This window comes from Pistacia vera, unplaced genomic scaffold (genome assembly GCF_008641045.1).
Source record: "Pistacia vera cultivar Batoury unplaced genomic scaffold, PisVer_v2 Contig217, whole genome shotgun sequence".
NCBI lineage: Eukaryota > Viridiplantae > Streptophyta > Magnoliopsida > Sapindales > Anacardiaceae > Pistacia > Pistacia vera.
The window spans coordinates 965,715-1,037,803 of record NW_022196021.1 but is presented as its reverse complement, the minus strand read 5'-3'; the positions used below and the strand labels follow the sequence as shown (position 1 = coordinate 1,037,803).

General features: G+C 37.9%; 3 protein-coding genes across 3 annotated transcripts; all 3 read left to right on the top strand.

Annotated features, from left to right (window-relative positions):
* Positions 1–27,257: 27,257 nt before the first annotated feature.
* Positions 27,258–28,380, top strand: LOC116130031 (protein PLANT CADMIUM RESISTANCE 2-like). The gene is made up of 4 exons (XM_031415778.1): positions 27,258–27,495; positions 27,814–27,885; positions 27,968–28,180; positions 28,295–28,380. The coding sequence occupies exons 1-4, from the start codon at positions 27,258–27,260 to the stop codon at positions 28,378–28,380; spliced, it is 609 nt and encodes a 202-aa protein (XP_031271638.1).
* A 1,792-nt stretch (positions 28,381–30,172) lies between these two features.
* LOC116130030 lies at positions 30,173–31,512 on the top strand. Its single transcript, XM_031415776.1, has 3 exons — positions 30,173–30,229; positions 30,630–30,738; positions 31,436–31,512. The coding sequence occupies exons 1-3, from the start codon at positions 30,173–30,175 to the stop codon at positions 31,510–31,512; spliced, it is 243 nt and encodes an 80-aa protein (XP_031271636.1).
* Positions 31,513–47,176: 15,664 nt separating this feature from the next.
* LOC116130110 (protein PLANT CADMIUM RESISTANCE 2-like) lies at positions 47,177–48,279 on the top strand. The gene is made up of 4 exons (XM_031415865.1): positions 47,177–47,402; positions 47,548–47,619; positions 47,723–47,935; positions 48,044–48,279. The coding sequence occupies exons 1-4, from the start codon at positions 47,261–47,263 to the stop codon at positions 48,127–48,129; spliced, it is 513 nt and encodes a 170-aa protein (XP_031271725.1). The 5' UTR covers positions 47,177–47,260; the 3' UTR covers positions 48,130–48,279.
* Positions 48,280–72,089: the final 23,810 nt, after the last annotated feature.

Below are 72,089 nucleotides of genomic sequence, written 5' to 3'. Positions count from 1 at the left end.
CCCTTTTCACACAATCTGAACAAAGTCAGAAAACCATATGACCGCCAGCCACTTAGAACCGACAACAGACCAACCGAATCGAGTCGATCAGAGTCCCAAAGTACAACCTCAACGTCGAACCAGCCCAGGTCATGGTAATCATGAAAGGAATGGGATCTAGCATTAAGTGGCCAGGCAAGCTCAATGCCGAAGCAAGGAGGGACACGACTAAGTGGTGCGAGTTCCACGGTGACCATGGACATAATACCGCTGACTACATTACCCTGCGGTTGGAAGTTGCCGCATTATTGAAGAGGGGACATCTTCGCGATCTGTTAACAGATAAAGGGAAGAATACCATCAGCCAGAATAATACGAAAGAAACATCTCCACCTCCACAAGAACCTACGCCAAAAGGATTCTGCTGAATCATCTTAGGAGGGTCGGAGATCAGTGGGGTCATTTATTCCTCAGCCAAACGCTACGCCAAAGCCAACAACCACCATGAAATCCAATCCATTCATCCGTCCTCTCGGTCACACACCCACTAGGTAATTAAATTCGAAGATGACGAGCCAATCACCCTGGCCGTTCCTCATCACGATGCTTTAGTTATCTCTCTTCAGATTGCTAACATCCTAGTCAAGAGAGTATTCATAGATAGGGGGTCCTCGACAAACATTCTCTTCCTTGAAGCAATGAAGGCCATAGGTCTGGAAAAAACAAACATCAATAGACGACTAACCATACTGGTTGGGTTCAGTTCTGAGCAGAAATACACCATCGGAGAAATCGTTCTTTTTTTTTATGCCAGCAGAGTAAACAAGCAAACCGTTTTTCTAGTGATCGACTGTCCTTCACCATACAACGTTATCTTGGGCCAACCTTGGATCCACGACATGCGAGCTATTCCATCCACCTTCCACCAAACCATTAGGTTTCCAACAAAATGGGGAGTAAGGGAAATCAAGGGCGATCCTAAGGCTTCTAGAGATTGTTACAAGAATGCTTTCAAAAGCAAAGGTAATGCTTCATAATAACTACAGTTTCATCCAACCCCTCCGACCGAGCCAGATCAACCATCTATGGAAGAGTTGGATAAATTGTAGATACACCCGGAAGACCCCAAAATAAAGACCCATATAGGTTCTCGCATCGGGCCCGAGACAAGAGAGAAACTCATAGAATTCCTCAAATGAAGCCACGACTGTTTCACCTGGTCCCACGCTGACATGATAGGAGTTAACCCATAAGCAATCGTCCACCAACTCAAAGTAGATCTGGATCACCCCCTAGTGAAGCAGAGGTGTAGGAAATTCGCACCAAAGTACAACCAGATCGTCAATGAGGAGATTGATAAGTTACTGAGTAACGGTTTGATCAAAGAGGTCCACTACCGGCCCGACTGGCTAGCAAACGTTATGGTCATAAAGAAAAAGAATGGAAAGTGGAGGGTCTGCATTGACTTCATAGATTTAAACAAAACATGCCCTAAGGACTCATTCCCGCTCCCACATATTGACATGATGGTTGATGCGACCGCAGGCCACGAGCTCCTAAGTTTCATGGATGTCTTCTCAGGGTACAATTAAATTTTGATGCACCCTGACGACCAAGAGAAAACAACATTCATCACAGATAGGGGAACCTACTGCTACAAGGTGATGTCGTTCAGTCTCAAGAATGTCGGGGCTACCTATCAATGGCTAGTCAACAGAATGTTTGTCGAACACCTCAGAGACACCATGGAGGTTTACATCGACGACATTTTTGTCAAGTCCCTGATGGCTGATCATTACCTTGACCACCTCAGCCAGACGTTCGCTATCCTAAGGAAGTATAACATGAAGCTGAATCTAGCCAAATGCTCGTTTGGTGTCTCGTCAGGTAAATTCTTGGGATACATGGTAACTCAGCGAGGGATAAAAGTCAACCCAAACCAAATCAGAGCGATTCTCAATATACCATCACCAACTTGCATCAAAGACGTCCAGCGCCTTGTAGGACGAGTAGCCGCCTGGAGCCGCTTCATCTCCAGACCCGCTGACAAGTGCCACCATTTCTTCCACACATTCAAGAAATCTAAGAAGTTCAAGTGGACCCCTTTCTGCGAGGAAGCCTTGCAACAATTGAAAAGATACCTGACCATCCCTCTGCTCCTTTCCAAGCCTGTGGATGGGGAGAAGCTTTACACCTATCTGGCGGTCTCAGAGATGGAAATCTCAGCAATATTAGTTCGGGAAGATAATACGAAATAGCTACCGGTTTACTATGTAAGTAAGTCACTCCTCGACGTAGAAACACAATATAGTCAGCTGGAGAAACTAGTCCTTGCCCTCGTCCTCGTTCTCGTCCTCATCTATGCATCCAGGAAGTTTAGGCCATACTTTCAATGCCACTCCATAGTCGTGCTCACCTCTTTTCCACTCAAGAAGATACTACACAAGCCAAAGTTATCAGGCCAACTCACGCAATGGATGATAGAGCTTAGTGAGTTCGACATATCTTTCCAGCCACGTACTGCTGTCAAGTCCCAAGCATTGGCAAACTTTATTACTGATTTCACCCTGAAGATCACCGTCCAAGCAGAAAGAGAGTTATTATGTATGAATAGCGGGTCGCCTTCAAAGTGGACTCTCTCAGTGGATGGCTCAAGCAATGTGAATGGAAGCGGGCTCGGGTTAGTACTAACTACACCAGAGGGAGACGTCATCCAGCAGGCTATACGATGTGGATTCAAGTACACCAACAACAAACCTGAATACGAGGCTCTCATCACTGGACTCTCCCTAGCCAAAGAAATCAGAGTAACGAGGCTAGAGGTAAAGTTCGACTCCCAACTCGTGGTCAACTAGCTGCAAGGCACCTACCAAGCCCGCGATCGAAGATGACGGCCTACTTGAACCTAGTCAAAGAATTGCAGACTAAATTCGAAGAATTCTCCATCGCCCAAGTTCCAAGAGCGGAGAACACTCATGTTGATGCCCTTGCTAACCTCGGCTCAGCCCTTCAATACTTTTCCCAATCATCCATCCATCTGTTATTCCTATAATGGCCGACCAACTAGAAGAAACAACCAACAAACAAGTCACCCGAAGAAGCAATGGACATCGAACTTGCCGACTCTTGGATGACCCCGATAGTGAAGTACTTGGAACACAATGAGCTCCTAATCGACAAGAACGAAGCACGCCACCTAAGAGCGAAAGCAGCCAGGTTCACCATGTATGAGGGCCAACTCCTTAAGAAATCATTCTCTGGTCCTTACCTCAAGGGCATAAGCCTAGAAGAGACCAAAGGGTTCTCACTGAACTCCATAAAGGCGAATGTGGAAACCATGCAGGATGACGCAGCCTCGCACATCGGGTGATCACTACTGGATACTACTGGCCAACCATACGCACTGATTCAGCAGCTTATGTGAAAAATTGTGACAATTGTCAGAGGTTTGCCCACGTCTCATACTTCCCACCTGAGCGACTCCATTCCACTCTCACACCTTGGTCGTTCATGAAGTAGGGAATGGATATAGTAGGAAAGCTCCCTATCACGCCCGAGCAGTGAGTCTTCATGTTGGTTGTGACTGATTACTTTACCAAGTGGATCGAAGCCGAAGCATTCGCACAAGTCAAAGACCGAGAGGTAAAAGCTTTCATCTGGAAACATGTCATCTGCAGGTTTGGGATACCAAAAGAAATCGTTACCAACAATGGATCCTAATTTATCAGTTCAGGCTTCATGGATTTCTACGACATGTGGGGGATCAAGCTTAGCTTCTCTACCTCTTACAACCCCCAGTCCAACGGCCAGGCCGAATCGTCGAATAAAACCATCATGTAGACTTTAAAAAAGCGCCTGCAGAAAGCCAATGGTGCATGGGCAAACGAATTACTTGGAGTCCTTTGGTCCTACTGAACTACATCCCGCTCATCCATGGACGAAACTCCATTCTACCTCACATATGGATTTGAAGTAGTCATCCCAGCTGAAATATCGGTTCCTTCCACCAGACTACAATGGGTGGACAAAGAAATCAACAATCAGAACCTTTGCCAGAACCTGGACACCGTCGCTGAGCTACGCGAGCGGGCAAAAATCCACAACACAGTCTATCAGCAGCAGGTCGCCTGTTGTTGGTTTTCGCAAGTGTACGAAATCGTGCAAGTAATAAAGTGTAAGAATATGGATGTCGAACCCAAGGGAATTACTAATACCAAGTACCACACTAACCTATCTTATTGCTATTTTATTAATTAGATTTTTAGAATGATTCAATGAAAAATAAAACAACTTAGAAACAAAATAAAAACAGACTTTTATTAACACTTTAGTAGGAAATCAATATGATTAAACCTAGGGCATAGATTTCACACCAATTTAATCTTATGCATTGACTATTATCGTTAACCCAATTAAGCTTATTTTAAAGACCAAACTCCCTAATATTTCGCTAACTTTCTCTCGACCAATTAACAAATTAACTCCTAATTACTAACCCAAATTATCTCTAATCAGATAAATTGAAGATCATTAAGTTCTATGGAATTTACCAGAGCCTCATAGATTACGGTAACCTATCTCTAGCGTTCGCTCAATCTATGGTTTTATTACCTTAGACTAATTAGATTTCATCTCTCAATCTCAACCTAACCCATAAAATCATTCAACTCTAGGGCCCTTAAGAATTGAAAGCTTTAAGCGCAATAATAAAACTTAAAACAAAACTTAATAAAAATTAGCAACAAATAATTCAATGCATATTCATAAAATTAGGCTACATCTTAGCCCTAGAAAATAAAATTAGTTCATACTTTTAATAATAAAAGCCATTGTATTCATAAACATGAGTATAAGAAAGACTAGAAAAACTTCTCTAATTGGTGACTCAAAATTGCAGGAATTCTCAATCTCCAAAGAGCAGATGAACTTCTCTCCCTTCTCATCTCTAAAAATTAACTAAAGACATCTATTTATACTCCTAGGGTTTTAGGGTTATGATTCCCACTATCCTAATCACTTTAGAACTCTTAAAACAGGAAATACACGTCATAAATCTAATCTAAAAAAGTCCAGATTCGCAGTTGTGCCGCGGCACTGTGCCTAGGCATAGTTGATTCTGCCCCAGAACTCGAAATCTTGACAAGACGGTGGTTTTTGAGCATGATAACGTTTGAATCTTGACAAGTGGTAAACATATGAATTGTAGCCCTTTGAATCAGCTTTCCAACGGTTCAAGAATCATCTCAATCCAAAATCTACAGCTCTAATGTTCCACATTCCATCGTCGATATAACCTTCATCTGAATATCATCTTTAAGAACCTGAAAACACTCGAAACATACCCGTGATCCCATAAAAGACATTTATGAAATAATTACGTTAAATTTCACAAATTAAACACATTTTTTCACAAATAATCCAATTGAATCAGTAACAAAATATGTATTTTCAAACTTTTATCACTGCCTGACACTACAACCGCAACGTCAGGATCAGAACTTTCAAAACTGGCGATTGGGTCCTCCGCAAGGTCTTTCAAAACACTAGGGAGATTAACTCTGGCAAGCTCGGCCCCACCTGGGAGGGTCCCTACAAGATCACCAAAAAAACAGTGAAGGGCGCCTACCGACTCCAAACTCCCGAAGGCAAAGACATCAGCAATAGTTAGAATGCAGTCTATTTCAAACGCTACTACTTTTAGGTGAACTCATTCGTCTACATATTTGTTTTCTTTTTGTTTTTATTTGAAAAAGGATGAGTGGGCCTATCCACCTCCTTCACAGACAGTCGGCCTCATGGCCTGAATTCAATAAAGCATTATTCAGCAATTTACACCTTCGATTGGCCCTGCCCAATTCATGAGTTTACACCTTTGATCGGCCCTGCCCGATTCATGAGTTTACACCTTCGATCGGCCCTGCCTGATTCATGAGTTTTTTACACCTTCGATCGGCCCTGCCTGATTCATGAGTTTTTTACACCTTCGATCGACCCTGCCCGATTCAAGAGTATACACCTTTGATCGGCCCTACCGATTCATGAGTTTTTTACACCTTCGATCGGCCTTGTCTGATTCATGAGTTTTTTACACCTTCGATTGGCCCTGCCCGATTTGTTAGTGTATATTAGTGTATGCCCTAGAAACCATTTGTGTTGTCGGTTTCAGAGCATTTTGTCTTGTATCTATATATATCATAAATAATAGAAGAAAGAGTTCTTCAATTCATATATGTAAATTGCTTCCTTTATTCAGTCATGCATTTAAAATAAAGTATGTATATGAATTATCGAAAAGGGTTCCCTACGGAAGCAATATAAATTTGGGCAATTATATTATACAGTAGGCATACCGGATGCTTCCGAAAGATATCATGAGTTGATATAAGTACGGATGACGATGATAGTCATGTCACTGGGGCATTGGTATGGATTAACGGTTGGTGAACTGTTTTTCGAATGTGACCGAATAACGACAAATCACTTGGAAAAGCATGTAGTCAATGATTTATCGTTTGGTTATATCAGTGCACGATGTAGTCCTTTGACCTGAGACATTGTAGTCGGATCCGATATGGATGCGTATGGTTCATACGGTGTATAAGTACGAGACTAATCATGTTTCGTACAATAAAGCCTATTTGGTCATGCGTTGTTCATATGCGGAAACGAACGATGGTCAAGAGGGGATCCATTGACTCGGAAATATAGGATCGGGAGTACCGCTGACTCCATCCGGATTCGAGTTCCTAGACGAACATCGATAAATGTCAGAAAATTGAATCTCTAGCCAGAGTCTATTATTAGTCATACAAAAGCAAGTTTGTGATGACGAGTTCCGAACATATTGATCGAAGATTCGGTAGAAGATCGAGTTTAGGATTTTGACGTTCCATATCCATACTCGATTAGGATATCTCAATGGAGGACTTTACCTGTATGGTACGTATGATCTGAAATGGGTTCGATGAAGTATTTCTTCATCTGGTTTAGGGACTATGGCACATTGCTAGATGTTTACCATAGTCGTTGGGCCTCCGACGGGTTTCTGGATTCATCCAGAACTGGCTCACGGCTATCCAGGTGGACCTACATGGTCACACCAATAGCCTTGAGAAGTTAGAGAATGATGAGAGAGAGAAATGATTATCCAAGAGGGCTAGCACCTTCCGAGGGTAATAAGGGATTTCTATAGTAATAGTTACATAGAAACAATTTGTGACATTTTAGGGTTAAAATGGTCAAGACATATTAATTATATTTAATTATTATACTAAAGTGTTAAGATTAATGAGATGAACAAAAAATAACCTCTAATATTAAAGGGTAAGGGTAAATTTTGGTTGTTAATGTAAACTAGTTTAGTTTACATGGGCCCTTGAATATATTGATTTTCAGGGTAGCATATTAAATTCGTGGGGTCCCTTTTAAAAATAAGATTTATTGGGCTTGGAAGTGAAAAAATAATAATTGCAAAATAGCCACCAAGTATATATAAGTGCAAAAGGTTGCATTTTTGTTCATTATTCACTTGTTCACTCAAACACAAACTAAAAGCTCCTCTCCCTAGCCATGGCCACTCTAATCCTCTCAAGGTGTGTTAAGTGTGGAGGTTTCATCCTTTTGAAGCTAATCTTCATCAATCCAAAGCAAAGGAGTACGATATCTCATATCCAAGCTTTGCATGTAAACCGTTTTTTTTTTAATCCATGCTTTCATTCTCCATCTCCACCACTCTTCATGCATGCTGAATCTTTCAAATGGTATCAGAGCTAAAAGCTCCTTGCATGTCGAATTTATAAGCTAAAATGACATTTTCCCTGGTCATATGTTCATCAAACTTGGTTGAGTTTGCATGTTAGTGATATGGTTCAAAAAATGTTTTTTTCATATGGTTCAAAAATTTTTTTTCATAGTAGATCTTTACATGCATGTCTCGGCCATACATAGATCAGAGGTATATGTTCATTCTTCTCATTCATTTATGTTTGAATGATGATAATGGTTATAATGAGCATGCCTTAGTATTGGATGAGTTGTTTGATGTAATAAGTGTTTGATGCATGTGATGTCTCGGCCATCTCTGATCTTTGGAAAACATGTTTTTTCTCTTGCTCTAATATGTTTGGGTATGTTAGAATATGATTTACAGCATGTTTGGATGATGATTATGCATGAAAGTGTGTGAAAACTACATCATGCATATATGTCATTTTCGGCCATGACTAGTTTTGCCATAAAATGTCATTTCATTCATGTATTGATGAATGATGTTTTAGGAAATGTTGCATGATGATTCATTTAGAAAAATGTTCATGCATGTTCATTTCCATTACTTTGATTAAATGGTTTATTGCTTTGACATGCTAAATGTGTTATCTTTAATTGATTAAAGTATATTTTTGCATGAGTGTATGCAAATGTTGCAAGTGTTTGTGGTTAATTTGATGTTGTATAAAGTTATGGATTATTCATTCATATGATGAATTATATATTATATATGATTGTGGTAATTTTAATGTAGGATGTTTAATTTGATTAAATTATCTTATAATGCATCATTGCAGACATAAATTATTATATTTTTGAAATGTAATAATTGGTTGTTTGAATGGTTTCAAAAATGATGATGCAAGATGACATGATTGTCTTGAAAGATAAATATGTGTCTAAAACTGTATTACTTAGTTAAAAGTAACTTGTGTCTAGAATGATTACTCTTAGGTAATAAACCCATTTATATATGCCATGCATGACTTTTGTGAAAAGTATTGAAATGATGCTAACAATTAAATAGTATATCTTTGGTGGAATGACAAAAGTGTTTGTGTAATGATTCTATAAAATGTAATTGTTGCATGGCCCAAAGTTATAATTAATTACCACATGAATATATATATAATATATATATATAATTATATATATATTTAAATATATTACAAACACTTTGAATATTTGAAAACCAAATGGCGCCCTGATCAACCCTCTAATCTAATATTCATTCATCACAAAAAATATTAAACATTCATCCAATATAATAAACAATTATTTAAAGGCATGAATATATTATTATATATAAAATATCTATTATATATGAGATATATTTATATATTTATATTCTGCCTTTAAATAATTGTTTATTATTTGGTATGATGTTTAATATTTATTTATGTGATAATGAATATTAGATTAGAGGGTTGATCATGGGCGCCATTTGGTTTTCAAATATTCAAAAGTGTTTGTAATATTCTTTTATTAATGGCTTGTAATAATTAAATTTTATTATTTATTTTAATCGGCCTGCGTGCCTAGATCCAATATGTAATGGAATCGGCTAGCAGGAACCGAAGAACATCCGGATGATGATCCAATCGAAGATATAGTATTAGGGTAAATAGTTTCCTTTAGATTTTTTCGAAAAGCCCCATGGTCAACCCACATGCTTTAATTTATGCATATATGTGATATGTATGAATATAATTAAACATGGCATGCTAAAAATGAATTAACTAAAGGTTAAACCTAAATCTCCCCAATTTAAAATATTAAATCCAAGTCTCCCATTGTGGGTAACTAAATTCTTTGATATAAATTTTAATATCCCAAGATTTCTTTATGTGAGGGATATATCTTTATATTATAGAATTAAGTGATCTTGTCTTGGATGATATTTTCACCTTGACCAAGAATTCATTATGTGAGGACATGATGAAAATGCCACAAAGAAAGCACAATGTTTCGGATTTAACTAGCCTAGGGTACCAAGAATTCTATTATGTGAGGTATCCGAAGCTAGACAAGGAATATAATCAAACCTTATATAGTGATATAAAAGGAAAAGAGTTTCCTACTTATTAGACTTATTGACCAAGAATTCTATTAGGTGAGGTTAATTGAATTTGATAAAAATTGATTCTCCACTAAGAAATTAATCCAACGAAATTTTCGGATCCTATTTAAGGGAGTGTAGGACTCGAATAAAATAGTGGGAGCTATTTGATTGTCATAAAAGGTTTAAAAGATTACAAGACACTAATAAAATTACTTTTATTTCAGTTTCATCTTTGTGATATAATTGAAAAATGGCCAACAATGTTCTCCTAAGGACAATGGACAATAACATGTTACCGACCCAACCTAAAAGATTGGCTAAGAAATCTAGAATTGTTCTAGATTTTGAAAGAATTGCCTATGTCCTGGAAGCACCTCTCCACTTGATATTGGACCGGATACTCCACAAGCTGAGCTTGATGCTCTTGAAAAGTGGAGAGAGGATAGTAGAGGCTAAAATTACATGTTAGCCTCCATGAATAGAACTTCAAACTAAGCATGAAGAGTTTTCAAATGCTTATGATATCCTCATACCTCTACAAGATTTATAGCGAAATCCAAGAGTGGTTGAGTATGAATTGTGTGCATCCCTCTTTAGAATGAAGTTGAGGAAGGGGAACCTCCAGCTGTCATACTCTTAAAATGATCAATGGATTAGATCGACTGATGGATATGGGGTGGTCATGCCAGATCGCCTCAAGTAATTTGATTCTACAATCCCTTCCTCCAAGTTATAAACTGTTTATAACTAACACCATCTAGGATTGAGAGAAACCTCTCTGAACTGCTAAATGAGCTTAAAGAATTTCACAGACAAATTGTGAAAGGGAAAGGACATGGGATGTCTTTGCCGCCTCCACTAGCAGGGTCAATAAAAAGCCCAAGTGCTACCAAAAGAGTCCAAAAGTTAGACCCAAGAATAAGAGCTTCAAGAAGCCAGCGGCAAAGGCAGAGAAGGCCGATGCAAAGGGAAAATGTTTCCACTGTGGACAAGATGGACACTGGAAGAGGAACTGTCCTCAATACCTGAACATTTGAAGAAGGCAAAGGAAAAGCAGTACGAACCAATTTCTATATGATGAATAATTAATTGTTAATTCAGATAGTCATTCCTGGATATTAGATTCAGCAGCAACACTCATGTTTGTATGTCTTTGCAGGTACTTCAGAATAGTTCTGAGGTGACAAAGGCGAGATCATTTGAGATGGCAAATGGGGCACGAGTTGCAGCCGAGGCCTGGACTTGTTCACTAGACTACCTTCAGGACATGTTTTGAATTTGTTTAAAGATTATACTTTGAAAAGGACACAAGAAACATCATTTCTATTTCTGCTTTGTGTAAGGCATGTTATTATGTACTGTTATGGAAATGAATGTCAATACATTTTGGAATGTTTTAGTTGGTAAAGCTGTGAATACAAATGGTTTGTATGTCTTAGAATTGAATGACTATGCTTCAATCAATACCTTTCTAATAAAAGAACTCGATCTAAATCAAATCCTAAAATTCTATGCATCATAGATTGGGTCATCTAGGAGAGAAAAGATTAATACAGCTTGGAGAAAGTGGATCCTAAACTCATTGGGTTCTGAACCCTATCCAACTGTGAATCATGTCTCCAAGGAAAGATGACCAAGTCTCCCTTAAGAGTAAAAGAGAGCGACTAAAGACTTTTAGAATTCATACATACAGATGTATGTGGACCATTTAGTACTTTAGCTAGGGAGATTTGAATCCTTCTTTACCTTTACAGATATGTCACGATATGGGTATTTGTATTTAATGAATACAAATCTGAATCCTTTGAAAAATTCAGAGAATTCAAGAATAAAGTAGAAAATCAAACGAAAGAGATTAAAATCCTACGATCAGATCGTGGGGTGAATACTTGAGTACAGAGTTTCAAGGTCTTAAAAGAAAATGGGATCATCTCACAATTGACTCCTCCTTATACACCCCAACTTAATGGAGTGTCTGAAGAAGAATCGTACCTTATTGGATATGGTATGATCGGTGAGTTTTTACAGACTTACCAATGTCTCTGTGGGGTACGCTCTCCAGACTGCTGTGCACATTCTTAATAAGTCCGTCTAAAACTGTCCAGAAAATACCGTATGAGATATGGTATGGAAAACGTCCAGAGTCTGAATTATATGAAGATTTGGGGCTGCCCAGCTTATGTTAAATTGGTTAAATCTGATAAGCTGATGTTAAATCCGAGAAGGGTCGGTCCATTGGATATCCTAAAGATAGTTTAGGATATTCTTTTACTTCCCAAGTGATCAAAGAGTTTGGATCAGTAGAAATGCGCGCTTCCTCGAGAACGAGTTCTTGGAGGAAGGCGGTGTTGGAGAAATATTGAACTTAAGGAGAGTTCGAAGAGCCAAGAACCGAGATTGCTGAAGATGGAACGTCCACTCAGCGAACCCTCAGTATCAGATACTATGGTTCCATACGAAATCTTCTAGAATGTCGAAACCTCCAGAGAGATATGGGTTCCTACATGAGCAAGATTTTGAATCTTACTTAGTGGGAGTAGATGATCATGGTGATGATCCTGAAGCTACGAAAGCAATACTGGGTAGAGTTCAGAAAATGGCTGGAACGATGGATTCTGAGATAGAATCATGCATGCCAATCAAGTATGGTCGCTTGTGGATCCACCTGAGGGAATAGTTCCTATAGGTTGTTAATGGGTCTACAAAGAAAAGTTGGCAAGATGGGGAGGTAGAGACCTTCAAAGCTCGACTGGTGGCGAAAGGTTATACCCAGAAACAAGGATTGGATTATGAGGAAACCTTCTCGCCTGTCTATGATTAAATCCATCCGTATAATGCTAGCCATCGTAGCATACCATGATTATGAAATTTGGCAGATGATGTCAAAACAACTTTCCTCAATGGGTTTATTAAGGAAAACATCTATATGGAAACAATCGATAGGTTTTGTATCTCTGCTGAAAGACATAAGGTATGCAAATTGCATCGATCCATTATGGATTGAAGCAAGCTTCAAGAAGCTGAACATTTGATTACCGACATAATCAAATTATTTGGTTTTGTCAAGAATCCGGATGAGCCCTGTGTATACAAATGGGTTAAGATCATGCCATCACGTTTCTCATATTATATTTAGATGACATACTTTTATAGGAAATGATATAGCATGATGATAGAGTTAGGTTTGGTTGTCCAAAACCTTCTAGATGAAAGACTTAGGAGAAGCGACATATGTCCTTGGCATTCGTGTCTATAGAGATAGATGAAAAGGTAATTGGATTATCCTAAAAATTGTACATAGAGAAATGCTAAAAAATTTAGCATGGAGAACTCTAAGAGAGGTCTTTGCCCTTCACTCACGGTCTTCATCTTTCTAAGGAGATGTGTCCAAAGACCGATGAAGAGCGGCAGCGGATGCGTAATGTGCCTTATGCATCTGTCGTAGGTAGCTTATGTACGCAATGCTATTTCAAGACCTGATAAGCTTATGCTGTAAGTGTTACGAGCAGATATCAGTCAAACCAGGGGAGAAACATTGTCGGTTGTAAATCGATCCTAAGTACTTGAGAAGAACAAGGTCTAGTTCTGAGTTATGGATGTTCCGAGTTAAACATTCAAGGATACTCAGATTCTGATTTCCAATCAGATATTGATGATAGAAGTCTACGTCAGGGTACTTTTTATATGTAATGGAGGGCTGTTAGTTGGAAAAGTTCCAAACAGAACACACACAGCTGACTCCCCTACAGAAGCTGAATACATTGCTGGTTCGGAAGCAGTGAAGGAGGCTGTTGGATGCGAAAGTTCGTAATTGAACTTGGTGGGTTCCGAACATGGCTTACCCGTAAGCATGTTCTGTTGACAATACTGGAGCTTTGCACAACAAAGGAACCAAGGCCACACCAAAAATCATACACATTCAGCGTAAGTATCACATTTTGAGAGAATTCTTGGAGCTGGAGAATTTTGATTCTGAAGACTCCTTCAGCAAAAATGTAGCTGATCCACTGACTAAGGCGATGACACTGAAGCAATTGGACCATCATCTTGAGAAGATGGGTATGAGATACAACATCGAATGGCTTTAGTGAATGGGAGTTTGTTAGTGTATATTAGTGTAGGCCCTAGAAACATTTGTGTTGTCGGTTTCAGAGCATTTTGTCTGTATCTATATATACATAAATAATAGAAGAAAAGTTCTTCAATTCATATATGTAAATTGCTTCCTTTATTCAGTCATGCATTTAAAATAAGTATGTATATAATTATCGAAAAGGGTTCCCACGGAAGCAATATAAATTTGCAACTAATTATACGTAGGCATACCGGATGCTTCCGAAAGATACATGAGTTGATATAAGTACGGATGACGATGATAGTCATGTCACTGGGGCATTGGTATGGATTAACGGTTGGTGAACTGTTTTCGATGTGATCGAATAACAACAAATCACTTGAAAAGCATGTAGTCAATGATTTATCGTTTGGTTATATCAGTGCACGATGTATCCTTTGACCTGAGACATTGTAGTCGGATCCGATTGGATGCGTATGGTTCATACGTGTAAGTACGAGACTAATATGTTTCGACAATAAAGCCTATTTGTCATGCTTGTTCATATGCGGAAACGAACGATGGTCAAGAGGATCCATTGACTCGGAAATATAGGATCGGGAGTACCGCTGACTCCATCCGGATTCGAGTTCCTAGACGAACATCGATAAATGTCAGAAATTGAATCTCTGGCCAGAGTCATTTAGTCAACAAAAGCAAGTTTGTGATGACGAGTTCCGAACATAGTATCGACGATTCGTAGAAGATCGAGTTTAGGATTTTGATGTTCATGAATCCATACTCGATTAGGATATCTCAATGGAGGACTCTTACCTGCATGGTACGTATGATCTGAAAGGGGTTCGATGAAGTATTTCTTCATCGTGGTTTAGGGACTATGGCCATTGCTAGATGTTTATCATAGTCGTTGGGCCTCCGGATGGGTTTTCAGATTCATCTAGAACTGGCTCACGGCTACCACGGTGACCTACATGGTCCACCAATAGCCTTGAGAAGTAGAGAATGATGAGAGAGAGAATGATTATCCGAAAGGGCTAGCACCTTCGAGGTAATAACGGATTTCTATAGTAATAGTTACATAGAAACAATTTGTGACATTTTAGGGTTAAAATGGTCAAGCAATAATTAATTATATTTTTATTAATCTTAAAGTGTTGAATTATATGAGATGAACAAAACACCTCTAATAGTTAAAGGATAAAAGGGTAAATTATTGGTTGTTAATGTAAACAGTTTAGTTTACATGGGCCCTTGAATAATATTGTTATTCAAAGGGTAGCATATTAAATTCGTGGGGTCCCTTTATAAAATAAGATTTTTATGGGCTTGGAAGTGAAAAATATAATTGCAAAATAGCTCAAGTATATAGTGCAAAGGTTGCATTTTGTTTCATTATTCACTGTTCACTCAAACACAAACTAAAAGCTCTCTCTCCCTAGCCTGGCCACTCTCTAATCCTCTCAAGGTGGTGTTAAAGTGTGGAGGTTTCATCCTTTTGAAGCTATCTTCATCAATCCAAAGCAAAGGAGTAGGTTAATCTCATATCCAACTTTCCATGTAAACCGTTTTTTTTTTTTAATCCATGCTTTCATTCTCCATCTCCACCCTCTTCATGCATGCTGAATCTTTCACGTTCATGAGTTTACACCTTCGATCGGCCCTCCCGATTCATGAGTTTTTTACACCTTCGATCGGCCCTGCTATTCACAAGTTTACACCTTCGATCGGCCTTGCCATTCATAGTTTTTAACACCTTCGATCGGCCCTGCCCGTTCATGAGTTTTTAACACTTTCGATCGACCCAACCTGATTCACGAGTTTACACCTTCGATCAGCCCCCCGATTCATGAATTTACACCTTCGATCGGCCCAAACCAATTTATATATTTACATCATTCGGCCCAACCGATTAAAGGGACATGCACCTCAAATCGATAAGTCATCACCCCCCCAATAAAGAGTCCACACGACTCAGCCACTTGGCCGTATCGAGGTCAACATAAACAGTCGTTCAACCCCTAATGCATCTACAACAAACAAGCAATCAACTCATTCATCCACAAGGAAAGCACCAAAACAGAATCACAAGTATATATAAGAAGAGCCTTAAGCAGCTAATTTTCAGTAAATAAGGCACACACGCTAGGGAAGGGCATCGCATACCCCAAAATACAGAGCAAAAAAAAAAAAAAAAAAAAAAAAAGCTAAGTCTAATCAGTGCGAGTCATCCCACCCATCTCCGACTCAATCATCCTATCACCAGCCCAGCACTCGCCCCTACAGCCTGTCGCTCACATCCTCAGTAATCGATGACCCCGATTGGCTAGTAAAATCGAGCACCTACTCATCAATCTACTTCTCCGTATGCTCAGCGGTCTCCTCTTCTATCATCTCCTGCATGAACTGGATGTCCTCATTTGAGTCCCAGTAAGAGGTGTTCCCGGCCTTGTACTCAAGCATAAGCTCTCCCCGGGCCCTAATGATAGTGTCATCAACAATGCTCAGGCACTGCTCCCTAAGGGACTCAACCTCTACAGTCTTTTCAGCCAGCTCCCTCCTTAGCCGCTCTAACTCACTCTCGGCCTCCTTTAGATGCTGCTGGCTCTCATGTTTGGCCTTTTGGGCCGCCGCTTCTCTCTGGCACAAACTAGCATTTGATTTGGATACATCATGCATCCTCTTCTCCTACGCCACGATGGACTTCCTCAGGTGCAAGCTGCTCGTGAATGCCTGCATAACAAAACAATTTGATCAGTATACGACCACAATAAACACAGTAAGTAAAACTCCGGCTCATACTTGGAAAGCATGGGATGCCCCCCAGTCAGCGGCTGCAACCGTACCCATCTTGTTCAAGCGGGTCTCGTCCGCTGGGAACAGGAATAAGTCAGCCAACTGGCTCATGGAAGCCGCGTCCGAATAAGTCGACGTAGAAGCCGGAATGTTAAAGGTAATCATCTCAGTCTCCTCATCTAAGACTGCAGTCTTGGATGATCCAACTCTAGCCATGGGCTGACGATTTAATAGAGTCGCCACCATATCTTCCGCTCTTCTCTTCTCTCTGGCCGAGGATTCCCTCTTTCACTTCTCCCGACGCCTAGCAATAGACTTTCTCACACTTAGGATGGTCAACTTCTTCATTAACTTTTCTGCAATCGCAAACTCTCCAACAGTTACTAGGTTCAGCCTCGATTTACCATACAAGGTTTGATTGCAGTAGCAAGTTAGCAGCACATTCCAAGTCTAATTTAGCGAAGGGAAGAGAATACCTTGTTGAATCTCTCCTACTCCGACCCAGAGATGACTCGTCCCGAGGTTAGCTTCCTCCAACACCAACCGTCAATCCATCTGCGCTTTGGGAATGGCTAGAACCTTTTGGGCCTGCATGTCCAAGTTGTCCCCACTCTGTCCGACTCGATTGAATTCAAGCTCTACAAAGAAGAAACACAATAAGATTTAGTAATCAAAATACAAGATAAAGACAAAGTTACTCACTAGTGGTTCGCCAAGTGCACGGAATCTCACCTTGGCCTCTCTCCCCAAAGACCGCCTCACCCCTCACAAAAAAGTACTGATCCTTCTAAATCTTGTCACTTGATTGAAGGTCGGTTACTAGGTGAGACCGATCATGCCTAAGGTTGATCAGTTATCTATCTTTCTCCTTATTGTTTTCCTTTAGGAAATACGAATACAGCAGCTCATGCAACCCAAACATCACCTGGTTCTACACACAAAGGTCCTCCAATGCCATCAGCAACCTCCAACCGTTCACTATAATCTGGGACGGGGCAATCATGAAATGGTTCAGTATGTCCCAGATAAGGCGAGGAATGGGAAACCTCAGCCCATTGTGAAACCACTTCTCATAGACACTCACCCAACCTTTTGCCTCCCAATTGACCCGCTCGCACGATCACGACGCCTTGATCTCGACCGAATCTGGAATGTGATACATTGTTCGGATCCGCCACATATCATTGTCCTTAAGTACGGACGGATAATCCCGGCTTAGAATCCCACTGCCAGGTTGACTCAGCTCGTCCTCTGAACCATTACCGGTGGAAGGCTGTTAGAATCACTAACTCTATCAGAGTCTTCCCTGCTCCCCCCCTGCCTGTCCGATTCATCACTTGAGGTGGTCTCACTCGGCCGAGCGGTAGCCATGTTCTCCCCGGTCGGTAAACCGACTGGGATGCCCCCACCTTCGGGCGTCATCACCATGGTCGGGGCATTCTCGTACTCATCCCCAACTCCTGTCTCAGCCCCATCCGAGTTGCCCGACCCTGACCTAGACATTTGATAACTTACCTACTCGCCTCGAGAAACCGACCTCTCCAATTGAGAGCCAACTTAAACTCACTATCTGATCCCCGCTCGCCCCTCACCACCGATCGACCGACCGACCGACTACCTACTCTATTCAAATCTATCACCGCTCGCCCCGATAAGCCGACCGAACTATCCGCTTCAAGAACTATCACCAACTAATCAACCCTCACTCTGACCGATCGACCTACTCTTTTCCAAACTATCACCGCTCAGCCTGACCGACCGACCGACCGACCTGCTATCGTTAAAACCTGGTACTAATTGATCACCGCTTGCCCTGAATGATCGACCTACTTGCTTTCTTAAAACCAACCGCTATCTGATCGGCACTCGGCCCATACCAACGTGAACCGACAACACCTTTTTCTGTTCAACCAGAATTTTAAGCTTCTTCAAAATAAAACCTCTTCTCCAAACTTTTCAAAATCTTTGAAAGAGGAAAAAACGATCAAATCCAAGTCCAAACCAGAACTCAACACACCAAAAAAAAAAACAAAAAAAAAAAACAAAGCAACAAACAAACGGTACAAAAATACAGCGTTTACCGTGATTGAAGCCGGAATCTGCAAAAGAGAACCACCGTTACTGAAGTAAACTTGAAACGAATGAAGGAAATAGAAGAGAGAGGGAGAAAAACTGAAGAAAGTTGGAGAAAGACAAGAAATAAAGATGAACAGTCCGCGCCCTTGGTTTTATGGAAGAGGCCTGACAGAGGAAGACACGTGGCGGCCCCCCATTGGTTACGGGACAAAATGACTCTTTGCTTTCCTGCCTAAAACAAAGACCAAATCATCACCGTACATGTGGTGGAGATCCGTGACACCAAGGGAATCGTAATCTTGTACAAAAGCCACGATGGGTCTCGCATCCTATCTGACCGATTTGGCAAACCCAACCACACCAAATCGCATGCGCCAAAGCCAACGAGTTTTGTTATTGTACCCATCCAGGAGGTAGTCCCGACCGGGCGGCCAGTCTGAAACCGGCAACCCTATTCTTAGCTTCGAGACAAGCACCAACAAAGATGAAGGCAACCAACTTACTCGACCATCCCGGACGGACGATCTGGTAACGCACAGAATGTAAGCGTGCGTACGTCACTTCGCTCGGGCTTGACCAATCCACCCCACGCTGGGCTGAATGGAATCCACTCGTCCAGGCATACCGAGCGAATACACCTTCCCAAGATAATCTTTCATTCACATGCTCGGTCAGACACACCAAGAAAATACTCCCTCACGAGAACTCGTTCATTCGCATACTCGCTCAGACACACTTGCCGAGTACAGCTTCACAAGATATCTGTTCATTTACGTACTCAGTCTGACACACCGAGCGAGTACAGCTTCACCATAGTTTGCTCATACACTTGCTCGCTCAACTCCATACACTGAGTGACGGCACCCCGTGGGTCGATTTTACACTCCTACTCGGTTAAAGGCACCGAGTACATTCATGACCACATGCCACCTCCGTCCGCCCGGTCTGGCATATCGTAGGCCTCACTAACTAACACGGCAACGTTCAGCCGGTCGACAGAGGAGGCCAACCAAATACACCTCCGAGCAATGTCTACTCTCTACGTTAAGCATTCCTTAACTCAGAGAGTGGGAGACAAACTGTTAGGGCCAAAAAATGGCCTTGGCCCAAATAGGCCCAAAGACGAAGACACCTTCATCCAAGTTGGAAGCTCGGGCTCAATTCCGATGGGCCCAAATCAGAGTTCTGCAAATGAGGCCCATTCAGTATGTTTTCTCAGCTTCTTACCGTTTAGACCCAAGCCTCCTAACCCTTGAACACCTGTTGGGCTTACGATCAACTCGGAGCCCACAGTCGCTTAGAAGTACATTCTTACTTAAACTTTGCGGACGAAGTCAATTACTATCCCAACTCCTCCTAGGTCCGTACCTGGGGCACATTCGAACTCCCTTTCTTGCTGAGATAAGGGAGCCAAAGGCTACATCTTCGAAGAAGACGATCATCACAAGGACTCCCAGTCCTACCAAGACTCAGAGATCATGCAGTCACTATTTAAATAGAGTTCAGCCCTCTCACAAGGGACATCGACATTACACCCTCAGACCCTGAAGTTCCTACTCTTTAGAACTTCGCATCACAGCCGTAGTCACAGTCCTCGACTAGACTTCCGGTAACATTTCTACTCCTTAGCCCTCACTAAATTAGCCTCATTCAGCCTTGCTGACTTGAGCGTCGGAGTACCTACAGAAAACACCACCCTGGTGTTTTCTGTCGCTTCACGTTTGTTTCTTTATGTGTGCAGCTGCAGCAGATCGCTAGTAGCCTCAACCTCACAGGATCAGTCTCTCTTTCCGTACAGGTAGATTTTTACGTCTACAGTACTGTGATCTTAATAATTAAAATGGTGAAAAGGTATTTATATGCAAGCAGGATCAAGTCAACGTACGATGAAATTGGTGAGAAGTACTCCTGGTTCGGTGAACCAACCAAAAGTGAAAATTTTCAATGTATCTTCGTAGTTGAAAACTTGGCCTGCTGATGCTATACTTGAAATGTTCAAACGTTACTTTAAGAAAAATACTTAGACATTAGTAAATATTTTTAATTTTGATTAGATAATTCCAAATCTTTGATTAATTGAAATTTCGTAATCATCCGTGACCAATTAAATTGTTTTGCAGCTTGTTGCGTAAATGGAGCACTTTACTGTGTAGTTTCTTCGCTGACTGGATGTGCTTGTTGCTACTCTTGCTGCTACCGCTCCAAACTGAGGCAGCAATTCATGTTAAAGAAAAGCCCTTGTGATGACTGTCTGGTTCATTTCTTCTGCGAGCTGTGCCCTTTATATCAAGAACGTCACGAGCTCAAAAGCCGTGGATTCGGCATGTCTTCTGGTGCCAAATTCTTTCTCTCCTTAAATTTTATCGCTCACATGTGGATTTATGGATGATCCGGTTGATGTGATCTGTATTATTATTATTGTTGTTGTTATTATTATTTTGTGTTGATGTTCTTTAAAATTGTAAAGGCTGGAAAGAAAATGCGGAGAAGCAAAACCTTGGTGTGTCAATGGCTTCAAAGGCCCCGATGGTGGAAGGTGGCATGAAAAAATAGTGGATCCATGTTCATTTGAGCTTTGAATCTCCATTTACAGAAATCTGAGTAATATATAATAAAGTTTATGAAGTATGTGTGAAATTTGATATAACAATCATCAAATAATTCTAATGATTAGAATGATTCAACTCGATGATCTTATAATTAAGTTATTGTTTTCTTGTAATAGTAAACAATGAACTTTCATTGTGTTGTTTTATTATGATAATATGATAAAGTTATTATAATTAACTTGTTTCTTGTACTGTTATTTTTTATAATGTAATTTTCCTTCTTTTTTTTTTTCTTGGAAAAGGAAGTTTAAGTTTGTAAGTTATTGTTTCTGTAATTTTTAATTTGACGATATGTTGGGAAAATAAATATTCTCTGGCATGGGCTTGGTTTTTTAAGTATATAAATACTATGACTGAATTCAAGAAAATGTAATAACATTAATTTAACAAGGATACATATTATAGATGTATTAATTGTGTGTTTTTATTTTAATTATTTAAATCTACCCACTTATTCCACAAACATTATTTCCATGTCATGGTTAAGTGATTGGGCTAAATAAAATAAAATAGGCTCAACCCTGTCATAAATATATTTTCACAGGATCGTTGTTATTTAAGTCTCACTTAGACTCTTTGTAAACCCAATTTTAAATAAAATTTGTTATAAAAATTAACTTATAAATTTATCTTTTTTATTCCAAAATTGTCTTCCCAAACATTCAAACTCCCTTCCTTCTTAAAATACCGACTTTGCTTAGAAACAAACACAACAGAGAATCAGAATTATTGAAAAAAAAAAAAAAAAACCTAAAATTCACGCCTACAAATTGTTGGTGCATCAATTTTTGTTTCCAAAAGCAATGAACAAGACAACTATATTAGTTATAGGAGTAAAATTTGACCTTGCATAAACCTCAAAGGTGGACATGTTCCTAAATCTTGAAGCAGTGCCTTCATATTGTTGACTGTAAACAAAAAGCAAAGACGGGATACTGGCAAAATCGCAAAGTCACTTCATATACTGTATTAGCAAAGGACAAAGAAGGTATCAATAGAAAATTTATATAGTTCTCAAGAAATGTAGAACTAATTAACCAGGCATTTGAAACTAAAAAAAAAAAAACCTAGTTGATTACAACTTTCTTAAAAACATATAAGAGTAAAAATTAATTTGGTTTGTAATCTTGAGAATTGAAATTTGATTGAATCAAATCTGTAATATTATTGATATTCAATTTCAACCTTAATAGTGGGATGTTTTTGGTAAATTAATTTCAAAATCTATTTCTAATTTAAAATATTTGATAGATGACGCTTAAAAAGAGACTCAGAAATTTATAAGGGTGTTGGGTGCACAATGTAGGTCGGGGTTGGGAAATTAATGTTAAAGCTTGATTTTTATTCTTTTTAATTTAAATTCACATTGTCCAATTTTTTTTTTTTTCTGGATATTTATTATCCTAATAAGATAAATGGGGCATTATTGACATTCATTTTTCAAGCATTAACAGAGACTATTATCCTCAAACAAAAAGAGATTTCAAATTAGTCATTTTACCAATTATGTTAAGATTAGTATTTAATTATATTGTGTACATTTTGTGCATATATCGTACAAAAATTATATTATTTTATATATTTTATATTTGGACGTATAATTTCATATCATATACACTAATTTTTGACATCTTTTATAAATACTTCTTAAGAGATCGAAAGTTAAATATTTATTATTTGTTATAATTTTACTTATTATATTTTAATTTTGTTCTTTCACAAATAAGACTTACACTTTTAAATCTTATTTGACTTATTCTTTTACAACATCTTAGTAAGAGCTTTTCTTATGTGATTTATTTCTTTGACATTTTGTTTGCTTTAGCTAAACTAGACACATAAATGATTCTTTATGGATTATCTTGATCGAGTTTATAGTTTACAATATTATTTATGAATTATCTCGATCGAGTTTATAGTTTATAATATTATTTAAGGATTACCTCAATGGAATTTATAGTTTATAATTATTCGGCTCTTAGATAATAAGAGATGGATCTTGGTCTTGTAATGGATATCCCATATTCTTCCGTGATCTGTTATTGTATTTGAGAATAGGGCTATTATTTAAGGCCTACTAAGTATTAATATCTTCATAAGTCCTGTTTGTAACAAAATTTATTAATATAACTTAATATATAAATATGTTATATTTTTGCTCAAATTATCCTTCCTTTTTAAACTCTATGAAAATATTACATCTCCTACACACACAACTTTCCTCCATACATATCTTTTTGTTTAAATTATCTTCACAACTTTCTTTTAATTATAATTTTTTTTTATTCCAATTATGATAAGTAAAAAGATAAGATATATCTTAGACTTTTTCATTTTTTATTTTCATCCCACTACAAATTAATATCACGTTTTGTTTTTCTACGTATGCTAATTTTGTTCGTTCCATAACTGAATATTATCATGGAATTTGGTGTGTAAACTAACTTGATAATATGCATACAGAATAATGCACATAAGAAAGTAATAATTAAAAAATTACAGTGAGGAGCCGTATGAGAAGCCAATTTTTTTTATTGGAAAGACATAAATCTTCTCTAATAGTCGGATGATAAAAAGATAAAATGTCGGGTGATAAAAAGATAAAATTAGGGTATATTTGTTTCCTTATTTTTGCCCTATTCTATCCAAAATACACATTTGTTTCCTTATTCCGAAAATATTATTCAATAATTTTAAATCCTCTAGGTTTGTTAATTTAACTAAACACCCCCCAAAAAAAAAGTTTATAAATTGATAAAAACACCCCCACCCACCCACATTTGCAAGATTCCGGCCACCACCGTTAGAAGGTGGCCTAAATCTGGTATAATGGCGCACTACCAGCTAGATCTGACCGGTAATGCGCAGATCTAACTTTTTCCAGCCAGATCTACGGCCAAAGATCTGGCCGTAGCTAGTTGTCAACGATAACCAAGATATGGCCGTTGTTGACGACCAAACGTGACCAGATTTGACTGTCAATGGCCAGATCTAGTATTTTTTGGCCAAATCCACGGTGGATTTGGCTGGAAAAAACCATATTGACGTACAATCGGTCAGATCCAGCCGGTCATGCACCGATACGACGACTTTGGCCACCCTCCGGTGGTGGTAGCCGGTATTTAATTGGTCAGTGGGGGTGTTTTTGTTAATTTTTAATGTTTTATTACAGGGGTGTTTAGTAAATTAACAAACTTATGGGGTGTTTTCTTAATTTTTAAATCATACATTGTAATAACCACCTAACTCTTACTTTTTCAAAAATACTATCCAAAATGCTAAAACAAATGCACCCAAGTTTTTGGAATAAAAAGGAAAGTGTAGAGAATCAGCATAAGGGCTATTTGGGAATATATTATAGAAAATTTTAATGTTTTAGATAAATTTTATTTAAAATATGGCTTACAAAGAGAATTAATGGGCTTAAATAACACCACTCTTTGACAGGTCAAAGTGAAGATGAAGCCCAATCTACAATTTTTTTTCAAAAAAAATTGTAGCCCCATCAAATTGATCACTATCTACCACCCCTAAATACACATTATATTTTCAAAAATTCTCTTTAAACCCTATTTAATACCAAAAATGGCTGTGCTTAATTAGGTCCAATTAGTGTTTTTATTTGCACCTTTTTTCCCTCCAATTTCAAACTTAATTAGGGTTTTTGTTCACACTACTTTTTTACTAATTTCTTAATAAGATTTTTTGTTTATACCCCTTTCTCTCAATTTCAAATTTGAAACTTACATTTTCTTTTTCAAATTTAGATTCACCATATTATGTGAAAACTTTCTCCATGGCTTTAATTATATATTTTCATCAAATAAAGATTTATTCAAAATAAAATAAAAATGATTCAATAATTTAGAAAATTTAGATTTAGGGTTTATGTAAGAATTGAATGTTAAAAATTAAAAACAAATATATAAAATAAAGAATGAGTATATATAGAAATTATTAGGTTATTAAGGTTATATTTATCAAAACAAAAATACATTTAAAAATGCAGATCTTAATCAATTTGATGTTTTCACAGATGAAACAAACCAAGTTTTCGAATCTTCCTGCTTGATAAAAGAGACGAGAAATCGTGTTTCTTCTTTTATTTATTTATTATTTTCCTTATTTTTCTGTCTGTTATAACATATACAAGTAGTCACAGATGTCAATTACGAGAAAATCATATGTTAAATGTTAATTAAGAGGAGCCACCAATATTATCTCTTAATTAATTATATATTATTTTCAATAATTATTCTTTAATTTCCAAATAATGATGGACAATACCAGACATGCTGAAACTTCTCATGGTTTAAACTATTTATCTCCCCTGAAGTATCCAAAATTGTCAGTGGATCCAAAGATACACAATATTACACAAACACCTCGCCAACCACCAATTTTAGCGGTTAAAAATAATGGTTTGAAGGGTAAAAAGGTAATTTGACTCTAAGCTTATGATTTGATGAAAAAAGTGAAGAAAAAAAAAAAATCCATTTTAGAGTGAAGAGACTTTATTATTCTTCAATTTCAATGTTAATGTCTTTTAATATCTTCTAAATTATTTTTATTTAAAATATATATTAATAGAGTGAAAACTTATAAACTGATATTGTATTTTCCGACTGTCTAACCGTGACATAAACTTATAAACTAAAATTGACATAAACGTAAGTAAGGTGTGGTGGTTGTATGGAGAGACACATGTTATGGATGGGCATGCATGCAGGTGGCTCATGCTGGCTGGGTGGGTTAGCGGGCGTGAGGGAGGGTGATTGGGGCTGCTAAGTTGGGATGGTGATGACGATGAGGGGTTAGGGTTTCATTCATATTTTTTTCTTTTATAATTTTTATAAAATATTAAAATTTCCTAAATTTTATAATTATTCAAAGTTGACTGTTTTAGCCTCCAACTATCGAAGCAACATTGATTAATAAATTATTTTTTTGGCATTTAGGGGTATTTTAGTCAATTTAGTGGTCAAAAGTGGTCTTTGGTTACTTATAACAGCCAAAATTGACGGCAGAGGAGGTGTGTGTGTATTATGGTATACCTGGGGCTACTTTAATTTTGGATACTTCAGGGGGGTTAAAGGATAAACCCAGAGTTCTCAATACTCTCATGTTAAATTTCCCATTGCTAATTAGAATTTTAATTTTTTTTTTTCAGTTCAACTTTAACACAATAAAAAAAAAAAAAAATCATAGTTAATGCAAATTTAGTAGATCATAATGTCATATAATTTACGAAAATGTGATTTTATTTTTCATTAAATTAAGTATGAATGTGTTGGATCACTATGTGTTATATCGGATTATATATTTTAAAACACTGAAGATGAATTTATTAAAATTCCACTTTTACAATTTTAATAATTGATAATAAAAGGATATCAGTTAAGAGACTTCACTAAAAATTAAATCAAAAGATTCCAGATTCATTTGTGCCCCAACCTCTAATTTGACAATTTCCAGATATTTCTTATCTCACTTTTTTACGATTTTTAACTTTTTTCCACCAAACAAACAATAGATTCATTCACAATACGTTAACAATTAAACATCAAAACCCCAAATTCAAAGTTTGTAACCAATTTGATATTAAATTCAGACTCAACTGGTAATGAAAACAAATAGTCAAAATAAAAACTATATTATATTTTTAAATCTGAACATTAACTTTCAAAATTGCCGCATATATTATATAGTTTACTTGTTTATCAATTGAGCCGGCTTGCAGCGACTCACTAATCTTGACTCAGTCATTACAGCGTTACTTAGAAATCATCGAACTATTATTCTTTACAAATTAATACTATATATTAATCACATTTTTATCAATTTTGTTTCAGAAATCATTTTCTTTTCCTTTCTTAATCTTTTGATCATCTTCACCATGTATGCATCAAACCCTAATCAGACGTTTGATCATCATCACATTGCGCCTGGTTTCACAAACCAAAATCAGACGTTTGATCACCATCATCATCATCATCATCACATTCCGCCATCTGGTTTCACACACCATTATTATGATGAAAATCCCACACATGCACTTCATCATCATCATCAGTACACATCAGAAGGCCCTTGGTCTTCCGGGTTGTGTGACTGCTGCTCCGATTGCTCAACCTGTAAGTTTCATTCTCTTCATCCAATTTATTAAATTTATAAAATTGAAGTAAACTGATGAAGCAACACATTGCACACCAATGTAGGATACAGGTTACAATTTTGACGCCGTTGTAGGCTTAAATAAAATAGAATTAAATTCAAATTAACTTCAAACAATGAACAAACACTGACCAATAAGACAATTAAAGGATTGCGACGATGGATTACATCGGGAGAGACGCTGTATTCTGACGCAAAGTCCAGTGTCAGAGTAGACCTTGTCCAAAAACAACAATTTTCTTGAAAAATTTCAATCTGTTTGTTGTTACTGTTAACAGTTTGCTTGACATTTTGGTGTCCATGCATTGTTTTTGGAAGAATTGCGGAGATTGTTGATAAAGGATCTTCATGTAAGTGAAGTTATACAAGAAAACTTTATAATTAAAGGTAATTAAAGAAGATGAGATTGAAATTAGTCTCATTAATTTGCAGCTTGTGGCGTGAGTGGCGCACTTTATTTCTTAATTTCAGCGCTGACTGGCTGCGGATGCTTCTACTCTTGCTGCTATCGCTCCAAAATGAGGCAGCAATACATGTTAAGTGAAAGCCCTTGTAACGATTGTTTGGTTCATTTTTGCTGCGAGGGCTGTGCCTTGGTTCAAGAGTATCGCGAGCTCAAAGGCCGTGGATTCGACATGTCTCTTGGTAATTAATCAACTTATAATTCTCTACATTAAATTCCATTGTTTTTCTTAAGACTGAGAAATGAAATGGTGATGGCCTTAATTTGATTCTTGTTTGATCTTAAAAAATGTATAGGATGGCATGGCAATTTGGAGAGGCAAAATAGGGGAGTGGTAATGGCTCCATCAGCCCCAGTTATGGAAGATAGGATGAAAAGATAGAAATTCTATAATCTTCATATACAAGATGAAATCGCTTGCTTAATTACTATTTAAGTAGGGATTTCTTAAACTTAATTTATATAATCACATGCACCACGGAGACGTATTGATTAATATTATGCTCTAGTAATAAGACTTGAATAAATGGATTCCCATGCATGTTTGAATACAAAATGATGATCAGGCGCATACTTCTTTTATAAAATTATATTGAGGAATTCTTTAAAGTTAAACGTAATAATTCAATTACAAATAAGTGTTTTAGTTTTACATCCCAAATAATACATATGACGGTTTAATTACCAATTCCGATTCAAAGTAAAAACAATAGAAGGAAAAAAAAATCCATTGCAATATGAACAATTTCCAGAATTTTCTTATCTCTAACATTTTCTCACCAAACAATTAGTAGAGTCAATTACAATAAATATGTTAAGTATTAATAACCAAAACCCTACTGAACAAATAATGAAAAAAATATAGTCAAAATATAGTACTAAATATAAATGTTTTATTTTGAACATTAACTTCAAATTTGCCGCGTAAATTACATAGTTTACAGAATCTTTACGTGCATTAATCGCGATAGGATAATATTGACTCGGCCATTAATTACAGCTTTACTATGAAATCATCCACTATATATTATTTAACCACCATTGCCGCTTGATGAACGAACAGTTTTTTNGAACGTACGGACACCTTCAAATCGGCCTTGCCCGATGAACGTACGGACACCTTCAAATCGGCCCTGCCCGATAAACGTACATACACCTTCAAATCGGCCTTCCCGATAAACGTACAGACACCTTCAAATCGGCCTGCCTGATAAAAGTACGGACACCTTCAAATCGGCCGGCCCGATAAACGTACAGACACCTTCAAATCGGTCTGCCCGATAAACGTACGGACACCTTCAAATCGGCCTGTCCGATAAACGTACGGACACCTTCAAATCGACCACGCCGATAAACGTATGGACACCTTCAAATCAGCCTGCCTGATAAACGTACGTACACCTTCGGATCGGCCTTGCCCGATCCACAGATTTACACCTTCGGATCGACCCTGCTCGATCCACGGATTTACACCTTCTATGGATTACACCTTCGGATTGAGCCTGCTCGATCCACAGATTTACACCTTCGGATCGACCCTGCTCGATCCACGGATTTACACCTTCAGATCGACCCTGCTCGATCCACGGATTTACACCTTCGGATCGACCCTGCTCGATCCACGGATTTACACCTTCGGATTGAGCCTGCTCGATCCACAGATTTACACCTTCGGATCGACCCTGCTCGATCCACGGATTTACACCTTCGGATCGACCCTGCTCGATCCACGGATTTCCACCTTCGGATCGACCCTGCTCGATCCACGGATTTNTTTTGGGCCGTGACTTCTCAAACCTTTTCTTATCAATCTTGGCATTGGAAATCACCCATTCACCACCCATCACTTCTCCAACATCTACTCTCCAAAACCCCCCACCAACCTAACTTTGTTAGCCTGCCGATTGTTGTTCACATCTCCTAGTGATTTTTCATCTCAAAAGGCAAAAAAAATAATAATAATAATAATAATTTTTTTAATATATGCTTATATTATTAGAGGGCCTCAAAGTAACTCCTGCCTAGGGTCACAAATATTCTAGAGACGGCCCTGGGGTGGACTAAAATAAAAACCAATCACACATTAATATTTTTGTCCATTAATATTTCTGTTAGGATGAGCCAAAGTCCAGAAATTATACATAATAATATTTTTTTTTTTAAATTTGAGGGCCATGAATACTGCATCCGCATCTGGTAATTATATGACTGCTGCATGGACTGCAGTTCCTGTAAGTTTCATTTCTCGTTAAAAAAAAAAAAGATTAATTATGTAGTACTTTACAGTTTTTTTACATGTAATGAGTTGAATTAAATTTCTATAACATAGGCCTTATTTATTTATAATCTAACTACCTTATTTATTTTGTTTTAAGAAATTACTATTGGATTGGGTAATTTATAAAAGATATACACTATTTAGGGTGTACTTTAAGTTTATAAAAATTATGGGTTTTATTATATTTAGGGTGTAATTGTAAGTTTATAAAACTTATGGTTTTTATATCTATTTTCAGGGATGGCATTGGCCCACCCTAGGCCAACGTTGGCTCCGCCACAGACTAGAACATTCCTTTTCTCCTAAGCCAAGCCTAATTCTTTTTTAACCAAGATTATAAACTATTTTTCCAGCAATTTCTACTCTCACCTTCGAAACAATGGCACATGTTATCAGATTGCTTGACGTGTTGTTGTCCATGCATAGCCTTTGGAAGAATTGCGGAGATTGTTGAAAAAGGAAATTGAAGTAAGCTAAGTCATACAAGAAAACGATATAATTATAGAAGGTTGGAGATTGAATTGTTAGTTTGATTTTGCAGCTTGTTGTAGAGCGGGGGCAATTTTTTGTGCATGCAGTTCACTTGTTATGTTGTTGTGGATACATCCAATGTTACAAAAACCGGATCATCAACAAACACACCTATAAAACTACAATAGTCCCTAAATATTTGAAAAATTGCAAAAACAGCCTTAAAAATTTCTTAGTTCCTAAAGTTTTGAAATCCTACAAAAACACCCCTGAAATTACAAGGTAGTTCTTATAGGTTTGAAATATAGCCCCCCCCCCCAAAAAAAAAAATCTGAATTGGACTGAATAGGATTTCTGTTCCCGGTCCGACCGATTGATCCGGTCTAATTTTCAGAACACTGGATGCATCTACGCTAGCTATTTTTGCTCAAGTATTGAGGGCGAAATACATGATAAGAGAAAGCCCTTGTAACGATTGTTTGGTTCATTGTTTCCGCGATTGCTACGCATTGCAAGAAGAGTATCGTGAACTCAAAAGCCGTGGATTTGACATGTCTCTTGGTTTAATTTACCATTAATCTCTAAATTAAATTTTATTCATAAGGGCATTTGGTATTCTATTTTTCTTATATACGACCGAGAAATATTGATGGATGGCTATTTGTTCTTGTTCTTCAAAAATGTATAGGATGGTATGGCAATTTGGAGGGGCAAAATCGGGAAGTGACAATGGCTTCACTTATGGAAAATGGCATGAAAAGATAGAGGGGATGGTCATTGATTTTTATATAATTGAATGTGCCACGCAGATTGAATTCGTTTATATCTGATGTATAGGCGGCATGCGGTATTGATTATTATGCTCTTGTAATGACATAATAAATTAATGTTGTTTTTCCATTTGTTTTTAATTTAATTTATTCTGAGAATTTCTTTAAAGTAATAATTCAATTGCAAATAAGTGTTTTAATTAGCTTTATATTCCAATATAATAAGATTTAAATACCAAGTCCTATCAAAGTAAAAGCAATTGAGAAAAATAAAAATTCCATTGCATATATGTGGCTGGGAGATTTACCTAATCTATGGGGTTAAACTAAGAAGAACAGGAAAATTAATATTACCTGATATAATTAGGATTACATTTAGTTTTTATAACAGGATTTAGGATTGATTACATCTAGGAATATACTTCTCGTACAAAACTTCTTTATAACTTTGTCAACAAATTAAAGTATTTTATTTAAAAGATATTATAATTGATAATTAGGATTACCTTAAATAATAGAATTATTCTTTTATAAAAGAAAATTTATCATTAAGCATATCCTTAATCAAAACTCTTCTCTTTCCTCATCTCTGTGAAGTTCGTTCTCTCTCTACCTCTCTCTCAACATAAACTTTTAGCGGATCGAGCCACAATGTCAAGTCTCGTGACCAGGGACGTCCCTGAAGCCACGCGGAGCCACCAAAACAAGCGGAGGGTTGTTCTTCCTGCTCAACCCAAACCCCCAGGCCTAAGCGATGGAACTCAAGAAGTGGGAGTCCTGTAGCTTCTGGGCATGGGATATGTGGGGACAACTGCGCCATCTGTAGGAACAAAATCATGGAAAATTGCATTGAGTGCCAAGCTGATTTTCGAAGCCCACCCGTGACGAGTGCACAGTTGTTTGGGGTTTGTGCAATCAGCCTTCCACTTTCACTGCATCAGCCACTGGCTCAAGACTCGCCAGTCTGCCCTTTGGTAATAGCGAATGGGAGTTCCAGAAATATGGGGTCTAGAATCTCAAATTTAATTTTTAATTTTGTTCCTTTTTTTCAAATTGTTGTGTTTCTGAATATTATAATTAGTTGTCTCCTGCTAGAATCGTAAGATTAGATGAATTAGAACTAACTAGAATTAGTAATGATTAGATGAATTAGAAACTAAGTGAGCAGTTTTGAAAACTTGTTCTTAGTTTATCAATGAAGCAATTCAATATTCTTTTCGGAGGTTATTTTCATTTAAATTTTTTAATTTTTTCTTTTTACCAATCAAGTCTTCAGCGTGAATTGTTTTTATTTGTCAATTAATGATTCAAAATTCTCTCAGAATTAGTTTCATAACTTTCAGTAACTTAAAAGGTATTAGAAACATAATCTAGGATTAATTAGTGATTCAAATCCAAAACTATTCGAGAATTAATATACGTGAGGGTGGATTTATTTTTAAGGAACTTTATTAAACTTTACATTTGATAATATGTTAAGTTACATTTGATTCGAGAAAACTAAATTATCATAGAAGAACCAACTAGATATTTAAGTCTAACCGTTGTTTGACAAATAAGGCAAATCAAGGGTATAATTACTTTCCCTTTTTTACCGTGGTTAATAGAAAATTAGACGACGTTAGGGTTTCGGAGGCAATTGATTATTATTTTAAATATATGGGGGTACTTGATTTAAAGTGCAATACATTTCACCTGATTATTCTTTTCCGAAACTGTGGGGTGTGATTGATAAACTTAAATTATTAAGTAAAAATCCAACATTAAAAATAAGTCTACCAACTTCTCCTAGTCTTCTTGAATTTGAGAGCTCTGTTTTAAAATCCAGACTGGACAGGCCAATCGACCTGTCTGACTGGGACTGGCAGCTTCTCCGGTTGGGTTCAAGTTTTAGGGGGTTTTGTAATATTTCAATTTATAAGGATTACTTTGGAATTTTTTGGGGTGTTTTGGAGATATATCAAAAGTTTAGGGATATTGATAATTTTTGGGTATTTTTAAATAAAAAAAATTTAGGGACTACTTTGACATTTTTAGGGGTATTTTTGTAATATCCTAATTTAAAAGACTAATGCAATTTTTTTTTAAAATAAATTATTATTGACGTCAGACGTCCAGTCAGTCAGTCCAACCAGTTGGCGGTTGACCCGTGACTGGGCAACAAAAGGGTTGCCCTTCGGTTCGGGTTTTAAAACAATGTTTGAGAGTGCATGAATTGAGAAGAATATTACCTTATAGAGTACAGTGCCTCTAATTTGTTAATTAGATTTAGTATTACCTTGGATAGTTGAATGTTGTAGTATGTATTAGTTTATATTCTCAAATTTTTCATACCATTTGATTTAAATAGGGTTCAATAAATCTTAGTGTTAGGGCCACAAAATCGTCTGGGCTTGACGGGGCCCAATAACGAAATAAACATGTCACGGCCCAAGGCCTAACCCAATCTCGATTGGGCCCACGCTTAAAATCACCTTGCGACCTACCCACTTTAGAGTTGGGCTATCCTAAAGTTAAGCTAAACGGGTTTCAGCCATTAGTGCAATAGAGTATAAATAGGAAATCAGAATCTCATTCTATTCTCTTTACTAAGATTCAAATCTTACTCAAAATATTAAACTGATCTGATAAGGTCAAGAAATCATATCTCTTTATGATAGGGATTATTCCAAAATAGGGTTAGTGTCCTACTAAGATTCCAACTCTTATTAAACTATTAAACTAATCTGATACGATTAAGAAATCATATCTCTTTATGATAGAGATCTCCCAAAAGAGGAATCAATGTCCTACTAGGATTCAACCCCTTAGGTTCACTATAAAAATAGAGGCTTGCCCTCTCATTATGCATGCAATCTCCCATAGTCAACTACACTCAAAAACATTATTTGCTCCTAAGTCTTGTCCCAAGAACCGACGCTCTGCCGTAGTCCTAGCTTCTGACAAGATCCTGGTATCTTCTTCTACTTAATTCTTATAAATCTCTTTCAGTCTTGCTGACTTGAGCGTCGGAGTGCCTACGGCAAAAACCACCTCGGTGTTTTCCGGAAGCTTCAAGCTTGCCTTCATGTGTGCAGGTCTAACGGATTGTCAGTGACCTCAACCTCACGGGACACACCCTATTTTCATGACGGTAGATTTTTTGCATCTACAGTTTGGGCCCACCGTGGGGCTGACAATCATCTGCTAACGATAACTGTGAACATGAGAGGATGCATGTAACTCCCTTCGACTGACATCGCTAATCAGAAAATTTTGTCACAATAAGAAAATTTTCTTACTTTCTCATTTTGTTTATTTTATAAACAGTGATATGATAATGAAGCATCAAAACACACCCCCATATTCATAATTTTCCATGCATCAGTTGGAATATTTCTCACTTCTCGTATGTGTTTAATTTCTTTTGGAGGGTATTTCGTGGTCTAAAAAACCCTTACATCTCATGGGCATGTTTTTGTGTATTTAAAAAACCCACTTCCTCCTTCTCTAGACCGCAAATTCTCCAACCCCAACAAATGGTTCAGAACGTTACGTCGCCTTCGTGTCAAATTACTAAAATCCCACAAACCTAATCAAAATCCCTACGTCCATGGCACTGATAGGAATATACACTGACTAGTTTTGACTTCTCGCCGTCAAGCCAAGATACCACTCAGCTCGTTCGAAGCAAAGTCAAACCGAGAATGAAATGCCCAACTATGACTTCCCTTCAGAATCACCAAATCCATTCCCCTTCCAAATCCTCTTTCGAAACCACAAAACCAAACACTTCCAAATACTAAGGTCCTTCAAAAATTGCTCATCCCGTGTTCTATCCAGCATCCATAAAAAACTACTCAAAAGCATGTCAAAGCCATCTTCAGCAAACTCAAAACCCATATTTAAGACAAACCCAAATTTTTCTTCTTCAAAGTCGACAAAATCACCTCAAATTCACAAGAGTAGCTAGAAGGTTTTAAGAAAACAAAAGAGTAGAGAAAAACAAAATCAGGAGAATCACTGTGGAATCTCTGGAGAAATCGCCCACACCTTCAGCTAGAAAGAGTAAAATTAAAAAGAGATAATAAATAATAAATAAAAAGTTACAGGTTTTGAATGAATGCCATTGCCAAAGCATTATGGCATTTAATGCACCTTGGTTAAAAACGCCATGTGGGAAATTTTGGAAAGGTGATTTTTTTCATTATTGTCAGCCGCCGCACAATGAGCCCATATTCCATTTTGTGCTCACATGCTTTGATCAGAGTTTATTTGGAATTCTTTGGAAATCTAATTCGCTTTGCAGAATGCACAATGGCTTCACTCGATCGGTCCGTCGAGGGGCAACACATAATATTCGTCTCAATTGGCCCTGCAACTCCCACTCAGCTCTGTCTCCATGTGTCTTCATCACACTACAAGAAGAACTCTCTCCACTCGGCTCAGCCAACGAGTGGAGAAATTAAAAATCGAAAGTGGTTCTCCTAGTCAACTTCATTTGACTCAGCAGGCAGACACCTTCCCCACACGATATAGTGGGCCGAGCCGAGTGGATTCTAAGCTCCTTAGAAAAAGGATATAATCCCTCAAATTATTTATACAAGTCTAGAAACTCCATTCGACACATACTCATCACCTATGTGGCAAAAGTATGCCCAAGTAACAACTATAAAGTGTCACCGGCTCGGCTGGGACTACGACTCTACCTCTCTCTGGAACATCTTCATTCAGGGTTGGAGTATTTCTATTCTTGTGCGTGAGCTTTGCCAAGTGGGTCTGTCCAAGCTCACCCTATACAACTCTTGCTCGAGTATGACTGATTCGATGCATCTAAAGAGCCACTCGCTGTAGACTAATGGTACTTTCGTATCACCTCCTCAAAAGTCAAATCAAATACTCCACTCGGTTCAGAAAGCACAGGTGGCAACACTTGAAGGGGAAAGGTATGTGTCATTATCTTTTTTGACTACCACTCTATTGGTTAAATCTTTCTCTATTCGGCCCATTACTTAAATACATGCAGCCCATTTTTCCATTAGCTCACTTTTTATTCAGTCCATAACACTGCACATCATGCATATTAACTCTTCATTCGGCTCTTGCTTAAAAACATGCATGTCATGCAAGTCACTGCTCCAGCTTCAATTAAAAGGTTTAACTACAAGTCGGTCACGCGGACTTGACCGCAAGTTCCATACAAGCTCACTGGCATACACCTTCAAATCGGCCTTGCCCAATGAACGTACGGACACCTTCAAATCGGCCTGCCCGATAAAACGTCCGGACACTTCAAATCGGCCTTGCCCGATGAACGTACGGACACCTTCAAATCGGCCTTGCCCGATGAACGTACGGACACCTTCAAATCGGCCCTGCCGATAAATACAACCACTTCAAATCGGCCTACCGATAAACGTACAGACACCTTCAAATCGGCCTGCCTGATAAAAGTACGGACACCCTTCAAATCGGCCGGCCCGTAAAAGTACAGACACTTCAAATCGGTTGCCCGATAAACGTACGGACACCTTCAAATCGGCTGTCGATAAACGTACGGACACCTTCAAACGACCACGCCGATAAACTTAGGACACTTCAATCAGCCTGCCTGATAAAATACGTACACCTTCGGATCGGCTGCCCGATCCACCGATTTACACCTTCGGATCGACCCTGTCGATCCACGGATTTACACCTTCAGATCGACCCTGCCGATCCAGATTTACACCTTCGGATCGACCCTGCTCGATCCAGGATTACACCTTCGGATTGAGCCTGCTCGACACAGATTTACACCTTCGGATCGACCTGCTCGATCCACGGATTTGCACTTCGATTGGCCCTGCCCGGTCCATAAAGCTACACATTCAGTCAGTCAGACTGGTTGAAGGTTCTTGCACCTCAATCGACAAGTCATCGACCCAATCCACACAACGACACTAATCCACTCAGTTTGACTCATTCGATTTAATCAACTCTCTAAGCTAAATACTCTTTAACTTAGAGAGTGGGGGGCTAACTGTTAGGGCCAAAAATCGTCTTGGGCTTGACGGGGCCCAATAACGAAATAAACATGTCACGGCCCAAGGCCTCAAACCAATCTCGATTGGGCCCACGCTTAAAATCACCTTGCGACCACCACTTTATGAGTGGGCTATCCTATAAGTTAAGCTAAACTGGGTTTCAGCCCATTAGCCTGCAACAGAGTATAAATAGGAAATCAGAATCTTCTATTTCCTCTTCTACTAAGATTTCAATCTTACTCAAACTATTAAACTTGACTGATAAGGTCAAGAAAATCATCTTTCATGATAGGGATTATCCCAAAATAGGACTTAGTATCCTATATAAGATTCCAACTCTTATTTAAACTATTAAACTTGATCTGAAAGGTCAAGAAATCATATCTCTTTCATGATAGGGATTATCTCCCAAAATGGCTTAGTGTCCTACTAAGATTCCAACTCTTATTAAACTATTAAACTTAATCTGATGATAAGAAATCATATCTCTTTTATGATAGGGATTATCTCCCAAAAGGGACTCAATGTCCTACTAGGATTCCAACCCTTTAGGTTCACTATAAAATGAGGCTTGCCCTTCATTATGCATGCAACCTCATAGTCAATCTACACTAATCAAAACCATCTATGCCCTAGTTCTTGCTCCCAAGAAGCCGACGCCTCCGCCGTAGTCCTAGCCTCTGACAAGACTCTGGTAATTCTTCTTCTACTTAATTCTTATTAATCTCTTTCAGCCTTGCTGACTTGAGCGTCGGAGTGCCTACGGCAAACACCCACCGGTGTTTTCCGGAAGCTTCACGCTTGCCCTTTCATGTGTGAGGTCTAACGGATTGTCAGTGACCTCAACCTCACGGGATCCACACCTATTTTCATGATGGTAGATTTTTGATCTACAATTAGTTTCTTCTATTTTGCTATATTCATTACTTGTTAATCCAATTGGATATCAACCGTAGCCAAATTTTATTTATCACGTCGGGTCATGCCAAAACCAAATTAACAATGGGTCTATTAAATATTTAAACTTTGACAATCATTATTTTATAATATCCCTTTTTATACTTTTTGGTAGTAAATTAAGAACCCACATTCCCTAATTTAATCCCAAGATCATGTTAACACGTTCATCATTGCAATCACATTAATATAATTAACGAATTGCAATAAATAAAATCACAGCATAAATACCTCGTTTCCTTTGCCAATCCAAATTGAAGCGGAAGCATGGATTGAGAGAAATCCAAGAAAAAAAAAACTTTTATAATATTTTTTGTATATTAGATAGAGTTACAGTTTTTTGTAAATAAAACTTCTTTATATATATGTGGTAGTTGTCTTCTTTGCAACTGTTGTATATAGGGTGGTAACTACCTTTGGCAGTTGCCACAAGTGGGTCCTATCATAGGTGTCCCACTTATATCTAATATCTCTTATTCACACATAATGTGACTATTTCTCTATATGCTTCTTTAAGGTTCATACTTTAGTAAATATGTCGTGTGACCATATATACATTGAGAGCATATTAGTCATATATTTGTTAGGAATATATAACTTCTTGAATAATGAAACTTCGATTGCATGTTGTATGCAACACCTTAAATTATTTATCACATCTTTCTCTAACGATCTCATTAATAATAAACATCTATTGTATTCACAATTATGTTTTGTCTCTACATAAAAGCAAAACATAATTGGTTGACTAATGAATACACATGATTATAGTGTGATAATCCAAAAAATTGTAATCTTCCTCTTTTCTCGATTCTTGCAACTTTTATTTAATTTGCTTTTTCATAAATATCCCAACAGATTGAATTTATCTTAATCTTTTGGCAACATTCTAAGATAACAATCATTAAACAAAGTTTTCAAGGAACAGAATAGAGATATAAAGGTATTCTATAAAATTTTATTCTTATAATCTCAAGGTCTCACACAATTTTAAAGTTGAGTTTTGACTTTCATTACCCTCTTGGTCAATATTTTTGCACATATGGTATGAATCACATACTACGACATTTCCTCCTTTCCCATGGAGTGCATGTCTCTTTTTTCTTGTAAATGTCATATAGATTTTAGTTTAGACATACCTAATGTCTAACTTGAGTTCACTCTACATATTGTTAATTCATCAGAACTCTAATCTGGCAATTAGACAGATAAAGTAATAAATTTTGATAATTTATCACTTATGGTCATACTTCATTATGATATTATTTTTTATCTTATTTTACACGACGTTAAATATTTTAAGCTTGGCTCTCTATTATCACCTAGACAATAAGCTTAAAATTGTCTCATCTTGATTGCCACAAAATAATAGAGACGATTTCCTGTGTGAGAATGTCAATCTTTTAATTGCCCGAGATGCTTTTCAAAGTGTATATATATAGATACTCATTCATGTATGTTCCAATAATAAATCAAATTGAGTATTGACAATATTGTTAATTAATATTGATAAGATAAATGTGAACATTTTTTGGAAAATCTCAAAGTATGAGTACATTCAACATTTACGTAAGTCTAATCTAACATGTCTATTAAATGTATCTCTTGGTATAGGCTTTGTAAACAGATTCGTAATCATTTCATGCGTAGATATGTACTTCATATTCACCTCTTTTTGTGCCACCAAATCTCGCACAAAATTGCATTTGATATCTATGTGTTTTGTGTTACCATAATATTTGGGATCCTTAGTGTATGCTATTGCTGCTTGACTATCACAGTTTACTCTCACTAGTTCAATAGCAATATTAATTATTCCCAGATGATTCATGAACCGTCTCAACCAAAAGGATTCTTGCACTACAGTTGAAAATGCTACAAACTCAAACCTCCATTGTAGATAAGGCTATACATGATTGTTTCTTACTGCTCCAAGATATGGCCCAGCCATTTACTAAGAAAACATATCCGAAAGTAGATTTTCTGTCATCTAAATCTCCTCCCCAATCAGCATCGGTGTAGTCTCTCAAGTGTAAATCATTTCCTTGATAACGTAATGAGTAATCAACTATTCCCTTTAGATATCTTAAGATTCTCTTTACTACTTTCCAATGTGCTTATCTTGGGTCGGACTAATATCTGTTTACCAACCCATCCTGGGTCAAACTAATATATGTTTACCAACCCAATAACGTAATAGATGTCGGGTCTTGTGCACATCATGGTGTACATGAGACTTCTAATAGCACTTTTATAAGGAACATTCTTCTTTTCTTCCTCTTCTTGTGGAGTCTTTGGAGATAATTTACAACTCAATGTCTCGTCTTTCGAGATAGGGTTGTCTATGGGTTTTGCAATCTTGTATATGAAATTGTTTAAGAATTTTCTTAACGTATGGCTCTTGTGAAAGAGACTAATTTCCTTGAGCAGTCTCTTGAAATCTTGACTCCAAGGATATATGTAGCTTCACTCATATCTTTCATCTCAAATGAGATGATAACCAACCTTTGATTTCATTAACAAATCCCTTATCATTTTCAACTATAAGTATATCATCAACATATAATGATAATATAACAAATTTGTCATTGGATCTCTTTGTATATACATAATGATCTTCATCAATCATTTTGAAATCATAAGACATTATTGCATTATGAAATCGAATGTACCACTGTCTTAAGGACTGTTTTAGGCCACAAATTGGCTTTAAAAGTCTACACACTTTATGTTCTTTACCTTCTCTAATAAAACATATTAGTTGTTCTATATAGATATCTTCTTGTAATTCTCTATTGAAAAAAGTAGTTTTTACATCCATTTGATGCAATTCAAGATTCATGTTAGCAACTATAGCTAGAATAAGTTAGATTGAGATAAACCGCACAACAGGCGAAAAAATTTCTTCATAATCTATTCGTTCTTGTTGTGTATACCCCTTCGCGACTAAGCGAGCTTTGTATCTTTTAATACTACCATCAGCTTTACGCTTGATTTTGAGAACTCATTTCTTCTCAATGACTTTGTGTTCTTTTCGTAAATCAAGTAATTCTCATACTTAATTTGATTTCATAGACTCAATTTCTTCTTCTATTGCTTTCATCCTTTTTTCCTTTAAAGGGCATTTGAGAGCCTCATTTACATTCCTTGGCCACTCTTCATCTTGTGGAGTAACTATAAAAATTCCTCCTTCAATCTCATATTGTCGATGTGGAATGTGTTTTCTATTTGATCAACTTATTAAAGATTGATTGTTGTTACTCCCCTTTGGACCAGCTATCATAGTCAGATCGTTAGTAGGGAACGATAAATGATCTGAAACTGATTCATCAACTTCCTTACCACTCCCATTGGGATGTAATATAACCAGTTGGTTTTCAACAGCAAAATTGCCTTAGCCTTGTGTTTCATATAGAAATAAGTCTTAATCAATCTTGCCCTTTTTAGGAAAATTGGTTTCTAAAAACGTGACTTCTCGTCATACAAACTCAGTAATGCTACCACTTTCTTGTTCCCGTATGAACACATATCCTTTGGAATGCTCTGAGTATCTTAAGAAGATACAATTCTTCCCCATTGGACCTAATTTTCCATATTTATGGGAAGAGTCATGAACATAGGCAGCACATCCCCATGGTTTTAAGAGACTCAAATCGGGTTTCTGATTTGTCCACAACTTATATGGTGTAGTAGTAACAGATTTGGAGGATACTCGATGGGAAATTTTTCCTGTGCCATCATAGACCTCACCATTTTAAGTAAGGTTTGGTTTCTTCTTTCTACAACACCATTTTGTTGTGGAGTTCTTGGAATAGTTAATTGATGTTCTATTCTCATTTTATCATAGAAATTTCTAAACTAATTAGATAGATATTCATGACCTCGATCGGTTCACAGAACTTTTATTTTCTTGTCTGATTGATTATCAACTAAGTTTTTAAACTTCTTAAACCATTCTACAACTTCAGATTTATGAGAGATCAAAAAGACATGACCATATCAAGTGAAATCATCTATAAATGTGACTAAATAAACAACCTCTTTGCGACTAAGCAACCTCGATCAACTTGCATGTGTCGATCCCCTTAACTTCCACTCTAGAATTGTTACCTACAAATATCCATTTTGTTTCCCATGACATTCATCGAAACTCCACGAAAGCACTCTTGTCTTTTGCTATGTGGTCTATGGCTGCTAAATCTACAGTCCATAAAAGATGAAATTCAGTTAGAAAAAAAGAATTGGAAATATTTATAGAACTTACTTATGCAAACAAGTAATTGACCTTTTGGGCTCGCTAGAACTGTAAGCAAAATGTCCCTTACTGCCACAATAATAGCATTTCACCTTTGCCATATTTTTCTTTTTGGCAGGATGCTTTCCTTTTTCGTGCTTATAAAACTTCCTTTTCTTTCCTCGAGCCTTATCATTATTGCCTCTTCTTTGGGATCCACCTTGGAATTTATGCTTAAATCCCTTCCTACCATGTGAACTGAACTCAATCATATATACATTAGTATTTGCCTTACTAAGATTAAGGCAATCTTCTTCGAGTTCTAAATGTCATGTGACATCTTCTAAATTTTTTTATGCCCTCATTATGGGTAAGGGTGTATCTTCGTGTGTTTTCAATTTTGAGGCAATGATCTTATGACAGCTTGAACTTGTTGTTCATTAGTTAGAACATGATTTATATCTCTCAACTCACTAATCATGTTTGACAAGTGTCTTAAGTGTACTCTCTTAGTATTTTCAGGCTTTTTTCTTATGTGTTAAACTTGATTGTAAGAGATTGGAGTTTAGTAATGGACGTATCTCCAAACTTTGTAGCAAGGGCAGACCATATGTCCTTTGCTAATTCATACTCTTGGTACTTTTCTGTGGGATCATTGTCCATGCTGCTCAACAAACTGATGCGAGCAATGGACTTCTTTTTCTTCCACATGTCTTAAGCCGCACGGTCTCTTCTATGTTGAGTCATGGCTCCTTCTTCAGACTCTTCCATAGTCGTGGTAAGAGCTTCAAGAACCTCCTGTTCTTCTAAGACATATTGGATTTTCATGCTCCATTTCTCATAATTTTTACCGTTAAATTTTTCTCCTTTATTAAGTTCAGCAACAATGTTCTTAGCTGCATATGTCATTTCTAAAAAAATATATACACATTGGATAATACATGTTATTTAATGCTCGGAACATACATATGTTTCCTTAACATCAATTAATTATACAACAATAATCTCATATTAGATTTAGAACAACTATTCACTTTTTGTCAACAATCATCATGTAAAATATTAATATTTAATTATTATTAATATAATTAATTATGTAAGGGATTCTTATGAAATTGCGTAAAAACTTAAAAAATCACACTTAATGAACATAAGATTCTCATTCAAATGATGATTTAAGTATATTTCTACAAATGTAAATAAAACTAATTTCGTTGCATAAGTAGAATTCAACATGTATTGACATGAAATAAACAAATTTCCATTAAAAAAAAAAAAAGTAATTGTAATGCCACATTCCACAAACTGGGAAGAATCTAATAAGCTTTATTCTAAGGTCGTTATCTAACTCGTAATCTATCCTAGGCAAGAGAACTCCTAATCTCTTGTGATGTCCTTTATGAGTTGAGACTCTAATAATGCACCAACCGTCTTTCTGGCACCCCAATCTATGTAATTCTTGATGAATTTGTTAACTAAACATATATAACTTTTATTAACATCTTTAGTGCTTTTATCTTCCAACTTGTTCCAAACCAGATCAAGAAGACCAATAAGACTAGGATAATTAAGAGTCTCCCTAAGAACATTGTATTTCATCTCATCTCTCATTAATCCTCCTTGCCAGACAATATCCTGCATCATTTCATTCACATGAATGAAATGGTTCACTAATTGCACCAACTCATCCTCTATGTCTTTTAATATTAAAAAGTGAGTTTGTAGAGTTCAAATCATGTTCATTATCATTTCCTTCTGAGCGAGTGTTTTAGCGGCCCTGACATGTCTATAACATATCAATTTTTCTTGCAACAAATACCAAAAAAAATTCTATTCATTTATCAAATAAAAGGTTAACTACATTTGACAAACGAATTTATTTACACATATTTATGGTTTAATAACTAAAAATATACCCTTAGATTGACTACAATTTCTTACTAAGTATACATTCAATTCTTTTTAAAAGAATTTATACTGTTAGAACCTATACACACACCGCCACGCGCCTGCATGCGTCGGCATCAACCTACCAGGTGTTGACACACATCGACTATAGTCCCCACGCGCGACCCTTGAATCGGGTCATCTTTTCCTGATTTTCAAGTCCGATTGACCTATTTATTTTTTGAACGAGTCAACTTGGCTCGATTTTACTCAATTGACCATTGACTGCGTTTGACTAACCCGTTGATCGATCATGTTGAATATTGACTGGGTCAATTTGACTTGGTTGACCTTTGCAGGTTGATTTGACCCGTTGACCTATCGTTTTAACCCGGTTCCGTAAAAAAAATGCAAATGTCATAGTTCAATTCCCAAAACTTTTCAATCCAAACTCCGTTTTTTGCCTATAATATATCAATAGAAAGCTCTTTCAACAAGGATTCTAATGATTAAAAAAAAAAAAAAAAAAAACACATATATATGTTTTACACTAAAAGTTATGCCTTATTTACTATTACAGGTTTTTTTTTTCTTAAAATCATATAAAGTCATGGAGTATACTCCAAACTTATATATCAAAAATACTAGTATGTATCATAGATCATCAAGGCATAATACACAATTAATTATGACAAAAAAAATGTAACAAACAGGGATTATTCCAAAGCTCTAATACCATTGTTAGTAAATTAAGAAAAACACATTCTCTAATTTAATCCCAAGATCATGTTAACATGTCATCATTGCAATCACGTTAATATAGTTAACGAATTGCAATAAATAAAATCACAGTATAAGTACCTCATTTCTTTTGTCAATCCAAATTGAAGCAAAAGCGTAGATTGAGAGAAATCCCAAAAAAAATAAAAATAAAAATTCTTAATACAGTAAAACCTCTATATAGTCATAATGGTGGAACTAACTAATTTTATTAGTATGAGGAGGTTTTAACTTAATAGAGGTATAGTTACAAAAATTAATTATTTCATAATTCATGTTTTAGTAGTACAATATTAGGATTTTAATTCATGTTTTAAGTATTAGGGTTTCAATTGTCTACTTTTGAAATGGATAGAACATTGTATCTTAGAACCAATAAAGATAAGTATCCTTGATAGAATTGCAAATGTAGCTGTTGCATGTTCAATTGATGTGAAGTCATAGATAATTACCAATTGTTTTAAGCATTGGAAAATTAGAACTCTTGATGTCGATGAATTGCAAGTTACAAATGAAGTGGATGAGGAGAATCAAAGAGTCATTGTAGAATTGAGTGATGAGATTTGGCAACTTCACTACACTAATCAAATGGATATTAATTTCTTCCTCAATCATCCAAATGAGCAACAAGTTATGTGTGTTTTAACTGAAGAAGAAATCATTGCTACAATTAGACAAGAAGAGAAAGGAAATAATCATGAGGATGATAGTACGGAAATACAATATGAAGTTTATTCTTATTTATAACTATCTCATATTGGGAATAAAATTTTTTATGACTATGTAGAATTTATTCCTATATAGAGTATCACTATAGAGAGGTTTTACTGTATTTTTTGTATATTAGATAGAATTACAGTAGAGATGGCAATGGGCCCGATATTTTTGGGTACCCGGCCAGGCCCTTCCCAAAAAGGTCGGGCTTTACCCGATGGTCGAGAGCTTGGGCTTGGGCCTAATTTTAAGGCCCGACCTTGAGTACGGGCCGGGCCTGGGTATGTCTTCAAGCCCGGCCCAGCCCGACAATTTTAGTATTAATTATACTAAATTACCCTTATACTATATATTTAATTACAAGATTATCCTAAATATATATACTCATCTTTTCCAAACCCTACATGGATAGATGGATGCACTTTGTGAAAAGTTACTTATATATTTGGTGAGTATTCAAAAATAAATTAATATTTAAAAATTGTTTCTAGAATTAAAATTATAAAAAAAAAAATTTATTAATATTTAAAAATTCACATTATAAAAATTGACGGGTTTAAACTGGGCCTTAGATTATAAAAAGTCTATAGGATCAAACTTAGACTTTACATGCCATACCCGTGACGGACCTTGCCCGAGCTTGGCCCTTTGTAACCAATGTAGCCATCAAACTGAAGCCGTAATTGGCTATAATTAATTAAAGCAGTCAAGTCTGATGGCGCCATCGACTTCCAAAGAATATATAATATTATATTATTTCTGACCCAATCTTTACTTCGGTATCATGTTCAAATTAATTACTTCTTCTCTATTTCCATATACATTTTGGAGTCTTTTCTGAGTGGGTCGCTTCTGTCAACTACTCAATTGTTTTGGATACATTTATTATGAATTGTCTCAAAAGACTTCGTCCTGGTTGATTCCAGTGCGCTAACTTGTGAGAACCGGTAAGACTTGAAACAATGAACCAGTCGTTACGCTTCACTATTACTCTTGTATACAATTTTATATATAAACCCACCTGGGACACTTAGCGAGCATATCCACTTTCTTCTTGAGCATATCCACTTTCTTCTTCTTCTTCTTCTTCTTCTTCTTCTACTTCTTCTTATAGCATTTCCTTTTGATCAATCCAACAGTATTCTAAATTCTAATTCTTCTTCACCATGAACTCATCAAACCCCAATCAGAAATTTGACGAGTATGCAACAGCAACGGGAGTCCCGGTACCTCAAGGCTTTCAGCATCAGCCTAGGTTGGGCGCTTGGTCCTCGGGACTTTGCGACTGCTTCTCCGACTGCTCGAGCTGTAAGTTATTTCTGTTTACAAGCTTTCGAGTCTAACGATTTCTTATCATAGAACCAGAGCCAAAATCACAAAGAATATAATAATTTGATTGCTTAAGCGAGTTTGAATTGAAAACTGAGTGATTAATTTGTTTGTTGCTTAACAGGTTGCTTGACGTGTTGGTGTCCATGCATCACTTTTGGACGAGTTGCTGAGATTGCAGACCAAGGATATACCTGTAAGATACTCAATTATAGTGCTAATTAAACTAATCGAGGACAGTAATTAATGAATACTAATATTAATTATGAGATAAAATTAACAGAAATTTTTTGTTGCAGCTTGTGGTACCGCAGGAGTACTTTATTTTCTACTTGGTGCCGTCACTGGTTTAACTTTCTGCTACTCTTGCTTATATCGCACAAAGATGAGGCAGCAATTCACACTTGAAGAGAGTCCTTGTTGCGACTGCTTGGTTCATTTTTGCTGCGAGCCGTGTGCCCTGTGTCAAGAATATCGCGAGCTCCAAAGCCGTGGATTCGACATGTCTATCGGTATATATATGAATATGGTTTCTGTCTATTACATGAACAAAATGGTTCAATAAATTTCGAATTATGAATTGAAGTTATGATTTTCTGATTGTCTTGGAAATTTTACAGGATGGCACGGTAATGTGGAGAGGCAAAACCGGGGAGTGGCAATGGGAGCAACAGCTCCTTACGTGGAAGGTGGCATGGAAAGATAAAGAGTGGATGTCGTTGTGTGATTGAGAAAGACAGTCTTCTTTTGGACAAATGTATCATATTTATCTGTTTATTTGTCCTTACGAAAAATTATATATTTTAAAGTTTTTAAAGTGATATCAAATAATAATAAAGTATTAAAAATTATTGAGTACTGATAAATTTAATTCAATTGAATATATTGAAATTGTATAAGAGATTTTAAAATCAAGTTCTGTTTACATAATATTAGAAAAAGAAAATGGTGTATGGTGAAATTTACAGTCCTATGCTTGTATAATTTATCTTAATAATCACGAGTAGACCTAGTAAACGGGCGGGTTGTGCAGGTACGGGCTGGGTCACAACAGGTACAAGTCCAAAGAGTGTTGGACTTGCGGATAAAAAGTTTGAATGGGTAAGTGAATACTTCACCTGTACCCAGTATGCGGGTACGGTGGACTTACGGTCACCCATTACCCAAAACTAAAATTTCATATTGGACCTTGTGGCTTCATGAAGATCTTGGGCTAGCGTTTTAGAGTGGATTGGGCCTTGGGGCTTCATGCAGATCTTGGGCCAGTGTTTTAGAGTGGATTGGGCCAGTGTTTACTATATAAATTATATAGTCAAATTATGCAAATTGACTTATATAAAATTATAGTCAAATTATACAAATTGATTTATATAAATTACATCTCCTATAAGTCAATCTGAAAACAGTACATATCCTTACATATCCACGTTTTAATTAGTACCTTTTGTACTGCTCAAGTAAAACAAGACTTCAAAAAATTATAGGGGAGATGTTTTTATTAATTATTTTTAATGGTAAATCTTATACTTGTCCTCCTGATGGTTTGCTCCTCCTCTCACAAACTCAAAACCTTTTCTACAGTGGCAGTAATGAATCATGCGGCATAACATAAGTGTGTTAAACAAAAACAAATCAAATTAAGAAAGAAAACAAACACGTTCTAGTGACAAAATAATATCCTTTCTTCAAAATAGCATAACATAATACAATTTCATCATCAATTTCATCAACCCATGAGAAGATCAATACAAATTCATCATCAATTTCACACAATTTCATCATCAATTTCACCAATATTCAAGTAAATATCAATACAATAATCCAAAAATCTATTAAATCAACTACATTTAATAAACATACTAAACAAACTTCATAATGGATTACTTCAAACAGATGAACCCTCTGGTGCTCTCTTGAGTTAGCTATCAAACTGGATCTGTAATTGGCTAAAATCAAACCAGTCAAGTGTGATGATCATCAACTTGTAAAGACTTATTAATTTCTGATCCAATTTTTACTTCGATCGGTTTAAAGGTACATAATCATGTTCACATTAATCACATGTTAAAATATTCATATAATTATTATTTTTATTAATTTAAAGAATTTAAATCACTCTAATTTTTATCAAATTATTTCTTTAGAATAATACTTCAATGCTCATTCATAAAACTTTACACACCACAAATTCTTCTTCGACAGACGAAGACTACGTTAATTATATCTAATTCATTGTGTTGAATTTATGAAGCATTTACATTTGGAAATCTTTTCGTCAGTTGATTCCCTTCTGTCAATTAATTAATTGTTTTGGATATTTATTGTCTAGTCGCACAAGTTTTTGTCTTTTTCTATACAAGTGGGCTAAGTTTTGACCTACCAAGAAGTTGCTCCATTACTCTTGTTCCGATTTATAAAATTGAATAATAAATAAATCCATTATAAATTAAGTGTATTGTTTTAATTTGGATGCTTTTTTTTTATAAAGTCTTCAAATGCTTTTCATATTTAGAGAGCGCTTTATGATCACATATTTAGCTTCTTTTTTTTTTTTTTTCCGAAAATCATCTCAACTTTTATGTTATCTATGAACAAAATAGAAACTAATACGAAACCAAGATAACAATAAACACACAAATAGTAAAGAAAAAAAGTAATACGTGCTATATACCTTAGTTCACCCAATTAACAGGTTACATTCAGCAGAGTCAATATTGAAACCAATTAACAGGTTACATTCAGCAGAGTCAATATTATTTAAATATTGACTCACCTCTCTCANTTTTTTTCGAAAAATCATCTCAACTTTTATGTTACCAATGAACAAAATAGAGACTAATACGAAACTAAGATAATAATAAACACACAAATAGTAAAGAGAAAAAGTAATACATGTTATTTACCTTAGTTCACCCAATTAACAGGTTACATCTAGCAGAGTCAATATTATTTCAACACTGTCTCATCTCTCTCGTTTACAATAAATGAATTTGCCCTATTGTTTTGTTATCACTCATTACAAGAAAAAAATATGATTATATACTAAGTTTAAAAGACTAAAACCTAATATTACAAGGATTTTTATTCCTAAGCCCAAACCAAATACAGAATTAATAACTTAAAGAAACCATTCAGCAGTTATACTTGGAAAAGGCTCAAACTGCCTACGGGCTAGGGGTGCTGCCCCCTACAACCGCCCGCTCATTGGAGAGCAGGATCCTTGTCCACTAACCGGGCAGCGGAACCCCGAATACGTCTGCGTGGCCCATTAATGCTGAAGTAATCAACAACTTCAACAATCAAACACTATGAATTTGACATAAAAACATATATACTCTATTTCGATCTTAATTAAATATTCACATTTTTTTTTTCTTTCTTTTCCTTGCTAATTTAAAATTACACCTTGAATTACTATTCTTGATAACATAATTAAGCATTCTATTTTAATTCCTCCACTTAAAATTCCAATTCTTACATCTATTTTTCAATCTTTGTTTTTCTATCAATACTTATACCTTTTTGTTTTCCTTAATTTTTTATTTTTTTATAATCCCAAAATTTGAGTTCGAATAGAACCCTACCAAACATACCAATAATCTTTGTAAAGTGAAAATTTATCTTTGATCATATAAGTGTTCATAAAGAGATTTTTTTATTCAAGTCTATCAATAAGTGCTTGAAAATACACTTATATTTAGTGATCTATTGGTATCATTTATGGGAAATGGGTTTAATTTGTATAATTTAACTTAATTGTTTTATAAATGTGTTTTTCAGAGTCACAAGCATGTTTGGTGTTTTTTTAGGGCATAGGTGCTTAAAAATAATAGTTGGATGAAGAATAATATCGGTGAGGAAATTTGTGATGGCTAGGAACAAACTTTGTGAATCAAAATTAAAATGAGGAAGTTATGGTTTTGAATAAAACAAGAAGATTTGAGTGCAAATCGCGAGTTTTGTAACATGCTGTAGTATTTTTATGACAACTTGAGTGTAGGCCTTAGATTTGGATGGTTCTTAAAGATTTGAAAAGCTAACTCAAAGGGCTACAATTTATATGTTCACAACTTTGCTAGATTTGGGAGCTATTATGCTCAATTTTGGACATCTTCGCACGTCGTGGCATTTAAAATCTTCTGATGCGACAGTGATGCCTCGGGTTTGCATCAAAGATGAAGAAGGACATGCACCGTAGCATGAAAAATGGAATGTTGCGGCCCGTGAGCAGGAATCTGAATTCTAGGTGTTTTCTGATAAGTTTTATCTGAATTTTCCTAGTTTAGTTCACTTAGAATTGTTTCAAAAGTATCTATAGAACCTTAACACTATAAATAGATGTCTTTAGCAATTTTTAGAGATGGGGAATTGATGTACAAAAGAAGAGACAAAAGAATAGAGAGGAGAAGGGAAGACTGAAAGAATTCTGCAGCAATACCATTGATCAATCCAACTTTCATAAGCTTTTCTACCCTCTTCTATTATTTGTAATCATTAATACTATTCTAGATTTGTACTTTTCTATGGATAACTAGTTTTCTTGTGATTGGGGTTGATTTCAAAGCCCTAAACATATTTTGCGATAATTAATAAAACATGTTTTTTCTTCTTGTTTCTCTTGATTATGTGTTTATTCTCTGTTATTAATGTCTTAGTGGATTCTTTTGATTATTTAAATGCGCAATTGAATGATTAAGTTAATATATCTATTACCAATTTGGATTATTAGGTACATAATCGCTTAGTTAATCTAAATATCTAGTGGTAAATTGTTTACAATGTGAATAAACACTTAAGATAACTAAACTGAGCTTATCAGTTTAGCCTTGATTTTGTATGTTTCTCACTTCTTGTTAGGATATCAAACTTAACATTGTTGACCCATTAATCTACTGACTAAGATAGTCACTAGAAGCTCACTATTAACTCAACTCACTCTACTTACTTAGCTCAGTTCATGTTTTTATATAAGGAATAGTGTAACAACTTTACCACTTACTGAATAAAAAAGTAAAAACCCGTATCTTCTACTTTCTTCTTCTCTGATTTTTTCTTTACTCTCAAATTACTTTACTTTCTCACTTGGTATCAGAGCCATTGACAAACGTCAAGAATGGCTGATACTTCTTCAAATCCTTCGTCGATTAACAAGTCGGACAGAAATTCAAGCCTTAAACAAGGTTCTGATGCAGTAAATTTCAATAGTTTAGCTTCAATGTCTTCCTCAACTCTCCCAGCAATTTCACCCAAATTAACCAGAGATAACCATCGATTCTGTAAATCTCAGATTCTCTTTGCCGTCAAAGCTTATGACCTTAAAAAGCATCTGACTGGATTAATTCCCTGTCCTACTCCCTTCATTAGAGTACAATCAACTGAATCCAACTCTGAGGTAATTACGAAACCTAATCCAGATTATTCTCTTTGGAAGAAGACTGATAAGCTGTTAGTTAGCTGGTTGTTGTCTTCCATCTCTGAATCCATGTTTGTTGTTATCTCCAAAAGTCAATTTGCTACTGATATATGACTTACGTTAGAGAAGGAATTTCTTACTGAATCTAGGGCAAAAACTTTTCACATTAAAAGTCTTTTACAGAACACAAAGAAAGAAAATTTAAATATACATGATTACTTCCTCAAAATGAAGAGTTTTGTTGAAAATTTGTTTGCCAGTGGCATTGTTATCTCCAATGAAGAACTATTGAATTATATTCTGGATGGGTTAGACTCAGAATATGATGTTGTTGTTGTTAACATTACCCCTAGATTGGAGTCTCGAGTTGATCCAATATATGATCAAGAAGCTCAGATTGTGTTTCAAAAACTTGAGTTGAGACTGGAAAAGGCAAATTCTGCAATGACTTTAATGGTTCATTATGAATTTCAAGGAGGTGCTACTAATGTTGCTAATCTCACCACTGATAGTGTAAACAAGAAGCTACCATCAGATCAAATGCCTTCACTTCCTGTTAGCTTTTCTCAGTTTCACACTCGGGTGTTATCTGATCAACAGCCTTCATTCAACTCATCATATTTTCCTATCATCAAACTCTGCCTATGTTCTCCACTCCTCAAAGTCAATTTTACTCTCATCAATTTGGTGGAAATTACACCGGTGGTAGAGGCAGAGGTAGAACAGGAGGTAGGGGCAAGTTCATTTGTCAAATGTGTGGGAAGTCAGGGCATCTTGCTCTGAATTGTTACCACATGTTTGATGTTAACTATAATGGTAAGAATCCCCTGATAAGCAGTAATTTCAGCTCTAATTTTGCAAGACCACTTGAGCTTCACTTTGGAGGACAATACATAAAACGCAGCCACTCACTTGCACTTTACACAGAACACTCATCCAGGATCTGTAATGCAATTTCAGAATAACTATCCGAATCAGATTGCACCACTTTCTGGAGGATCACATACTCCTACTAGCCTCAGTCCAGTTCTACTACTGCTAATGTGCATAATCAAGCCTTGCTAACCCAATCTCATAATTACTCTCAGCCTCCTGCTGCTATCAACTATATTGCAACTCCATCTAGTGTTCAAGACACTGCCTGGTATATGGATTCTAGAGCTACAGATCATGTAACTTCAGATTTCTCTCAACTGACAACAAGCAACATCTATTCTGGTAGTGAACAGCTCCAGGTTGGGAATGGTGAGTTACTTACAATTTCACATACTGGTTTTGATGTCTTAAATTGCCCTTTTAGAGTCTTACATCTTAGCCATGTATTGTTTGTTCCTAATATAACAAAAAACTTACTTAGTGTCTCTAAACTTACACGTGATAACGATGTTTTTGTTGAATTCTTTACTGATCATTACATAATTAAGGACAAGTCATCTAAAGCAATTCTTCTTCAAGGAATGCTTAAGGCTGGTCTATATCAGCTTCAAATTCCAGCATGTTTTTCTCCTAATTCTACCGCAGCTTTGGTTCCTTCATTACATTCCAAGTTAATCAGCAATTGCATTAAGTTCTTCCCTGCTCCTTTGCATAAGCATTTGGCTACCATTGCTCCCTGTGAACAAATGTTAGTTTCTTCAAAGTCTAATAAATGCACTCATGCTTGTATTTCTCCTATTGATCAAGCTTGTAACACTCATACTGATTCTTCTGTATCTGCTGATATGTCTTCTTTTAATAAAGTTTGTAATAACTACACTAAGTTGCCTGTATCCACTGTTATATCTACTAATGCTGCAAATATTACCAATAAACAAAATAATTTTGCCTTTCAATCTTTCCCTGTACAAAAATTTGATCTTATGTTATGGCATAGAAGGCTAGGCCATCCCAATATTTCTGTAATTACCAAGATTCTCACTACCTTAAAACTAAATCACCATGCTATAACCAACATTACCTTTTGTCAAGCTTGTCAATATGGTAAATTACATCAATCTGTTTATCCTAGGTCTACTTTTCAGGCATCAAAACTCCTTGAATTAATATATTATGATCTTTAGGGTCCCTCTCCTGTCACATCTCCCGAAGGCTTTAGATACTATGTCCAATTTCGTAATGATCACACTAGGTTTACTTGGATTTTTCCTTTAAAAACTAAGTCTGAAACTTCAACTATTTTTGAACATTTTCATAAGCTAGTTAAAAAGCAGTTTAGTGCTTCCATTAAATGGGGGGGGGGGGGGGGGGTGGAGTACTGAAGTCTAGTCCCTTATTTCAAAGATCATGGCATATTATTTAGACATTGTTTGCTCAAGCTTGTATGCCTCTCAAGTTTTAGTGGTATGCTTTTCAAACAGCTGTATATCTCACTAATAGGCTTCCCTCTCCTGTTTTAGATAACTCTTCTCCATTTCAAACTTTATTTCATGTTGCTCCTAACTACTCTGTCATTAAGGTGTTTAACTGTGCTGTTTATCCCTTTCTTAGGCTTTATAGTTTGCAAAAGTTCAATTTTCACACTACCAAATGCACATTTGTTGGTTATAGTTTGCAGCATAAGGGATACAAGTGTCTTGATTCTTCTAATCAATTATATATTTGCCGAAGTGTTAAATTTGACGAGTCAAATTTTCCTTTTCAAAATACTTCTTCTTTCAGTTCCCATCCTACACACTCCATTATTATCTGATTTTGCCTTGCATTCCCTTACTACTTCAGTTTGGCATGTTCCTGATTCTGCATTCTCTTTGCCTCATGATTTTGCATCCAATACTTCTCACACTACTTGTCCATCTGCATATGATCAGTTGCATTCACAAAACACTTCCCAGTCTAGTCCATCTACTATCATCCCCATATCAACTTCAACATTACCTTCACCCCTTCCTGATGCAGTAACTTCAGACCTTGTCAGGCCCTCTATCTCCACTACTCCTGGTCTTAATATTACTAGTCCAAATGTTGCTAGTCCCTCAACTTCAGGTCCCATATCTTCATATTCAGCCTTGTCTCATATTTCCATTCCCTTAGACCAATCCTATGACACTATCCCTCTTACAGTTAACTTACCCTTCGTTAAACCTATCTCACTTGTGTCAAACACTCACCCTATGGTTACTAGATCTAAGGCAAAGGCTCACAATATCATTTTAGTTCCTCTAACCTCCCTTGACACAACAGAACCATTCATTTGACAGAGGCTCTCTCTCATCCAGCCTGGAAGGCTGCTATGCAGGCTAAATTTGATGCCCTACTAGCTAATCACACCTGGGATTTGGTTCCGACTACATCTGATATTCATCATGTGGGCTGTAAGTGGGTGTTTAAGATAAAAGTTAATCTTTATGGCTTTATTCAGAGGTTTAAAGCTAGGCTAGTGGCTTAATGGTTCCATCAGACTCCTGGAATTGACTACCTTGAAACATTCAGCCCTATAGTCAAGTCACCCACCATTTGAGTGATATTCAGTCTCATTGTACATTATGATTGGGATATACAGCAAATTGACGTAAATAATGCTTTTCTCAATGGGGAACTCATTGAAACAATTTATATGGTTCAGCCTGAGGGTTTTGTTCATAATCAATATCCTTATCATGTTTACAAATTGGTCAAGGCACTTTATGGCTTAAAAGGGGCACCAAGGGTCTGGTTTGAAATGCTTAAGAAGGCTTTTGTTAAGTAGGGATTTGTGCATTCTATAGCTGATCCTAGTTTGTTCATATATTAGCAACAAGGCAAATTAATGTATGTTTTGGTATATGTGGATGACATACTCTTGACTGGGAATGATGACATATTGGTTCAAGAAACTGTCAAAAAGCTCAATACATAGTTTGCCTTAAAAACTTTGGGTTCTCTCAAATATTTCCTTGGCTTTGAGGTAACAAGAATTGCCTCAGGTCTTCACATGAACCAAGAAAAGTATGCAAAGGATTTGTTAAATAAAACACAAATGATAGACTGTAAACTGTGTGCTACTCCAATGGTTGTAGGCACAAAGTTAGCACTTGAGGATAGTGCAGCACATGACAATCCAGCCCTTTATAGAAGCACCATTGGTGCCCTGCAGTACCTCATTCTATCTAGGCTTGATATCTCCTATTTTGTTAATAAGTTGAACCAGTTTTTGAAGGCCCCCACTCAGTCACATTGACAAGCCTACAAAAGACTATTATGATAAATCAAAGGGATTGTCAACTTTGGAGTGCAATTCAGCAAAAGCACAAGGTTGAATCTAGAATGTTACACCGATGCAGATTAGGCTAGTAGTGTTCAGGATAAGAGATCTACTAGTGGTTGCTGTGTGTACCTTCGTTCCAACATAATACAATGGAACTCTAGAAAGCAAAAAGTTGTAGCATTGTCTTCAACTGAGGCAGAATATAGGGCCCTTGCACAAGGTTCTATTGAGTTGTCCTGGTTCTGTAGTTTATTTACTGAAATTGGAGTCTCTTTAGCTGAAATTCTTATAATATGGTGTGATAATCAAAGCACAGGTTCCCTTGCTTCAAATCCTGTCTTCCATGGCAGGACTAAAAATATTGAACTTGATGCTCATTATGTAAGGGAACAAGCTACAGCTAATAAACTAAGGGTTCAGTATGTTCCCACTGAACATCAAAGAGCTGACATTTTCACTAAAGCACTTTCAGCATCTAAATTTGAAGCTTTGCGAGACAAACTTAAAGTGCAGGCTCCTAGTGATAGTGCTTCTACTTCTAAGTCTAAAGTATAAATCTTCTGTATATTTGAATGAATGACTGGCTAAATCTTGGTCATATGTTGGCTCTATGAAGAAATATATGGTGTTTTGGTACAGGATTATGGTTATATTTCTGTGCAATAATCTATTCCTATGCAGGGCTATATGCTATTGTTTTTTGCTTGTGCAGGATTATATGTTGTTGTGGTTGTACTGCAGAATGTATTTCTGCTACTGGTGCAGGACCATATGTTGTTCTGGCTAATATACTGCAGGTTGTATGAGAAGCCACAAGTTGTGTGAGAATGTATACTCCTTTTGGCTGATATGCTGCAGGTTATGTGATGCTAATTTGTGAAGTTTTGGTTGTTGGAGTTTGTGATTTTACTTCTCTAAGGGGTGCCTGCAAAATGTTCTGAAAGCATTACTTTGTGTAGCAATATATGTCAAGTATGTGCTATTTTGTGCAAAAAGGTTCAATGATGAGTTTTTGAAAGTTATTCAGCAGATATATAATTGGTGGAATAATACTTCTTCAACTCAGTATGCAAAGTGTTTCTTTAGCTAAATTTGCATGTTGTTTCCTCAGTTCAGTAGTTGCATACTAGCAGAATTGACAGATTGCAAGTTGTATGCTATTTTTTGACTGAAGGTTCAATGATGAGTTTTTCGAAAGTTCAGTAGCTGCATACTAGCAAAATTGACAGATTCAAGACCGCATGTATGTTGAAAGAGGTTTGATTTACAGGAGGATGTTCATCATATTCAGAAAGAGTAAATTCAGAAGTTGTCAGAGTTAAGGAGGTTTGGTTTACGGGAGGATGTTAGGATATTAAACTTAACATTGTTGACCCGTTGACCTGCTGACTAGGATAGTCACTAAGAGCTCACTGTTAACTTAACTTACTCTACTTACTTAGCTCAGTTCATGTTTGTATATAAGGAATAGTGTAACAACTTTACCACTTACTGAATAAAAAAGTAAGAACCTGTATCTTCTACTTTCCTCTTCTCTGATTTTTCTTTACTCTCAAACTGCTTTACTTTCTCACTCTTCTTAATGCATTTATTAAATTAAATCTAGAGAACTTGTTGATAAAATTATGTTTAGACTAGTCAAGCTGTAAGTTAATTATGTTTAAAAATATTCGAATCCAACGATTTTTTCTTAATATAGTGTCGAAGCCAAACTCACAAGCAGTAAAATATATGACAGCTTAAATTGAGTGATTTGTTTATTATTATCCATGCATCACTTTTGGACGTATTGGTACCCATGCATCACTTTTGGACGAGTTGCTGAGATTGCAGACCAAGGACATGCCTGTAAGCTAGTCAATTGTAGAACTAATTAATTAAATTAATTAAGAGCCGTAATTAATGAATATTAATAATAATTTAACTAAGGTTGGTTTTGGTTGCAGCTTGTGGTGCAACAGGAGTACTTTATTTTCTACTTGGTTTTATGACTGGTTTTACTTTTTGCAATTCCTGCCGTCTTGCGGCTATCACAAAATGATTAGGCAGCAGTTCGCGCTAGAAGAAAGCCCTTGTCACAACTGTTTGGTTCATTTTTGTGCTCTTTGTCAAGAATATCGCGAGCTCCAAAGCCCTGGATTTGACATGTCTCTTGGTATATATATAAATATGTAACAAAATAGTTCAAATAATTTTGAATTATGATATTTTCTTATAGTCTTGGAAATTTTTACAGGATGGCAAGGTAATGTGGAGAGGCAAAATCGGGGAGTGGCGAGAGGAGCAACAGCTTCGATCGTGGAAAGGTGGCATGAGAAGATAGAATTGATGTCGTCGTGCGAATAAAAAAAAGTCTTCACTGGAACGAATGCATCATATTATCAGTGTGTCTGTTGAATGAGAAATTATCTTTTAAGTTTATAAATTAATGTTATACAATACCGATGTGTAGGGATATTATGAGTACTGATCAATTTAGTGGGTTGAATGTATTAAAATTGTATAAGAGATTGTAAGATCATATTCTATTTACACAATATTAGGAAAAAAAAAAAAAACCAAGGTATGGTGAAATGAAATTTGTTACACATTGGATGCAATATTTAATATGAATAGACATGCATTTTGGTCATTGATATGATATTATCACACTTGGCAAAAAAATAAAAAAATAAAAAAATAAAAAAAAGATATGATATTATCACCATAACAAAAGTTATCTAGATTAGATCGATATATGTTACAAATTATAAACCACTAGTTTTAACCAAATTTACAATCATGTGCTTATAATTTATCTTTGTTGATGTTGGATTTTGACACCAACGACTCACACGTGCAAAGTGTTAAAAGGACTTAGAAATCACACGTGATAAGGAAACATGAAATGAGACAATGAATGGGAAGCGATATTTAAAGTGGTCTGGATGCTCAAAAGCGAATCCTACGTCCACTGCTATTGTATTCATAGATGGGTAAAATCAGATCGCGTGCGGCGAGTTGAGTTATAATCTATAGAGAGAGAGAGAGAGAGAGAGAGAGAGAGAGAGAGAGAGAGAGAGAGTGTATGTGTATGTGTGTGTATAAGCTGTTTTAGACTAAGGTCATCCAATCCTATAAATGAGAGGGGTGTCCTCTATTTACAGTGGGAGAGTTCAAGGTAATGATTACGAGTCTGCAAGTGGGTAGGTGTCGTGCAAATCCTTCTTTGCATCCCATTGGTTATTTGCATGAGAAATATCTTCAAATTGCGTAGGGCTTGGGCAGGTGGATAATCCCTAACCACCCGTAAGCCTGGCATTCACCTGCTGCACTAACAGAACCATGCCTCTTTCATCACTACGTGATGTGGCAACATCTGGACGGCACAAAACCTTCCTAAATCCTGATTAGCTCTTGCTGATGAGAGTCCACGTCAACCCTAACTTTTCAGGCATAATAGAAGTCCTCCTGTTTTTAAGGTTTAAGGATTGAACCTTGAGAACTTCATGATTATGTCGCGACTTGACTTGTCCCGAATGACATTTGATTAAGTTGACTGAGCTGCAAGGAGGTCGCAGCACATGTCTTTAAGGGTAGTACAAGCAACCTGAGATGACCTTCTTCCATAAGTTTAACAACCTAGATCAGGCCTCACTCAGTGCCGTACCGATATGTTTCAATTCTCATCTACGGTTTGCGACTTGAGAATACTTAGCATATTTTTACCAAGGACAAGGGATCGCATTGTCTCGAAACCGATACGCGGCGAAGAGTGTTCTGCCCAAACAACCTCTTCAGATGTTATCCATTGTGCTTGACAGCTAATCTGTTTAATAAAATAATCTTTATTCTGACAGACGTGTCTAGTGCGCAATAAGTTCCAGCCATGCGCATTAAATGCAAGCCATGCTGAAACGACATTCTCTTTCAGAGCATTAAATGCGGATGAGGGCGCATTTAATGTGAAGGAGATAATCGAGTCGTCGCTTGGTTGTTCCAATGGAGGGAAGCGTCGATTGGCATTTTCAAAGAGTGGCGGTTACTTCTTCTCGCAGATTGATGACAGTGGTCGCAATCAATGGCGAGAAATGTATTCCGCCCAAGCGTCGCTTACCTAAGGAAATCAATCGTCACTTCCTCCCTCTATAAAACCCCAGGCTTGTCTCAAGCTTTGTCACAAAACTCATACTTTCAAAGAAAGAGCAAAGCTCTCATGAAATCAATCTCCCATTTTTCCAATTGACGCACACCATTTGCTTACAACAAAAAGTATGTTCCCGTAGCTAAGAGGTAAGGAGGATTTCTCTTTTGCTTTTCTTTTACTATTTTGTTGATAGCTTGTCTTGACGATAATGGTGGGTATGAACTGTTTGGTAAACCTTCGTGGTGCGTATTTATGGACAGTTGTGAGGAGAAGGTTTTTTCTTTCATAAAGAGTAAGAATTTAGGGCACGAATCCTTGGGGTTGGTCCCCAAGGGTTTTTCTAGGGTTTAAGGAAGGTACATTAGGGTTTCTTTTGTTTTTCCACGTCATCGTATGGAATATTGTATGAAGACTGAGTTTTCTCTACGTGTCGCCCTTTTTTAAGACCTCAGGAGCAATGGATGCCTCAGCGACCAGAACAGCTGAGGGGACGAGCTCGCAGGCGCAAGACGCCCCAGTAGGTCCTGTGCAAGAGATTTTATCAGTGGCCACCCGGGATGAGATACAGAAGGTAGTGGACCAATACGCACTTAGCGTGGACATCTACTAGCACATAACATATATAGCTCGGAATCCCCCAGAGGCAATGGCCGCGATCTCGGAGGTGATCTTCAAATACAGGGCGTTGATACCTTTTCACCCCTTCATTAGGTCAATCCTCAATCACTTCGAGGTCACACTGCTACAACGGACGCCTAATGCATATATGATAGTTGTTGCTATTATATCGCATGTGGTGAGAGTGGCCTCGGCCAGCTGACTGCTCTAGAGCTTGCATACTTCTATTACCTGAAGAAGAGCAAGGATAAAGACTCTTTTTACCTCTTGAAGCAATCTACAATCAAGGGATGAATATTTGGTTACCCCAGTAATGTCGGGGCCTATGAAAGCAAATTTTTCTTTTTTCAATATGATGGCGTCTGCCAGTTTAGGGAATCGAGTAAGTTTTCCCCAATTTTACTTTGCAAATTTTTTCTTTTCCTTCAGTCTTTGCTTTCTAGCGAACTTTTCTGTCTCTTTGCAAGAACTAAGACGACCAGGTTGATGACTCTAACTGATTTCAACCGAATCGTAGCATTCGATAATCTGCCCGAGCAAAATCGCGACGCAAGACTACTCGTGACTACCGCCAACCTAAGGAAATACGGCTTCTTTAATTCCGAAGCATCTTTGGAACCCTTCGTTTGTAAGTGTCCTCACACTTTAGAAGTTCCTTCTTTTGCATGCAATGACCTTTTTCACTAATCATGCTTTCATGCAACGATCATGCCACCCAGAGTCTTGAGACCAACGATAAGGACCAGGGGGTTTGTTTTTCCCCGAGTTGCCCCGACTAAGCTAGTCGAGGTGATCCCTGGCGATACCCTCGCTGGAGGGGTACAAGTGGGTGCGCGAACACTCACAAAACGACAAGGGAAAACTTCTTGGCCAGCGGCTGCTCGCGCCCCCAAGCAGAAAACCATGGGCCAAAAAACTAAGAAAAGAAAGCAGCTGCAAGCTGAGGAATCAGAGTCCGAGCCAGAGGGCTTAGGGGTGTAGCCCGGGAGGTTGCAACCTTACTAGGCCTTTCGCTCAGGGGTGACCCCGAGGTCCGCACCTAGCATTTCGATAGTGCCGGAGCGTTCGCACAAAGGATAGGGGGAGGCCGCGGTCGCCTGAAAGAGAGCAGGCAAAGAGCCGGTTGGCGAGATGCCAATTCTTTCAAGGCCAGACACACCTGTGTTGGACTTCATGGGATAACTTTTGGAACACTTGTAACCGGTGGTGTATAACCTATTGGAGTGCCAATTCGTTGTGGCTTTTGAGAAGTTCGTGGCCTCTCGACCTGTGGACCTAATGGCTACAGCGCTCAAACTGTAAAGCCAGGTAAGGCAGCTCGTCCTCATCAAGGATTTCCTAATATCAATTGGTTTTCATACCCTTTATGTTTTTTTAGAAAAATGGAGTTTAAGCCTTGTTTCCTTTCTCATGCAGTCTCTGCTCGCCCTGCACATGGCCCAATAGAAGACCGACCTGGACTCTGCTGGGGGTCTCCATGAGCTGAGGGAAGAAAATGCGAAGCTGAAACAGGACCTCGCAGCTCTGGAGCATACCACATCCAGGTGAATCAATACCTATTAGAAAGGAACTTTGCCCTTTGCATAGTAGAGTTCCAGAAGGCCGAGTTCGAGAAGAGAGGCAAAGAGATCAAGGAGCCCCGGAGGACAATGGCCAGACTCACCAAAAAGTGTGGCGAGAAAGACCATGAGCTACAAGCAAACTCTGAACGGGCCATGAAGGCAGAGGAAGAAAGTGCTCGGTTGTAGGAAAACACCAAGAAGTAGCAAAGAGCACTGGAGACGGACCTTGAGTTTTCCCAAGGGCAGGTCGCTTCATTAATTGATCAAATGAAGCGGCAAAGCCTTTAAATTGAGAGGAAGGTCGTTAACTGGGCGATTCAGGCCATTTATAGCTTGTGACCAAAGAACCCGGGGATGGACATTTTCGACCTCTCGATCAAATATCAAAACATCCTTACCTCCATAGCGAACGCTAACGATGACGTCAAGGGGGAGGAGGGACAAGAGCCTCCTCCAGAGGACGATCAGTCAGAGGAATATGTCCCAAAGGACCTAGCAGCTAACCAGGTCGCTAACCAGGTCAGCGACCAACCAGGGGATACCGAGGTCGCACTCACAGGGCCTGGACGTGGACACCAGTGATCGCTTCTTCCTGCTTCTGCACAACCTTGTTTTTAACTTTATTTTTGCATTTCTTAACTTTCTCTGTACTTGTCTCCATTACATATATGTATATATAAAAGAAATATTTTTTAGCCATTTATGATAGCACTTATAATTTTGCGTACTCCACAAGACCAATGTTACATATATGAGCAGGAAACTTGTAAAAACACTGTAACGGACAAGATTATACAAGACAAATTTGCTTAAGAGCGATATTATTTACAAAGTTTATAAGGAAATGAAAAATTAAGAGCGAGTTCGGAATTACTGGTAATAGGGGCGAAGATGCTCAGCATTCCAAGTTTGCGGTACTTTGGAATCGCTAAGTCTTTTGAGGTGATACGTTCCTGGTTGTATTACCTTGGCGGTGTGGTATGGGCCTTCCCAGTTAGGTCCTAGTACCCCCACGCTTAGTTCCCTTGTACCGAGAAGGACTTCTTTCAGAACTAGGTCGCTGACTTGAAAGTCTTTTCTCCTGACCTTAGAGTCGAAGAACCTCTTTGCACGCTGCTGGTAGGATGCTATCCTTAACCGAGCCTTGTCACGGTGCTCTTCAACTATGTTTGGACTTGCACGTAGAAGTGCCTCATTGGCTATTTCATTAAATAGGCCTCTTCAAAGCGAACCAGTTCCTACTTCCACTGGGATCATAGCCTCGCAGCTATATGCTAGCGAGAAAGGCATTTCTGAAGTAGAGGTTCTCGAAGTTGTTCTATATGCCCATAGAACTTCTGGGAGGTCATCGACCCAATTACCCTTGGCAGCGCTAAGCTTAGCCTTCAGAGTGTGCTTAATGGTCTTGACAACTTCAACCTGATCATTGGCTTATGGTCTTGCGATTGAGGCGAACTTTGTATAGATCCCCAACTCATCACAAAACTGCTTGAATTCCTCATTGTCAAACTACTTCCCATTATCAGAGATAAGTGTATGAGGAATTCCATAATGGCACACCATATTTTTAAAGACGGAGTCTTTGAGTTTCTTGGTAGTGATCACGACCAATGGTTTAGCCTGACCCATTTTGTGAAGTAATCTACCGTGACCACAACATACTTGACTCCTCCCTTTCTGGTTGGCATGGGCCCCATAAGATCAATTCCCCACATGGAGAATGGCCAAGTGCTGGTCATGGTTGTTAGCTGGTGGGAAGGAGCTCGTGGTATGTTCGCGAACCGCTAGCATTTGTCACACTTTTTCATAAAGCTGAAAGTGTCTTTCTGAAGTAGGGGCCAATAGTATCCTTGGCGGACAATTTTGTTGGCGAGGGATCACGCGACAGTGTGATTACCGCAGATCCCTTCATGTATCTCCCTTATAACATAATCTACTTCTTCATCGGTTACACATCGGAAGAGAGGGATGCTAAATCCTCGCTTGTACAACTAATCTCGTATAAGTGTATAACAAGCAGCTTTGGTGCGCAGGATTTTTGCCTCAGTCTTGTCATTGGGCAAAGTCCTATCTCGGAGATATTGAATAATTAGAGTCATCTAGGAAATTGACTCTGTTGTAGCCACGGCCTGCTCGGGCGAGCTGATACTAGGAATCTCTATGTATCAAACAGGAATATTTTCCGGCACATCTGAGTCTAGCGATGAGGCTATTCTTGCCCAGGAATCTAAGATAGAGTTATTGTCTCTAGGAATCTATCTGATCGTAAAGTGCTTGAAAGACTCGAGTGCGGCCTTAGCTTTCTTCAGATAACTAATCACGTTCTCTTCCTTGGCTTGATATTCTCCTAAGATCTGATTGACAACTAGCTGGGAGTCGCTGTGAATACTAATCGCGCTTGACCACATTTCTTTTGCCAATCGCAGGCTAGCAAATAGCGCTTCATATTCGGCCTCGTTGTTTGTAGCTTGGAACCCAAATCAAAGAATTATATGGATGCGAGTCCCTTCAGGACTGGGGAGGAGAAGACCTGCTTTGGCTCTTTTCCTATTCAAGGAACCATCGACCTAAAGGCTCCAAGTCGATAAGTTTCAAACGGTTTCCTGGGTGACTTCGCTGGCTTGCTGCTCGAATTCCTGATTCAGCTGGTATGAGAACTCCGAAATGAAATCGGTAACAGCCTACCTTTTGATGGTTGCTTTCGGTTTATAATGCAGATCGAAATGACTCAGTTCCATTGCCCATTTGAGTAACTTACCTGAAGCCTCTGGCTTCTGAAAGACTTGTCTAAGCAGATAGTTGGTGAAAACATGGATTGTGTGGGTATGAAAGTAGGTCGCAGCTTTCTAGAGGTGATCAGTAGGGCACAAGCTAATCGCTCTATTTCTGGATACCACATCTCGGCGTCCAACAGTCGCTTGCTCGCGTAATATACTGGCCATTGGACTTTGATTTTCTCCCAAATGAGAGTTGCGATGACCGCATGCTAAGAGACGGACAGGTACAGGAGTAGAATTTCCTCGATGAGAGGCTTGGATAGGAGAGGTGGCTTTTCGAGGTATTCTTTTATGCTCCGAAAAGCCTGCTCGCACTCGGGAGTCTACTCGAACTTTTTGTTGGCCCTGAGTATATTAAAAAATGGCAAACATTGATCTATTGCCCTTGATATGAAGCGACTAAGAGCCGCTATTCTCCCATTTAGACTCTGAACCTGTCTTTGATTGGTCGAATTTTTCATATCAAAGAGTGCTTGGATTTTCTCAGGGTTGATTTCTATCCCGCTCTAGTTAACCATATACCCCTGGAACTTTCCCGAGGATACTCTGAACGAGTACTTGAGAGGATTGAGCATCATTCTATACCTTCAGAGTATGTTGAACATCTCAGTGAGATGTGCTATGTGATCTGAAGTGACATGCGACTTGACCAACATGTCATCAACATAGACTTCCATCGATTTTTTGATCTGCTCAAAAAGCATACTGTTAACCAGCCACTGGTAAGTCGCCTCAACGTTTTTCAAGCCAAAGGGCATGACCTTGTAACAATACAGCCCCCGATCTATAACAAACGAGGTATGCTCTTCATCCGACACATACATCAGAATTTGATTATATCCCAAGTAGACGTCTATAAAACTCAGCAGCTCATGTCCAGAGGTGGCATCAACGAGCTGGTCAATTCTTGGCAAGGAAAAATTATCTTTCAAATAGGTTTTGTTGAAGTCGGTGAAGTCAACACAGGTTCACCACTTGCCGCTATGCTTCTTTACCAAGACCGAATTTGTAACCTAACTCAAGTAAAGAGCCTCTCGAATGGACCAGTTCAAAAGGAACTTATCTACCTCGATTTTCAGGGCAGCATAACATTCAAGGTCCATTGCTTTTCTCTTCTGGTGAACAGGCCTGACCGCACTGTCAAAATTCAACGCATGGCATATGACATTTGGGTTGATCCCGATTATGTCAGCATGAGTCCATGCGAACACATCGATATTCTCTCTGAAGAAACTTGTCAGGTCTTTGGCGAACTGAGGGTTGAGATTACTCCCGATTCTCAATACTTGAGCCGGCTCATTTTGATCAACTGATACCTCAAATAAATCCTCGACTGGCCTGCTGTGAGGGCACTTCTGGATGTAAGGATCCATGTTATCCTCTACCGGGCGGGTTGTAGCTCGATCCCATTGATCGCCACTGCCTGTTCGGGGATGCCAACTGGCATTCCTCTTTCCTTGCACACCATCTGCACTTCTCTTATGTAGCAGTTGCGAGATTCGCATTGAGATCTGTTTACTTCCCATATCCCCGTCGGGGTGGGGAACTTCATTTTCAGATGGTAGATGGAGGTGACTGCCTTGAAATTTCTCAGTAGAAGTCATCCCAAAATTCCATTGAAGGCAGACAGATAGTCTACCACCAAAAACTCCATTATTTTGGTCACTTCGTCGGTTTCTCCCAACGTGACCGGGAGCGAGATCATTCATTTAGGAATCAGATGATCCCCGGTAAAACCATAAAGAGGGATGGAGGCAGGCTTCAAGTCTGCCTCATCCAGTTGCATCTTCTCGAAAGCTTGCTGAAACAAGATATTCACGGCGCTTCCATTGTCCACCAACATTCTATGGACTTCACATTGGCTTATTTCAGGCGCGATGATGAAAGCATCCTCATCGGGATGATGTAATCGCACCGCATCTTTCTCAAAGAAGGTGATCTCCTCCTCCCTATGAACCTTAGCGGGTCGCGACGCCGTGCTCATTACACTCACGAGGTCATGACAGGCTTCCCGAGTGTACCTCTCCTAGGCACCTCGAGAATTCCCCGTGAGGTGTGGTCCTCTGAAGATGATCCCTACACAATAGAGTCCCTTGCGACCATGGTGCTTCTTCCCTGGTTCCTCTTGATCTTTCTCCCGAACGGGAGTCGGGCCATTAACATATTCTTTAAAGTGCCTCTACTTGATGAGGTCTTCGATTGCCTGCTTAAGAGCTCGACATTCATCGGTGTGATGCCCATTATCCCTATGGTAGCGGCAGTACTTTTTATTGTTTCTAGCTGAGGGGGGGATCTTCATGGGCTCTGGCTCTCCGAGCAAGCTGGCCTCCTCTGACTTATCCAAAAGGGTCGATGCTGAGGCTTTCAGAAAGTGTATTGATTCTTATCGTGATCGCGACGAGGAACTGTGGCATAAGATTTCTTGGGCTCAAACTATTGCTTATTTCCTTTCCATTGATCGTCACTAGCCCATCTGTGATCAGTCTTCCTATTCTCCCCTCTGGTTGGGAGCACTGTTCGAGGGATCGGGGTCGTGGAGATTGAGAGCGGCTATAGAATTTTTAATTCGGAGGTATTTTTAGGTGAGGTTGTAGATGCGGGTAAGGGAAACATCATCCTCGGATTGTAGTTCCTTCCACAAATCTGTCTACGGGTGAACTCCAGCGATAATGAGAGTCTGAATGGACTCTTCGAGAGTATAAGCCACTTTGTGGAGTTCCTTGTGGAATCTTTCTATGTAAGATTGGAAGGATTCATCCATCTCCTGCCGTATGTTGCTCAGATAGCTCAACGACATTAAGAACTTCTTGTTCGCCTGGAAGTGTCTCAGGAACGGCGAGCTCATTTGAGGCCATGAGCTGACTGATCCTGCAGGAAGTGACCTAAACCAGAGCTTGGCATAGGCAGTCAGGGTTACTGCTAAGTAAAGACATTTGGCCAAGTCGGAAACTTGGTGAAGTTTCATAAGGTCGTTGAACTCGTATAGGTGATCTTGCGGGTTTGAATTCCCATCGAATGCCTGCATGTCGGGCATTCAGAACCTTAATGGGAGAGAAGTAGCTAAAATTGCTCGAGAAAAGGGAGACGCCTCTACGACCTTCCCACGCTCATTCTGCTGAGCCTTAAGCTGATCCAACGCTCACTATAGTTCCTCAATCTGAGGTAGTGGAGTTGCCTGGGGATCACTTTTCACAACATGGGTTCGACCCTCACGGTTGCGGTTGAGGAAAGACCACAAATCGGGCTCTTCCTTAACTCGGCCAGAAGCTCTGGAAAACCTTGACACACGCTGGCTGGAGCTATGTGATGGCATTGAGTGATTCGGGGAATTTTCCTGATCTTCGCGGTGGTCTAAACCAATTAGTGGACGATGAGGATTTCTCGCAAGACGACGGTCAAGGTCGTCATTTCGACGATATTGGGAATCTCCCCGCCTTGTACTTTTGTGGGAGTGCTCATGCAATGTGGCGTGGGACGGCTCATGCTATGACATGTCGCCAAGTTGTAATGCCACGGGTATTCTACCCGTTGCATGACTGGTGATCGCTGGTCCCTTGGAGCCCTTTGGTCTGCTGTTCGCCACTTGCTTTCCCCTTCTTTGGTGCACTACAGTGTAGGGGTACAGGCTTTCACCCTTTTACGTGCTTTCACGTGAACTGCAAGATTTTTTGGAGGTGGCACCGCCTTATTGGATTCTAGTGGCACGACTCGATCCAAACAGTCTAGCCTTTGGCTAACCATTTTGAGAGTATTATTGAACCTTTTCAGGTAACTCATGATGGCTGGGTCAAGCCGCGAGCTTGAAGGAATATCTGTCATGATACTCTGTTGGACTAGAAGCACTTTGGGAGAAGTGTCCTCTTGTACCTAGGGGATTTCCTCATTGTCATAGTCGGATAGCTCAGGTTTGAAACCGCAAGCCATTCGCTGATTGGTAAGACCGATTAGTCAGAGATTTCTAATGAAGAGCGGATACTAAATCAGGCCCTCCTTCTAGCGCCAAACTGTTGATGCTGGATTTTGACACCAACGACTCACACGTACAAAGTGCTAAGCGGACTTAGAAATCACACGTGATAAGGAAACATGAAATGAGACAATGAATGGAAAGCGATATTTAAAGTGGTTCGGATGCTCAAAAGCAAATCCTACGTCCACTACTATTGTATTAAAAGATGGGTAAAATCATATTACGTATGGCGAGCTGAGTTACAATCTAGAAGGAATATAGAGAGAGAGAAAGGGAGGGAGAGAGAGAGAGAGAGAGAGTATAAGTTATTTTAGACTAAGGTCAGCCAATCCCGTAAATGAGAGGGGTGTCCTCTATTTATAGTGGGAGAGTTCAAGGTAATGATTACGAGTTTGCAAGTGGGTAGGTGTCGTGCTAATCCTTCTTTGCATCCCATTGGTTATTTGCACAAGAAATATCCTCAAATTGCGTAAGGCTTAGGCAAGTGGATAATCCCTAACCACCCGCAAGCCTAGCATTCACCTACTGCACTGACAAGAACCATACCTCTTTCGTTACTACGCAATGTGGCAGCATCTAGACGGCACAAAACCTTCTTGAATCCTAATTGGCTCTTGCTGACAAGAGTCCACATCAGCCCTAACTTTTCATGCATAACAGAAAAACTGTTAATGCTTGATTTTGACACCAACGACTCGCACGTGCAAAGTGTTAAGAGAGCCTTAGAAATCACACGTGATGAATTCATAAGATTTGAATATGGTGTTGAGATTATATATGTTTGCAGAAAACATAAATAAAAGATTGGCAAGAGAAGTTTTTAAAGTGGTTCGGATGCTTAAAGCGAATCCTACATCCACTGTTATTTTGCTATTCTCTGGCTATTTCTATGATATTACCCGTAAGGCATACAAAGATGGAGAAAAACTTTGTTTACAGAGAAAGATAATAAAGCTCAAATCTATGCCTAGTTCTCATCTGCCCAGCCTTCCTTTTTCATGAAGACAGGTGCCCATTTATACACCTTCGAGGTCAATGTAATTAGTGTTTTGCAAGTTGCCTTGACACATGGATAGCTTTCATCCATCCATCTCTTAAAATGAGATAGGGTTGGTATAAATATCTTTGAGGCGGTATGGGCTTGGTAACTAGTACACTCTGTCTTTTAGGCACTTGTTGAGTTGACATCAGCATGACTTTTTAGGCACAAAAAAACCCCTCTATTTTTGGAGTGCGTAATCGTGCTTCAAAAATTCGGGTCTTTGATCTGAATGGTTGTTGCACTATAGGCTGCAGTCTCGAACTAAAGGGCTCGAACTATGCCTGGCGCGATCAGGTGCAGAGAGTTAGGACTGCGATCTGAGAGCTTGGAGTAATCCGAAGCTGAGCACGATTTGATAACTGACATGAAATGTCCAGTAGATGAATTCTTGGAGGGTGCTAACATCAGAAGCCCAAACGCACGGCTTAGAGGCCTTAAACAGATAAGCCAACTTAAAACAGCCATAACTTTTGATCCGGGAGGAGTTTTGGAGCCCGTAAGCTATCCACGAAAAGCTTGTTCTGAGCTCTACGTCGTCACAATAGGAGAACCCAGTTGGGGCCATTTTTGGGGCCAAAATCCATCGTTTCAGCATGTTTCAGGGCTGTTTTGAGTTTTCTACGCGTTTTTTCTTACGCTGGTAACTGGTCGGGATCTCAGAACTGAGAATTGATCTCGATCTGAGAGTTGAGAACACGACCTGAGGCTGTTCGTAATATCAAAGCTGAGAGCTTATCGCGATCTGAGAGCTAGGAGCTGATCGCGATCTGAGAGCTAGGAGTTGATCGCGATCTGATAGGAGCTCGACCTGAGAGTCTGAGGCATGCGATCTGAACGATATGATGCACACAATCTCAAGTGAACCAGCAAGCTTATGAGCTCAATCAGAGAGCATAAAGAGCTCGATCAAAGAGCATAAAGAGCTCGATCTAAGAGTATAAGGAGCTCGATCTGAGAACTCGAGAGCTCTTTACG

What these genes read in the sequence shown, in the direction of transcription:
- LOC116130031 (XM_031415778.1), top strand. Translation starts at nt 27,258, where the DNA reads ATGTATGCATCAAACCCTAATCAGACGTTTGATCATCATCACATTGCG. An exon ending in CTGCTCCGATTGCTCAACCT is followed by an intron (nt 27,496 to 27,813) that starts GTAAGTTTCATT and finishes TACTGTTAACAG; the next exon opens with TTTGCTTGACATTTTGGTGT. An exon ending in TGGATTCGACATGTCTCTTG is followed by an intron (nt 28,181 to 28,294) that starts GTAATTAATCAA and finishes AAAAATGTATAG; the next exon opens with GATGGCATGGCAATTTGGAG.
- LOC116130030 (XM_031415776.1), top strand. Translation starts at nt 30,173, where the DNA reads ATGAATACTGCATCCGCATCTGGTAATTATATGACTGCTGCATGGACT. An exon ending in CTGCATGGACTGCAGTTCCT is followed by an intron (nt 30,230 to 30,629) that starts GTAAGTTTCATT and finishes CTATTTTTCCAG; the next exon opens with CAATTTCTACTCTCACCTTC. An exon ending in GGAGATTGTTGAAAAAGGAA is followed by an intron (nt 30,739 to 31,435) that starts ATTGAAGTAAGC and finishes AAAAATGTATAG; the next exon opens with GATGGTATGGCAATTTGGAG.
- LOC116130110 (XM_031415865.1), top strand. Translation starts at nt 47,261, where the DNA reads ATGAACTCATCAAACCCCAATCAGAAATTTGACGAGTATGCAACAGCA. An exon ending in TGCAGACCAAGGATATACCT is followed by an intron (nt 47,620 to 47,722) that starts GTAAGATACTCA and finishes TTTTTGTTGCAG; the next exon opens with CTTGTGGTACCGCAGGAGTA. An exon ending in TGGATTCGACATGTCTATCG is followed by an intron (nt 47,936 to 48,043) that starts GTATATATATGA and finishes GAAATTTTACAG; the next exon opens with GATGGCACGGTAATGTGGAG.